General features: G+C 35.2%; 6 protein-coding genes across 10 annotated transcripts; 2 read left to right on the top strand and 4 right to left on the bottom strand.

Moving 5' to 3' along the window:
* The first annotated feature begins 1222 nt into the window (after positions 1 to 1222).
* Positions 1223 to 4260, top strand: LOC136225925 (protein FIZZY-RELATED 3). The gene is made up of 6 exons (XM_066014095.1): positions 1223 to 2002; positions 2182 to 2304; positions 2710 to 2814; positions 2900 to 3439; positions 3567 to 3698; positions 3796 to 4260. Exons 1-6 carry the CDS (start codon positions 1496 to 1498, stop codon positions 3847 to 3849), a joined length of 1461 nt encoding a protein of 486 aa, XP_065870167.1. The 5' UTR covers positions 1223 to 1495; the 3' UTR covers positions 3850 to 4260.
* Positions 4261 to 4713: 453 nt separating this feature from the next.
* LOC136225924 (uncharacterized) lies at positions 4714 to 7875 on the bottom strand. 4 transcript variants are annotated; one of them, XM_066014090.1, is made up of 6 exons: positions 6220 to 7875; positions 6019 to 6105; positions 5863 to 5925; positions 5638 to 5739; positions 5020 to 5251; positions 4714 to 4937 (listed from the first exon to the last, which is right to left on the bottom strand). In XM_066014090.1, exons 1-6 carry the CDS (start codon positions 6295 to 6297, stop codon positions 4825 to 4827), a joined length of 675 nt encoding a protein of 224 aa, XP_065870162.1. In that variant the 5' UTR covers positions 6298 to 7875; the 3' UTR covers positions 4714 to 4824. The 4 variants fall into 4 exon arrangements, with proteins under 4 accessions (XP_065870162.1, XP_065870163.1, XP_065870164.1 ...); XM_066014091.1 differs by having other exon boundaries at positions 5020 to 5248; XM_066014092.1 differs by having other exon boundaries at positions 5881 to 5925.
* A 7524-nt stretch (positions 7876 to 15399) lies between these two features.
* On the bottom strand, positions 15400 to 16443 carry LOC136225921 (protein MAIN-LIKE 1-like). Its single transcript, XM_066014089.1, has 3 exons — positions 16251 to 16443; positions 15750 to 16160; positions 15400 to 15645 (listed from the first exon to the last, which is right to left on the bottom strand). Exons 1-3 carry the CDS (start codon positions 16440 to 16442, stop codon positions 15517 to 15519), a joined length of 732 nt encoding a protein of 243 aa, XP_065870161.1. The 5' UTR covers position 16443; the 3' UTR covers positions 15400 to 15516.
* Positions 16444 to 16874: 431 nt separating this feature from the next.
* Positions 16875 to 18264, bottom strand: LOC136227233 (uncharacterized). The gene is made up of 3 exons (XM_066015903.1): positions 18117 to 18264; positions 17304 to 17580; positions 16875 to 17203 (listed from the first exon to the last, which is right to left on the bottom strand). The coding sequence occupies exons 1-3, from the start codon at positions 18159 to 18161 to the stop codon at positions 16875 to 16877; spliced, it is 651 nt and encodes a 216-aa protein (XP_065871975.1). The 5' UTR covers positions 18162 to 18264.
* Positions 18265 to 18338: 74 nt separating this feature from the next.
* LOC136225920 (SART-1 family protein DOT2) lies at positions 18339 to 31628 on the top strand. Its single transcript, XM_066014088.1, has 13 exons — positions 18339 to 18496; positions 19991 to 20839; positions 21676 to 21817; positions 21912 to 21966; positions 22389 to 22502; positions 22596 to 22692; positions 22776 to 22842; positions 22980 to 23039; positions 23229 to 23838; positions 25313 to 25692; positions 26241 to 26461; positions 27454 to 27538; positions 31327 to 31628. Exons 2-13 carry the CDS (start codon positions 20052 to 20054, stop codon positions 31399 to 31401), a joined length of 2694 nt encoding a protein of 897 aa, XP_065870160.1. The 5' UTR covers positions 18339 to 18496; positions 19991 to 20051; the 3' UTR covers positions 31402 to 31628.
* Positions 31629 to 38529: 6901 nt separating this feature from the next.
* LOC136226258 (scarecrow-like protein 9) lies at positions 38530 to 42179 on the bottom strand. 2 transcript variants are annotated; one of them, XM_066014630.1, is made up of 3 exons: positions 41759 to 42179; positions 39018 to 41544; positions 38530 to 38935 (listed from the first exon to the last, which is right to left on the bottom strand). In XM_066014630.1, the coding sequence occupies exon 2, from the start codon at positions 41331 to 41333 to the stop codon at positions 39120 to 39122; it is 2214 nt and encodes a 737-aa protein (XP_065870702.1). In that variant the 5' UTR covers positions 41334 to 41544; positions 41759 to 42179; the 3' UTR covers positions 38530 to 38935; positions 39018 to 39119. The 2 variants fall into 2 exon arrangements, with proteins under 2 accessions (XP_065870702.1, XP_065870701.1); XM_066014629.1 differs by having other exon boundaries at positions 41845 to 42179.
* Positions 42180 to 71331: the final 29152 nt, after the last annotated feature.

The following is a 71331-nucleotide window of genomic DNA, read 5'->3' as shown; positions in this document are numbered from 1 at the left end:
TTGACTACCCTTTAACATCTAACATTCCCACCTTCCAATAAAATATGAAATTACACATTTTATGTTAATATAAAAAAGAAACTCATTTGTGTTTTGAAATTTCATTGTCTAGTTAATGTAAATTGTCTTGTTATTTTTTATGCTGAGGCTAAATCCACTCAACTCAGTAACCTTATGATTAAATTTGTAACTTATTATATTATTATTAAGGGACAATATGTGTTCTTTTTGTCAACTTTCGATTTCGATTTAATTTAATATAATGTATTCTTATTTTCTATATATAATTACTATTAAATTCAATATGTATTTATAAAGTTTTTTTTTTAGAAAATTATTTATGGAGTTAATTCTTAACAATTTGAGATCTTGATAATAATTATACCTTCTTTAAAAAAAAGATAATAATCATGCCGTAATTGAAGTAATTTTTTAATTTTATCTACTATAATTGAAGTAATTTGGTTCATGAAATACCTACTATAAATCCTTAATTTCGATTTATTTGGAAAAGAAAATTTTAATGGGCTAACAATTAAAAGTAGGCCCACTTTTTATGTTTAAAATGGATATCACGCATTTAAACTTTATATTAATTATTCCCTCAAAAAAAACTTTGTATTAATGATATAAAGTGTATTATTATCATCGAAATACTAACTTTAGGAGTTTTATTCTTAAAAAAAAAAACTTAATGTATATTTACACTAATAAGTTTTATCTATTGGTATCAACTTTTTAAATAACATATTACACACTTATAGTTAGTTTTAAAAACCTACCACACACTTAAAATTGGTTCATTCGGACATCCTTTACATAAAATTGTTGATCTGCCATCTTTACATATGAGGTGACATACAAAACAAACTAATACGCTCTTTTTTTTTCTATATCACGTATAGCAATCTCGTCTATCAAATATGAGAGATCAACGATTTTGTATGCAAGAGGTCTGAATGAGCCAATTTTAAGTGTGTGATAAGTTTTTAAAACCAACTATAGGTGTGTGTCAGGTTTTTAATTCCAGGTATAAATATGTGATAGGTTATTTAAAAAGTTCAGGGTGCCAATAGTAAAACTTACCAAGTTTAAAGGTATAAATATGTATTAAGCTTAAATGTTTTAAATTATTTGCAACGGCTAGTTTCGTTAATTAAGAAGAAACGAAACAATCATCCGTATACAGTAAGCTTCGTCTTTCTTCATCTTCGTACTAAATTTTGACCGTTGGAATCTGTCCCAAAATATAAAAAGCAACTTCACAATCAGCACATATTTTCTTTTTGCTCGACAATCTCCTCATCCGCTCCTCCCAAAATTCGACCGTTGCTCAGCTTCTTCTACACGCTCAAAATTGAAAAAAGGAAACAAAACTCCATCAAAACCCCATTGAAAAGCTCTCTCTTTGCTTCAACAAAGAGAGGACTTTTCATTACAATCTTCTAAAATTTCTAATCACAACACAAACCCATTAATCCCAGATATTCTAGCTATGGATTCACCACCGAGAAGAAAGAGCGGTCTCACTCTCCCATCTGGGATGAGTGAGTCTTCTCTGCGATTGGATACAATCCCTAGTTCTAATTTTCGAATAACTTGTGTAGCTTCACCTCGAACGATTTCCAGCTTATCTTCGCCATCGAAGTCTTCTACTTGTAGCGATAGATTCATTCCTTGCAGATCTTCTTCTAGATTGCATACTTTTGGACTTATAGAGAAGGAATCTCCTGTTAAAGAAGGAGGCAATGAAGCTTACTCTAAGTTGTTGAAATCTGAGCTTTTTGGGTCTGATTTTGCCTCTTTCTCTCCTTCTCCTGCAGGTGGCCATGGCGGTTCTGCTTTGAGTAGCCCTAGTAAGAACATGTTGAGGTTTAAGACTGATCATTCTGGACCTAACTCTCCTTACTCTCCTTCCATTTTGGGGCATGATAGTGGCATTTCTACTGAGACTTCTACACCTCCTAAACCTCCACGAAAAGTTCCCAAAACACCTCATAAGGTAGGGATTCTTCAGTTTTTCTATGTCCCTTTTAGAGATCCATAGTTAATTTTTGCTATAAAGAGGTTAGACAGATGCACAAACATTCAATGGAGTTTTCCGGTGACCAACCTCTCCCGAGCTCCTAGATCTGTCTCTGTGCATAAATGGCTGATTAATGATGGTTTTGTGTGCTGCAGGTTTTAGATGCTCCATCACTTCAAGATGATTTCTACTTGAATCTTGTGGATTGGTCTTCACAGAATGTACTTGCAGTTGGATTAGGCACTTGTGTTTATCTATGGACTGCATCAAACAGCAGAGTAAGTCTGTGATTGGATATTCGAGTTGATCCAATTACACACCTAAACTTATAACATTTTATCGTTTGGTATACTTGAACTATCACACACTAAACTTGTAACTTTTTGTCGTTTATCATCCCGAACTTATCAATTTTGGGACTCTAAGACCCTTATTTTCTTATTTGACGAACTTCAAATAAAATCCAACATGTTTGATCAAATTTGAAGTATGCCAAATCAGCAAATAAGGGTGTCATAGGCACAAAATTGATAAGTTCAAGGTGCTAAACGGTAAGAAGTTGCAAGGTATTACTGTAATTATGTATTAAGCTCCTAATTTTTGTCATATCGGTTGCTAATTTGGGACTGGAAAGAAAGTGAAAGGATATTTAGATGTTGAATTTCTTTTGTTTTCATTTTCAGGTGACAAAGTTGTGTGATCTGGGACCTAATGATAGTGTTTGCTCTGTGCAATGGACCAGGGAGGGTTCTTACATATCTATAGGCACATGTCTTGGTCAAATTCAGGTTCACATCTAGCTTTTTTATCCTGTTTCAATTAGTAATGTCATATGATAACTAGACTAAGTGAAAACATTGTTTCCTGACACAGATATGGGATGGAACTCAATGCAAGAGAGTTCGGACCATGGGCGGGCATCAAACAAGAACAGGAGTCTTGGCATGGAATTCGCGCATACTGTCATCAGGAAGCAGGGACCGGAACATACTTCACCATGATCTTCGTGTTTCAAGTGACTATGTTAGCAAGCTTGTTGGCCACAAATCTGAAGTGTGTGGCTTAAAGTGGTCTTGTGATGACAGAGAGCTCGCATCCGGTGGAAATGACAATCAGCTACTGGTTTGGAACCAGCATTCTCAACAACCAATTCTGAAACTCACAGAGCACACAGCTGCTGTCAAGGCTATTACTTGGTCACCTCACCAGAGTAATCTTCTCGCATCCGGAGGTGGAACTGCAGATCGATGCATTCGTTTTTGGAACACCACGAACGGTCATCAATTGAATCACGTTGACACTGGGAGTCAGGTTTGCAATCTAGCATGGAGTAAGAATGTAAATGAGCTGGTCAGCACCCATGGTTACTCCCAAAATCAAATTATGGTGTGGAAATATCCATCATTGACTAAGGTATTAGACTGTACTGTGAAATATAATCTGCACTGTTTTTTTTTCCCAATAAAAATTCTCCCAGATATGCTGCATTGTTTATAGCAGGTAACGAACTAAATCTAAGTTTTCTTTGCATTTCAATCAGGTAGCGAATTTAACTGGCCATAGTTTGCGTGTGCTCTATCTCGCCATGTCGCCAGATGGACAGACAATAGTAACTGGAGCAGGAGATGAGACTCTACGGTTTTGGAATGTCTTCCCATCAATGAAAGCACCGGTAAGTGTGGAACTGTATTACAGATTACAACATCAGATTATTGCATCTTCAACTGCTGCAATTAAGCTTTTTGTTTCCTGTTTTTTTATGTTCCCAGACACCAGTCAAAGAAACAGGCCTTTGGTCATTGGGACGAACCCACATTCGTTGACAATGATTTGCAGACAGAAGTGAAGTTTTTCATATTGTGAATGGAGAAAATACTAAAAAGTGAGAGGGGTATATAACGCATGTATATGTCATTTTTTGCCGTGCCAATGTTTTTAGAGCTTCTTCTCTAGGAAGAGATTTGTTAAGTGTAAAAAGAACATAAGATTAGTAAATTGTGTAAAAAGATGTTAAGATTGATTGCGAGCCAAGAAGATGCAATAAAGGGGGAAAAAAGTTGAGAAATTTAACAAATATCGTGTTTTTCATATGAATCCATGAGATGAAGCTTTTGATTGATCCAGGAGCTTCTCCATGGTCCATGAATTATAGCCCTAACATATCCTCTAAACTTCATTTCAGGATATACATTAAAGTCCAAATAATGAAATGATGATCTGAATAAGTTTGACTACATTATTGACTGTTTTTTTTTATCCACGTGACCATAAAGCATTGATAAAAAACCTACCTTCGGGTCATCAGTTCGTTAACTTTTTTATGGATTTCTTTGATTTGAACTTTAAAGTTACGAAATGAATATGAGCTGTTGGATTATAGCCCAAACATATCCTCTAAATTTCATTTCGTGATATACATTGAAGTCCAAATAACGAAATGATGATTTTAATAAGTTTGACTACATTATTGACTGTTTTTTTTTATCCATGTGACCATAAAGTATTGTTAAAAAACCTATCTCTGGGGTCATCAGTTCGTTAACTTTTTTATGGATTTCTTTGATTTGAACTTTAATGTTACGAAATGAACATGAGCTGTTGGATTTTAAACAACAAAAACACAAAAGCAATAGACACGAAGAAAATGAACCCGCTGATCCAGCAATGAAAGAAGAATGAAATGAATGTGAAACAGGCAAATCTAATTTTTTTCAATTGAATTAAAATAACAATCTGACCTAGTCTTTTAACTTAAAAAGCGTACAGCTGCTAAATTAAGCATGTTATAACACCAGCTGCTACAGTTGCAGACCTTGGCAAATCAAATAAATCTCTCTTGACGAAGATCTTGTAGCTTTAGGCCTCAACCATGATGCCTTTCTAAATAGGGGTTTGCATATCCGCATAAGTTCTGTAAAGCAACCACCAAAATGAAGTAAGAAATATGTCAATATGTTATTTATTTGCAAAGACATACGTGTCTGCACTCCCACCTTGGATATCCTCACTCTCTAGAAGCTTAATTACTAGATTTCCTCTGGCTTGCAGCACACCATTATTATCTGCACCCGAAGCAGAATCTAACGGCCTATCATCAGACATTGCCTGACCAACAGCCAGATCAAGTGCTTGCATCCCCAACTCCACAGATAAAGCAGCATCTTTTGTTGTGATTCCAGAAACTGACGGACACATATCTGATAGTATCACCGAAAATCCCATCTGCTGCAAAATACAAAAACCGAAACCAACCAATTAGTAATTCCATTCCAGAAACTTAGCCTGCAGTCTAAAGAATCAAGTTTGAATTTTACCACTCGATTGGTGCTTTTCAGTAATTCCATTATGTGGAGTATACAGTTAGTGGAACATAGCTACAAGCAGAGACACTTTACCTGATTTGTTTCAAGTTACATAGTCTAGACACAGGTCAGATTTCACTGATCTGATTGAATAATTGCTAGTACTTTAATCTGGGACATTATGGATCAATCAATCTCCCAGTTAAGTTTGTTGCATAAACTAATCTCGAAACCTAACTTAAGCGATTAGAGGCATTTTTAATCAAGCCAAGATTCTTTAGTAAAATAGTTAAATAACTGGAAAGATACCTTAGGAGAGAGTGCTCTGACTTGGTGTTTGGGGAGGTTCATCACATCAGCACAAATAGTTTTAACCCTAACATCGCAATGTTGGGAAGGAACCTTCACCTTCTGCTCTGCACATTCCACAATTTTACAATTCAATCAACCAAATGCATACAATTCAACCTACACAGCTACATCTATTCACAAGCATTCATTGTACGTTATAATTTAAATCAAGAACAAGGATACCTTGAGATCAATACCCACCACGGATCCACCATTCTTTAGTGGCCCCAAACTCTGGCAAGCAACCTGAAATCAAAACTAAGTTATGCAAAATGAAAAAGGGAAAGTTAAAATTAAGAAGAGTCATTTTCTTCTGAAATAGGAAGGCAAAAACAAGACCTGTAGCCAAGCACCAGGAGCACAACCAAGGTCAAGAACAGAGGAACCTGGAGTTATTAGTTTGTGTTGCTTTTGAATCTGAAGAAGCTGTACATGGAAAGAAATTACTTCACAAAGTGAATTAAGCAGAGAGAAATTGATACAATAACAAAGATGATAACTTGCATAAAAATAGTTTTTTTTTTTGGAATGTTTTAGAACCTTGAAAGCTGAACGAGCTACATAACCGAGACGCTGGGCTTCTCTATAGAAGAAATCAGGTGCTCCTGCTCCACTCATCTTCTCTCTAAAACCCTAAAGAAGAAGGGTGTCTGTCTCTGGGGAGGCAGAAAAAGGGTTTTGCTGGGGAAAATAAACTAAAATTGGTAGTTTCCATTGCCAATATTCGAACCCGGGTCGCCTGGGGGTGAAAGCTAGGTATCCTAAACCGGGAATAAAGGATCAAAATTATTCTAAAATGGATTAAGGTGCAAATATAACCCTAACGTTTTGGGTCAGAAGCAATTTTATCCATAACGTCCAAAATTATGCAATTTTATCTTTAACATTGGAAGCCAAAAGCAATTTTACTACTAACGTTGATAAATTGGGTTAATTTGAGAAATAATTCATCAAACTGTCTTATCGATCATGAATTTTGTATTTACACTTTACAAGTGCGTCATTTTATCAGTAACAAATCACAAACATATAGGGATGTGAAAAAATATAACAAATAAAATAAAAAAAGTTATATGTCTTTTGTACGAATTAGACAAAAAAATCAAAAAATTCACCGAATTTATAAATAGGGTAAATTCCAAAAAAAACCCATGTGGTTTCATCGATTTCCAAAAAAAACCGTGATATACGCTGTTACCCGAAACACGGAAAATGGGTTAACAGTGTTAAAAGTGATGACGTGGCAAAGGGTAAAATTGTCCAAATTAAAATAAAAAAATTAAAATAACAAAAAAGAAAAATGAAAATTAAAAAAAAATTAAAAAAACCCCCCAAATCTTCTTCAGGGTCTTCTTCGTCTGGGCCTTCTTCTTCTTCGCCGCCTTCTTCTTCTTCTCCGTTGTCGCCGTTGAAGATCTGGAACTCTTCTGCAACGGAAGATTCGAAATAATAGTCTAATTATACCAGAAATCTGGAACTCTTTTGGGCCTTCGTCTTCTTCGCCGGTGATACCAGATACCAGAAATCCCTGCTTGTTTCACCTCCGTTGTCGCTGTTAAAAAAATCCCTGCTTGTTTCACCTCCGGTGACAAATTATCCGATGATCCGACTACAATAACAAGGTCCAGCCAGAGTCTATTCATGTTCTTATCCCAAAATTTTGTACCAGATATCAGAAATAACGCAATACCAGAAATTATCCGATGAGAAGAGTAACGCAATACCAGAAACAAAGTCCATCTTCAATCTGATTCAATTTGATGTCATCACAGTACACATCGATTGCTAACATCCCAATTTCAACCCCAATAAGCACTACTCCGACACTCGTCGTCTTCATTGGCTTTTGACGGAATCTCCGTAGGCTCGTCGATCCCAATTCAGTCTCCTGATTTGTACCGCTTGTGATTTCGACCTGCGACAATCCGTTCCAATCCGTTCCGGTACGTTAATTTACTGTTTGGATTCTTCACTTCCATTCTCGCCATAGTTGCCGCTTCTATATAGGTATTTGAAAAACCGTTTGCTGTTAATCTTCAATCAACGAATCAATCAATCTCTGAAATATGGATTAGGATTGAAATGACCTGGTTAGTAGTTTGCATTCGAAGAAAAAGAAGAAGCCAGAAGAAGGAGAAGAAGAAACCCAGAAGAAGAAGAAGAAGTTGAAGCCAGAGAGAAGAAGAAAACGGTGGTACAAATTTGTTATTTTAATTTTTAATTTTTAATCTTTATGTTTAATTTTCTTTTTTTTTTTGTTATTTTAATTTTTTTATTTTAATTTGGACAATTTTACCCTTTGCCACGTCATCACTTTTAACACTGTTAACCCATTTTCCGTGTTTCGGGTAACGGCGTATACCACGGTCCTTTTTTTTGGTACAAACAAACCACAGGGGTTTTTTTGGAAAAATATTAATCTCCAATTCTATTATTAAATTATAAAAAAACATGAAATCATTTGTTTTAGAACGAATTGATATGCAATTGGTGCAAAATAAGGAACAAAAATATATGTGTTTTATAATAGGGGTAAAATTAACCCAAATTATCAAAGTTATGGGTAAAATTGCTTTTGGCTACAAACTTTAGGGGTAAAATTGCACTTTATTAGATGTTAGGGGTAAAATTGCTCCTGAAAAAAAAACGTTAAGGGTATATTTACACCTTAACCCTTCTAAAATTGATAACCAAACTAAATTTAATTCAAATTAATATTTAGATATCAAAGTTTTGAGAAAAATTTAGACTTTACAAAAAATAATTATAGCTCAGATGGTAGAGGTATCGAATGGGCTCCATGTCCACTGGATTTTAATGATCAAATGGTTAGGATGAGATAAATTATGTGTTTTAAATGAAGTGGGAGATCGGGAGGTTGCGTTTCAAAAGATTGTGAGCTTTAATTTGGTCATGTTAGTGAAGTAAACGTAAAGATTCCCCACTAAGTCTAATTTTTTAATTTTCTTGTCATCAAAACTTGTTATTTTAAAGAATGTATCTTCCTTCGTACTAGTAAAAGTGTGAATTGGGGGCGGATTTAGGGAGTCAAAGGGGCATTTGCCCCCCTTCATCCGAAAAAAAAGAAATTTTTTTTTTACCAAAACGGCGTCGTTTTGGTTTATGGATTATTTTGCAAACATCACTAAAACGCAGCGGCGCACAGGATTTTATAAAATCACATCGCCTCCTCCAGCCTCTTCCTCGCGTTCCTTTGCTTCCCTTCCTTCGCGATAGGGGTGCACGTGGTCGGTTAACCAGTCCATTAAGGTTAATTCGGTCGGTTAACCATTTCATTGGTTTTTTAAATATAATAACCATACACTAGTCCATTAAATTCGGTTAACCACTAATCGGTTAACCAATTATTCGGTCGGTTAACCTTTTATTTCGGTTTCTAACCATTAGTAAAAATAATAAAAGAATTGAAATGAAAGTTTAGTGCCAAATAAAATTAACTAAAGTATTATAAAGTCTCTAACATTCACTACTAATCAAATCAAAGTTTAATGTTTCAAAATAGCTCATAAACTTTCATCAATTTAAATACTTAGGCATTTGAAGATAAGAAATGCAAGTAAATATAATTAGTTAATACAAAGAATATGATAGTGATTTTTTTAGTAAGTATGACAGTGATTAATTTAATGGAACTGAGAAGAGACTTTGCTAAAATTATATATTAGTATTGATATATTTGGGTTATTGTTATTGAAATTATTTACCCCAATTAATCTGGGGAAGTTGTCTCTCGGGTTGGAATAAAAAAAAATATTTTTGATACTTGAAGGGTGAGTTATAATAAAAAGAGTAGGGACACAAGTAGAATTTTCTATTTCAAAACACTAAAACTTCAAATAATAAAAGATCAATGATTAGCTATAAAAAACTTACAATTGATAATTTGTAACTTAGTTTTTTTTATATAAAATTGTATAACTTAGTTAGTATAACTAAAATAACATAATAATAAATTGATAATTGAGGAATTGCATAATATAATTGGTGAAGTGGAGTTGATTAATATTATTAATATAATTGATGAAACTATATATTATATTTTTTTATATATTTAATTGAATTCGGTCGGTTTCGGTTAACCGCGGTTTTTGGAACATAAAAACCGTAACCGTAACCATTAACCACTATTTTTAAAATTAAAAACCGTACACTAGTCCATCGGTTTCGGTTAACCTTATTTTCGGTTCGGTTTGGTTTTTCGGTTTTTCGGTTTTCCGGATTATTGTGTGCACCCCTACTTCGCGATTTTATAAAATCATAACAACGCCTCGCCTCGTCCACTCCATCCATCCAGCGCACGACCCTCCTCCACCATCCATCCAGCAGCAGCAGCGCCGGCAGCGTCTCTACGCCTCCTCCTCTCCTCCTCTGTGTCCGGCCGGCGGCCACCATCTCCAAACAGGTTAGTTTATATTTTTTTTATCCTTTAATTTAAATTTTAGCTTAAATTAAATGTTAGGTTAAATTAATTGTAGGTGAATGGATATTGTCAATTAGTTAGTTTGTTCTTAATTTGTTATTCTTAATTGTTAGTTAGTTTGATGGTTAGTTTGTTCTTAATTTTGTTATTCTTAATTTTAGGTTAATGTATATTGATTGATAAATTGTTTTTAATTTTAGGTTATTTTTAATTTTGGGTTAATGGATTGAATTGGTTGAATTGATTTGGCATTATTAGTTAAATTGATTTGGTATTATTGATTGAGTTGATTTTGCATTATTCATTTATGTAGGGTAATGGATAAATTTGTTTTTAAAAAAGCACGAAATTCGGTTGATGAATTAGCGAGCAGTAGTAGTCTTAATACACAAATACTTCTCAATTCAAATCCTAGTGCTGAGTTCAATCCAAATGATATAGTTAGTGATCCTGGCCTAAGAAAACAGATTGAAGAATTTGATGTTAACCTTAGGGATCGTGTTCGAAGAATTTGATGTCAATTGACACATCGTAATCGTCGATCTACTTAGTATTAGAAGTATTTTTTTAATTTTAAGACATTTTGTATCGAATAACAATTATGTACTAAAGTATATTTTTTTCAATTAATGTTATTTTGTCTAAAAAATTTTTTTATAGAGTTTTGCCTCCCTCTCCCTCAAATCCTGGATTCGCCACTGGGTGTGAATTCTAGTTTTGTCTGGAGTAACATTTGGCAAGCTCGATCATTGCTAATTCAGGGATGTCAACATCGGATGGATAATGGAAATAACATTAGAATTGACAGAGATGTTAATGTTTGACTACTTAATAATCCTAATGGGTTACCTTGTACTTATATTCATTTTTCCATTGTTAACGATGTCTCTTCTTTGTTTGAAATAGGCAATAAGAAATGAGATCATGATATTATTATTGATATTTTTAACCAATAAGAAAATAATACTAGCAACATTCCTCTTTCTATAATGATAATTGGAATAGTTGGTTTTAGAGGTACAACATGACAATTATTTTGTTAAAAGTGGTTATAAGGTGCTCTATAATGGATGTTTAGATTTGTGTCGAAGGTTTTGAAAGCAACTTTGGCAAATCAATTTTTGATTTAAGACCAAATAGAAGAGTATGTACTAGTTTAGAGATAGTAGTTAACGCACCGAACCTTGTTCATATATCAGTGTATTTATAGTGTTTGATTAGGTTTAATGTTGTTAGGTAAAAATGGGACTACTAATTATTAATCCTAATTTAATAGCACTTAAAATTAAGGAGGAAGAAGGAAGTTCCCTCTTCCTCCTCTCAACGGGTTAGGTTTATTGTAAATTTTTTATTGTATTTTTTTTTCGGTCAGTGTTTATATATTTTATTGGATCTCTTTATCCGTTTGAATTGTATTTGTTCTCCATTATTCTACTGTTTATACCTTTTTCGGATTTAGCAAGAGCGGAAACGATTTATTTTATACGTGGATCAATATATCTACGTGGATGCAACAAACGAAAGGACTCAGATCCGAATGTTCGGAAAGGCCTAAATGATGATGATTCGATTGCAGTTGCTTTTCTGCGGATTTGGATTTCAATGAAGTATATGTTTTTTTGTTTTTTTTTTGGTTTTGTACATTTTATGGTTTTTTATACTCTTTGTAGTCATTTTCGTCCCATTGTAGATTTTGTAAGGTTTTTTACCTTTCTCGTTTCTTGTTGTACTTGTTGTTTTCGTATCTAATGAAGATATATACATTTTCATCAAAAAAAAAAAATTTAAGGATAAAAGTCAAATTTTGACCTAAACGTTTTTTAAGAATAGTATATTTAACCATAACGTTTTCAAGCAAGATCAATTATAATCCTACATTATTAAAAATTTAAAAAAGATAAGTTGCGTAAAAAGTAGGATTAAACGTTCTGGATAGACTTTAAGGATGATCCTAAAATTAAACACTTCATTTTTTAGCACATAATTTTAAGGGTAATTAATTTATTAGTCCCTATATTTTGACAAAACACACTGTTTAGTCCCTGTATTTTCAAAAACACATGGTAAGGTCCCTAATCTTTTTTCTCAGTGAACTGTTTAGTCCTTCCGTCTATTTGTTAGATTTTTTACCGTTTATGACTTCGGAAATGACTAAATTACCCTTTACTATTTACCTTCAAACTTCAGAAGAGGAAATCCAATTTAGAAGAAGAAGCTATTTGTATGAAGAACAAGAAAAAGAACAGATCCAATGCTTACGAATTTGAACAATTAAGAAGAAAATCAAGAAGAAGAATACTCAAAGTTGATTTCAGATGCATTAGAGTTTAAAGGAAAGGAAAATAAAGGAAAATAAGAACGCAAATCCAAATTGACTAACAGAATCTTTATGAGAGTCTAACGGCAGGGACTAAACAGTTCACCGAGAAAAAAGTTAGGGACTAAACAGTTCACCAAGAAAAACGTTAGGGACTTTACCGTGTGTTTTTGAAAATATAGGGATTAAACAGTGTGTTTTGTGGGACTAATAAATTAATTACCCTAATTTTAAAGTAGGATATTGCTAAATACCGCCCTTAATTTCCGTTTCACCGCACTGTTTTGACCATTTTACCCTTGCCACTTTTTCCCCCCCCTAAAACCTTAAAAACTCTCTCTAGTTTTCTCTCCCGAGCACAAATCCCGGATTTGAAAAAAATGGATCAAAACATTCCCGAAGACAATGAGTTCGAACACGAGGTAATATTACGAGAATTAAAAACGTTATTAATCATTTTTTTATTTTTTTTTATTCGAATTTTGCCTGGGCGGGTGGCGATTACCACCCGTTCCTTAGGCCGATCGGATGAACTACCCGATCGGCCTAAGGAACGGGTGGTAATCGCCACCCGCTCGACCCATGGAACGGGTGGTAATCGCCACCCGCTCCACCCATGGAACGGGTGGTACGCGCCACCCGTTCCACCTTTGGAACGGGCAGTACGCACTGCCCGTTTCCACCTATGGTGGAACGGGTAGCCTGCCCGTTCAGGCAAAAGTGGACAGAAATTGCCCCGAACTAATTTCGAACGGAAGAAATAGGCCCGAAGTATTTTTTTTTTTGTAATTTTAATGTAAATTTTTCGTATATTCAGGTACCGATAGAAGATTGGAACCCCGATAACATTGATTATAGTTCGCGTTTTATAACGGATACCGTTTTCCCCTCCAGTCAGGATGCTATTGATTGGGCAAAAAAGATAGCTATTCAGAATGGGTTTGAGCTTGTAATATCTTCGCACAAAAATGGGGGTAAACAGAAGTTGTTGCGCTGTTCACGGGGTGAACGATATAGAGGTGTTGTGAAAAATGATGAAGATCCTGCAATTAGGAAAAGTAAAACTAAAGCGTGCCGATGTAAATTTCAGATTAAAGCCTATCAACATGCAGACCTTTCGGGATGGGGGATAAAGGCTAAGGCTGGGTTAACTGGAATGCATAACCATACAATGCGTATGTATCCAGAGGGAAGTCGGCAAATGAGCGGACTCAGTATCGCATCTAAACAAATTGTGCGTGATATGTCTTCAGCTCAAGCAAAGCCTTGTGCTATTTTAGCAGCAGCTAAAGAAAAACACCCAGAGGACAACTCAGTAATTAAACACATATATAATTACAGGGACAAAATGAGGAGGGACGCGTTTGAAGGTAGAGACCTGGCTAGTCAATTCTACCATATTGCTGTGGAGAACAAATATGTCAATTACACACAGGCTGATTCAGGTGTGATAACGCATGTGTTCATGGCACATCCAGAGTCAGTTGATATGTTCAGGACTTACCACTGGTACATCGGCATTGATTCAACGTACAAAACAAACAAGTACAAAATGCCGTTTGTTGAGATTGTTGGGATGACGCCATGCAATAATAACTTCAAGATAGCGTATGCTATTGTTAAAGACGAGACCGAAGGGAGCTATCGTTGGATTTTGCAAAGGCTGAAGATTTTGCTTGGGGATGATCTTAACCCGACCGTTGTTGTTAGTGACAGGGAGCTTGGGTTATTAAAGCCGATACAAGAAGTTTTTCCACAAGCAGCGCACTTGCTATGCACTTGGCATATTAATAAGGATGTGGAAGATCGTGTGTATAGAATCATTGGAGATAAAGGCCTTGCCTCTAAATTCAAGAATGGCAAATGGAGAACAATATTAGAATCATTAACCATTGAGGAGTACGAGACCAATCTTATGATGATGAAGGAAAAGATGAGCAGGTTCAAAGGAGTTATCTCGTATGTTGAGGAGACGTGGTTGGTGCATAAGGAGAAGTTTGTTGTTGCTTGGACAAAGGAGTTCCTACATTTTGGTAACACAACTACTTGTCGAGTGGAGAGCGAACATGCTAGTCTAAAGCAATGGCTCAATACGGAAACTGGGTCCCTTGACACGGTATGGCAGAAGGTTCACAAGCAGATTGAATCACAAGCAACCAATATAAGGTATTTGCAATTTCTTCTACTGCGATTTTGGAATTTGCATTTAGGGTTGTATCATTTCACTAACTAATAATAATTTTGTCTTCGTATCAGGTACATGCTTGAACAGTCGCGGCTTCGTCAATCAGTCACTTTCATCGGACGCCCATTAAGCCAACTTGTATTCAAAGTCTCTCATTATTGTCTGCAGTTGTTGAATCAAGAGTTAGAGCGTATGAGAGGGTTGAGCCATGAAGTGTACGTGCGTTGCGGTTGTGTATTGAGAACATCGCATAAGATACCATGTGCATGTGAACTGAAACGAGCTTGTGATCTGGAACAAATGATCAGTTCTGAGAGTGTTCACGTGTTTTGGAGAACACTTTTAATCAATCATGGTCACACTGATGAAAATGACGGGCGTAATGATCTGAACCGTTGTTTGTATCAAAGAGTGTTTGTTGATACTGTTGATGCAGCTCTTCGTAGAGTAAATTGGGATCGCTATAAATTAGAGGTTCGAGTACTACAGAGTATCAGCGCTTCAAAGAACGATTACCTGCCAGGACGAGCTTGGCCAAGAAATAGAGGAAATGCTCCATGGAACATTTTTCCTGTGGAATATGAGACGAATATTGCAGAGGAGAAAGAGATATACCTTGCAATACAGTCAGGTGTACCAGCGACATCTTCACCAAACATTCAGGTGTACGAAGAAGATAGTGACTAATGTCTTTTTTTCCGGTTTATGTCGTTGTAATGTCTTTTTTCAGTTTATGTCGTTCTAATGTATTTTTACAGTTTATGCAGTTTATGTCGTTCTAATGTATTCTTAAATTTGCAATAATAACAAAACATACCACAAAAAAGTACTAAAATATCAATCCACCAAATTCTGTCAAAATAGTACTAAAATACTACAAAATACAGTCATAACTCACTTGGCCAAATGCCAAGCATCCATAATCTCCTCTAACGACTGCCTATATACAATCGCAGCATCCTCGTCCAGATGACTCATGTGATCCAGCACAGTTTCACCCCAGCCAGATAATCGACTAACCCACTGTAAAAAAGTAAGGAACAAAAAACAAGGTTAATATCATTTCACATTTCAGTAAATATCATTTCACATTACTAGACCAGTCAAGAAAACCAAAAATAACTTACAATCTCACTGTTCGAGCGAGTATAAACAGCCGGTCCGGGTGCAACAATCTCCGGAAGTAGACGAGGGTGTGAGTGACGGGTGTACCAATGCATGTACTGATCCTCACAATCTGATGGAGTATGTGCTGGAGTGAATACAGACAGTATAAGGACGGACGACTGGGGAAAAGAGTCCCAAATACCCTGCACCATCACAGCTGGCACCTCTACACGATACTTCAAACTGGTCCACGGGCGAACAGCCTTAGAAGGCTGCAATATCGGTCTAGGAATGGTCTGCACATGTCCAAGCTGTCGAAGGCATCGCCCCGGCATGTACGGCTCGATCACATCCCGATACCGTATCCATCCAGAATATAGAGTCCTCGGGGTCTCAGTAATGGCATCAGGGCCATACGGCATCCACATGACCTACAGATGTATAAAATTACATTAACACATACAAGTAATACACAAATTTGTTTTAATTGAATAGTATTTATAATTATAAAGCAAGTATACCTCATCTGCTGTCAACACATCAAGCCGGGCACGAAATGCTCTCAACCGCTCATCGCTCTTCTCCATCGATATAGATGGCCACAACGAAGCCCTAGGAAGATCCGGGTCAACTGTAACTGCCTCTCGATGTGGCCTGAAGCAAGGAAAATACTCGTAAATCCAGGACTGGAGCAATGTCATACAACCCGTCATCTGCCCGTAATCTCCTCTGGTAGCAATACCAAGATGACGGTATAGATATGCTAGTGCAGCTGATCCCCAAGAAAGTCCAACGGCTCCAGCCGCCGAGTCCTGCACCTCTAACCGACAAGAAGGTCGGATGCGGTCACCACTCTTGTCTACGAACAAGGTGGAACCGAGCATCAGCCACGTCCAAGCTATAGCCTGGGTCTCAGGAATCCGATCACCTCCACAGCGCTCCATGACGGAAGCGGCTCGTATACCACCAGAAGCATAATGACGGGCATCTAACTCAACCCGAGTCGCCCCAAACAAATCCATCACGCACTCCTTAAGCTCATCAACAGTCGCATCAGCAGTCACCATGGCACCATCTACGGGGATGCGCAATATCTCCCACACATCATGCATCAAAATGGTCATCTCGCCAAATGCCATGTGAAATTATGACGTGTCTGGCTGCCACCGCTCAACAAATGCTGTGATCAGTGCAGCATCTATGTGACTGTGCATAATACCAGGTAAATGGAACAAGCCAGATGACTCGATACGCGACTGAATCGTCCGGGAAGAACCACTGTACCATAATCTCAGCTTCGTGCAATACCCTGATCTGGTATGACACCTAAGGACGCCCCTGTCCTGACCGGCCCATATAGCACATGCAATATGTCCCAAAAAGCTCAGGATCACAGCACCATCAAATGGACCCCCGGGGACGGGGTCCTTCACAACCCAGTCATCCTCTACACTCCTCGATCGCTTGCTGCTACCTGAAATTACAGCAAACGGTAGACATTAATTTTTTAGTATATTTTTCAATAATCACGATTAACACAAATACAAATAAACACATTTTTTAATTTCTCTTACCAGAAGAAGATGCTGCGGTAGAAGAAAATCGTCCGTCTCGACCCCTCGTCACAACGCCACGATCTATGGGGATAGTATCAGCACTAGGACGATGCATAGAAGCATCCCCGTCCATGTCTATACCAGCCGCCTCATCCCGTCCCTCAGCACGCTCCGCCTGTGCAGCATGTGCCCTCCGGGCGTCCGCCATAAACCGCTGCTGCTCCTCCCGGTCCCGCCGAGCAGATGCAGTAACAGGACGTGAAGACGTGCGTCTAGGGTCAGCTCCCTCCTTATCCTGTAATATTATTTATTTATAAGGTATATTCAATTTAACATAATTTTTTTTTCTATACGTTCGGGTTTGCCTACGCCCGGTCCGTGCAATTTTTTTTAAAAAAAATTCAAAATTTGCCCCTTTTTGGCCTGGACGGGTGGTTTACACCACCTGCCCTAAGGTCCAAACGGGTGCGGCGCACCAGTCGGCCTTAGGGCCGACCAGTGCGCCGCAAATGTTTGGCCCTTAGGCCAAACGGGTGGCGCATGCGCCCCACCATAAGGTGGAGCGCATGCGTTGTACGCGTTCCACCTTAAGTGGAACGCGTACGTCGAGCGATCCACCCTAAGGTGGATCGCATGCGCCGCGCGCTCCGCCTTACGGTGGAGCGCGTGCGCCGTGCGATCCACCCTAAGGTGGATCGCTCGACACTATGCATCTCCACCGTAGGCGGAGATGGATTCCGGCGCCCGCCTAGGCGAAATTCTGGAATTTTAATCCCGAATTTCGGCCCGATTACTCACGATTTTGATAATTTTTTTTATGGAAATACTTACCGTAATACCCATGTATCCTTTGCCGATGCCTCCTCTTCGTGCCATCTCGTTTTTGGTCGGTTTTTTTTAGAATGGAAAAGATGTTGAGAGGATTTGGAATTTCAAAACTTATGTTTGAAATAATGAGAAGGGCAAAAAGGTCAATACAGGGCGGTCAACCGGAATTTTAGTGCGGTATATAGTGGCCCACTTTAAAGTAACACCTTCGAGTTCAAACAACGGAGTAACTATTCCACTGTGTCTTTAACAATAATTACTCCCCCCTACATTTTTCTCAATCTTCTTCTGCTATATCGCCGTGTTTCTCCTCCTCGCTCTTCTACGATAGAGGATTTCGTCCAGCAATAACGCTACTCAAGCCTTCTAAGCAATTTCTTAAGGTCAGTTTCAAACCCTAATTGATAGATAATGCAATTGATTTACAACTGAAATACCTGAGATAAACTAATAGTTTGTTTGGAACATATTCAACAATTCCTGTAAAAATATTGATTTCTTTCAGAGAGATGTTATATCTTTTCGATTATATGAATCCCAATGACGAGGGATGGCTTTAGCTCGGTGAAAGATTTTTATTATTTTCCTAGAAGGCTAAAACTAATTGGATTCCTTCTCACGCTGTCTGAATTTGGTTGAGGGGATTAACGAGTGGATTTGAGCTGTTAATTTATAATTTGCTTGTAGTGTTGATTAAGAGTGTTTCATCGAATGTACTTTTAGCATTTCTGTCTTATATAATATACTCCGCTCATGTTGATTTGGTTTCTGTTCCTGCATGTTCCAAGTCCTGATATTGAAGAGGTTATCTGACCTTCTCAAAGCAGCTGATAGGGCTTATTTTGAACAGGGAAAGTCACTAGAAATTTAATATATAAGAACATAAAAGAGGACAAAGAATTAATCAACATGAAAGAGACAGCCAAGTATGGGTTTCAAATTTTATCATTGGAACCTTGTGAGATTGTTCTGTGCATGCTGTGGGAAATTATAGACATGGCAACTTTGCTTTTATTGTTAAACAGTTATGATTTCCTTTTCATCATATAGTTTTTCTCTGCTCAATATAGAGCCATTAAATTCTTGTTATCTGTAACTGATTGATCACTTGGGTCTGAGTAATGTTAATTCAATTAGTCAGCTGAACGCAGTTCATCTTAATTAATTATCAACAACCAGAAGATAGAAAAACGCAATTATACCTTTGAGGAAAGTGAGACATTCCTTTTGTTTTTGTTTCAGTTGGTAGCCAACTATGTTCTAATTTGTGTTTAAGTAAAAATAACTAGAGTAGCTCGCTGCAAATTATTATAGCTGTTCGAATAGTGTTAAATCTCCACTAGCCTCACAGTTAATGACCAGCTGGTAGCTACGGAAGTTAGAAATATCATGAGCATAACTTCATGGCATCATTAGCACCAGTAATCAACCGTGCTTGCCCCTTATGTTATACCTATGCCTCTGTCTGACTTAGGCAACTTCTATTACTATAGACCTAGTCCTTACTGTGGTGCATGATATGATTAATTTCATTTTTTGTCTGGTAATTGCCTAATTATCACTTTTATGTCTTCTTTCATTAACCATATATATATATATATATATATATATATATATTCCTTCTCCTATGTTCCATCAGTATATGATGCTATGATTTCTTTTTGTAAGAAAAATTCATGGGTTCTGTTTACTTATGCTGCAACTGTTGCTCTTTTTAGTCCTATGGATTTTTCTTTTTGGTATGCTCGGTAACTGCTGCTTTCCCTTGAGTGTGTATTGTTTGTTTCCAAGTTAGCATAAAAACATGAATTCTCAGTTGTTATTTGTCAATTCAATTTTCCCTTTTAACTTATTTATCTGAACTTTGTCATGTTTAGGTTTCCATACGATCTTTTCTCATAGTGGTGTAAAGATTAGGGCCTGAGTTCAATTGTGGCAATGGAACGAAAAGATAGGGATACTATAGATGACTCTCCTAGAAGACACGAGGATGGAGGATATGTTGAAGGTGGAATTGAAAAATCTAGCAAGAATTTTACTAGAGACAAGGATAGGAAGAAAAGCAGCCGAGGGGAAGATAGGGATAGGGATCATAGAAACAAGGACAAAGAACGCTCTAAGAGAACTAGTGAAGATATAACCAAAAATTTGGAGAAGAACCAAGATGAGCATATAGATAAGGAGCGTGGCAAGGATAGGACTAGGGATAGCAAGTTGAAGGACAAAGACCATGATCGAGAGAAGATGAGAGACAAGGAGCGTGAGCATGATAAGGATAGGAAAGACAGAGGTAAGGAAAAAGAGCGGGAGAGGGAGAGAGAAGTTGATAAAGAAAGGGGGAAGGAGAAGAGTAGGGATAGGGATAGAGATAGAGAAAAAGAAAGAGATAGAACAAAGGAGAAAGAGAGAGAGAAATATAGTGATCGAGAGAAGGAGAGGGAATTTGATAAAGATAGGGACAGGGAAAGGGGAAGAGAGAAGATTAGAGAGAGGGAGAAGGAAGCAGATCATGACAAAGAAAGATTGAGAGACAAAGACAGAGTGGGCAAAAGAAGCCACGAGGAAGACCATGACAGAGCCAAGGATGATATAGCTGAAATGCGCTATGCAAATGACAGGGACAATAATGGTATAAAGCAACCAAGAGTTTCTTTCGGTGAAGTCGAACAAAGGGTTTCCAGTGGAGGACATGCAAATTCCTCAGAGCTTCAGGGTCGTATCTTGAAGTAAGTAAATTATATTTGTCCTTTTCTTGCTTAACCTGCCGTAATATTTTATCTGCATGATTACTCTCTTAATAGCTTCATCCATAAATTTTTCTTTGTGAAGGTCTTCGGATTATAATATTACATGCAGTGGACATACATTTCCACATTGTCTACCATGGAAAAGAATTTGTAAATAAAAATATTTTGCACCTTGTAACTTGGTGCTAAATTTTTTGCCTCCTAATAGCTTAGTGCTTTTGTGGAGAAGTAGTTGGGAGTCCTTAGTTTACATTTGGGCTCTCAACTGTTGACCTGGGGTGTTCTCTGATATAATAGTTGGAATAGTGTTTATAAATCCATCAGTTTTTCAAAATTGCAACTGAAGTGCTGAAAGTTGAAAATTTTCTATTTCAAATTTATGTGCTAGCTATCAATTCTGATGCTAATTGCTATCTGTCCGTCTTCATAAAAATCCTTTGCCCTATAGTTTTGTACTTAATATAAAAAGTTGGTTCCTTACTTTTTGTGTTGGCTGGGGGAGGGTCATTTGTGTTGTTAGTTGATCTCTTGGGGGTTTTCTTACAGATAAGTTGTTTCCACTAGTCAAATTGGTGACTTACAAGTCACCATGAAACTTCGTCCTTCTTTTAGCAAGGACAACAAAAATATTATGATGTAGACAAATACGGACTTCAAAGTATTTTTAGGTTATTAAAAACCCATTGCTGTATGCTTTTCTATTTATATAGTATATTTCACTAATCTGTTTATGGAAGAATGAATACCTTGTTTTCATTATGTACAAGCCATGAGTGAGCTATACACACACCTCTTGTCACTTTTTATTTCTTCAGGATGAAAGAAGAAAGATTGAAGAAAGACTCGGAAGGTGGTTCTGAGGTTTTGTCATGGGTTTCTAAAAGTCGTAAGCTTGCAGAGAAAAAGAATGCTGATAAAGAGAAAGCCAAGCAGCTCTCAAAAGTTTTTGAGGAGCAAGTCAGTTTATCTTTACAAGCTTTTATTTTTTGCATTATATATTACTTGATATAGTTTCTTCAATTTGTTTAATTCACTTCGATGTAACTTTCAGGACAATATTGTTCAAGGAGAATCTGAAGACGAGGAGCAAAGGGAGCATGCTACTGGTATGGTCTTTTTCATAATTGTTAGTCATTCAAACATTTGTTCATAATTCCATTTTGATTTGTAATTTCTCATTTTTCATGATATATCATGCAATTTCAGCCTAATTGTGCTTCTTTCATTAAAATTCTGTAATGCTAACTCAAATGAGAAAACATTAAATTCAAATGTTTTTGTTCTTAAAAAGATGCAGACACCTAGTATGGCTCACGATTCACAATAAAATTCCTTTGTTGTGTTAGTTGAACCTAGGGTGTCATAGTTTATGGGTTCAGTTTCATTAATCCCTTTGTATCAATGTTTGGACTTCAAGTGTGACAGCTCTATGTTTCACAACTGAATGATATGGTTATACTTTAGCAAGGGCATCATTTAATACTAGTCAGGTTGACCTTTTCTTTCTGTTATGAAAACCTGTTCATAGATAATTTAGCTGGAGTTAAGGTTCTTCATGGCTTTGAGAAGGTGATGGAAGGTGGAGCAGTTGTTTTAACACTCAAAGATCAGAGTATACTAGCTGATGGTGACATAAATGAAGGTAAAGCAGTTGGTATTTTATGCATGTTTCTTGTTTAGTTCCCTGAAGTTACTACATCTTGGCTTGACAGAGGTTTTTGGTCTGATATGGCAGAGGTTGACATGCTTGAAAATGTGGAAATTGGGGAGCAGAAGCGCCGGAATGAGGCTTATAAGGCTGCCAAGAAAAAGACAGGGATTTATGATGACAAGTAATAGGAAAAGTTATGAAGTATTATGTTCTCAATTTTACAAATGTTCTAACGTTCCTAACTAGTTTGACATGTTCCAATAGGTTCAATGATGATCCTGCTTCAGAGAAGAAAATGCTTCCACAATACGACAATGCGGCTTCTGATGAGGTAAAAATTCCCCCCTCATGTGGATCTTTAATTGTTATTGGGAACAAATGGTCAACACTGTTTGGAAATTGTTTATTAGGGGTTAATTGTTATTGAAAACATATGATCATTAGTATTCAATGATTTTTTTTTATCAGGGCTTAACTCTTGATGAAAGAGGACGTTTCACTGGTGAAGCTGAGAAGAAATTGGAAGAGGTACAGTCCTTTAATCAAGAAACTTAGCAAGAAATATGTTAGCAATATTTTTTGTACCTTTTTGTTTTCGTTACTGTTGTGCTATCTTCTTGTTTTTGTTATGTTAGTTTGTCACTATTACTATTTTCTTTTCATGATATTATTATTATTGCTACTAATGTATTATGATTGTCATACTGTCATGTTCAGCTCCGCAAAAGGCTACAAGGCACTTCCACGGGAAATCGCTTTGAGGATCTTAACTCCTCTGGAAAAATCTCGTCAGATTATTATACTCAAGAAGAGATCCTTAAGTTTAAGAAGCCCAAGAAAAAAAAGTCATTAAGGAAGAAGGAGAAGCTGGACTTAGATGCCCTTGAAGTTGAGGCTGTCTCTGCAGGATTGGGTGTTGGAGATCTTGGTTCGCGAAATGATGGGAGAAGGCAGGCCATTAGAGAGGAACGAGAGAGATCTGAAGCAGAAATGAGAAGTAGCGCGTATCAGTCTGCATTAGCTAAAGCAGATGAAGCTTCTAAATCATTGCAACTTGAGCAAACTCTTGCTTCTAAGTTGGATGAAGATGAAAATCCTGTGTTTGTAGATGATGATGAGGAACTGTTCAAATCCTTAGAAAGAGCAAGAAAACTAGCTCTTCAAAAGCAAAAGGAGGAAGTATCTGGGCCTCAAGCTATAGCTCGGCTAGCCACCGCTAGTACAACAAACAATCAAGTAGTGGATGATTCAATTGGAGAGTCACAAGAAAACAAGGTTGTCTTCACTGAAATGGACGAGTTTGTCTGGGGACTTCAACTGGATGAAGGTATTGTGTCTCTATCAGGCGTTTATGCATTAGAATAGGGAAAAAGGAGTTCAGTAAGGCTAACTTTAAAAGACTTGAAGTTGTGAAAACCATAGTTGTTAAAGACACGCCTGAGGCGCCTCGAGCAAGGGTCAAGGTCTTGAGCCTTGAACCTTAAAATTGAGGCGCTGTAAAAAAGACACTCGCCTTGGGCGCCTTGTAGCCTGGAGCCTGGTGTGCCCAGGTTTTTTTTTACAGTTTTTTTAAAATAACTGCTTTATTAATCTCAACCACTAATCTAACTTAAATAAGATTAATCTTAACCCTTAACTTAAATAAGAATATGAAGCATCCCGGTCATAATTAAATATATAAAGAATAGAGAAAAATTAGGAGAAGAAGTCACCTTAAGTATATGGAGAGGACCATATTAATTTGGAGGATGATCTTGATGATGATGATTATTAGTTTTTGTTGTGTGTTCTTTTTGATTGACAACGAATGGTTATTAATTTAGCAGCATTAGTTATAGTTAGGTACTTTAGGTTAAGAAGTTAAGTATACGTGTCTTTATGAATTATGAACTTAATTTGGTGTTTTTTGCATTTTTTTTTGTTTATGCTTAACTACTAAAAGAGTATATATTTTTATTTTATTTTTGTGCCTTGTCTTTCTAAGGCGCGCACCTCGCCTTGCACCTTGAGCCCAGGCTCCAGGACCCCTTGGCGCCTTAGTGCGCCTTGCGCCTTTAACAACTATGGTGAAAACTGAAATCTAGATCATATTGGACTCTCTACATTGAAATAGTCCTCTGATATCTTGTTTATAACTTTAAGCTGTGTAATCATCTATGGTATTTGACTTAATGTCACTGATTTGTGCATTATACAACCTGAATTGGGTTTGTTACTAGGATTATCATTGACTTGTGTTGTATTTTATTCGTTCTGATTTTTGAACTAGAGCGTTTCATTTAATTGGAAATTTTTCCATATTATGTTAACATGCTTTTATGGTCCATGGTTCCAAATTTTTCATCTATAGTTCATTATTGGCTAAATGCATAATCACACACCTAAATTTGCAACATTTTGTTGTTTGGCACCCTGTACTTGTACTTGGACTAATCACACATCTAAAATTGTAACTTTTTTTTTGGTTTGACACCCTGAACTTGTCAATTTTCGGGCTCCAAGACCCTTATTTGCTGATTTGGCAAACTTCAAATAAAATCCACTTTGAAGCAAATTTGAAGTGTACCAAATCAGCAAGTAAGGGTGCAATAGGTCCAAAATTGACAAGATCAGGGTTCCAAACAGCAAAAAGTTACAAGTTCAAGTGTGTGATAGGTTCAAGTATAGGTACAAGGTGTCAAATGGAAAAAAGTAACAAGTTTAGGTGTGTAATTATGTATTTAGCCTTCATTATTTGGAAATTGAAATTGTGCATTGCTTGTATTCCATGACACTAACATGGGGTGTTTTTGCTCTTTCAGAGGCTCATAAACCTGATGCTGAAGATGTTTTCATGGATGAGGATGAAGCTCCAGTAACTTCTGATCAAGAAAAAAAAGATGAGGTTAGTGGGTGGACAGAAGTTAATGACACTTCTAATGATGATAACTCAGTGAATGAGACCAAGGAGGATGTTGTTCCAGATGCTATTATTCATGAAGTTCCAGTTGGGAAAGGATTATCTGGTGCACTGAAGCTGCTCAAAGAGCGAGGATCGCTGAAGGAAAGTGTTGACTGGGGTGGCAGAAACATGGACAAGAAAAAGAGTAAACTTGTTGGCATCATGAGCAATGATGATGTTTCTAACAATGAGAGGTTTAAGAACATCCGAATTGAGAGGACGGATGAGTTTGGGCGTATTGTAAGTACTTTGATCATTGTTTCACTTCTAATGGCTTTCTATGCATTATATTTTTCCATGATTGGTGGGAATGAAACCTTTATATCGAGATCCTGTACAGGAGGGATCTGGTTGCAGAGTTTTACAACCCGAGCTTGGCCCCTATGGTTATATGCATGCATATATTCAGTCAACTGGTTCTTCTTAGATCATATGTTCATAATTTTATTGTGCCTAGGAGAATGATTAGATTATTGAGTGCCTTTGGATAGTAGTTTGGGCGTGCTTCTTTACTACTATTTTTTGGCAGATGGGTATAACCACTTTAGAGATTGTAGTTGGCATAAGGATTTATTCATCCATTGGGGCCTGCGCCTGTCTCATAATCACATCCTATTAAGATGAATTTTCTTGTTTCTCATTTATTTATTTGTAGAATTCCCATAAGCAGGAAAAGTGAAAGTGTAACCTGTATTCACTGATTTTTAAGAGTGGCCAGCCATATGCTAAATGCCGTCTACATTCTTAACTCCTAATTATGACTTTGATGATTTCCTTCTTTCAACCAGATGACTCCCAAGGAATCCTTTAGGAAGCTTTCACATATGTTCCATGGTAAAGGGCCTGGCAAAGGGAAGCAAGAAAAGCGCATGAATCAATACCTGGAAGAAATGAAGTTGAAGCAAATGAAAAATTCAGATACACCATCACTCTCTGTAGAGAGGATGAGAGAGGCACAGGCTCAGCTTAAGACACCCTACCTTGTTCTCAGTGGTCATGTTAAACCAGGGTATGATTTTTTTTTTCACGATATTTCACATACAATTTATTATTGTGAATTGCGAAGAGTTTCTGAACTAATTGGGAATGGCTTATCAAAGAAAACTAAGTATATCACCATATAGTTTTTCATATCTAAGTTAATCAGCAAATTTCATTTGATTGAACTCGGGATGAAATTGGATTTTTTTCTTCTTTTGTTCTTTTCTTCCTTTGCACTGGTTGACGAGCTTTGATTTAATTTCCTATTTTAAGAAAATTTTAAAAAAATGAGTGTTGATCGAATTCATTATTGGAAAACTAATTAAGGTTGGCTTGAGTGATTAAGGGTCTCAAGTTGTTTAAGCTAGAAACCTCGACTTCGAGCGCTAGTATATGCAAGAGAATTTTATTGGGAGAGGAACCACTTAAAAGGTGTTTGACCAGTCTTGAACCGACTATCAGACTCACTTACCCAAAAAAAATCATTAAATGAATACTATGACGTGGTGAATTTGGAATGAGTATGAAGCCTGTCTAATCTTTATTTGAACTACTTAAAACTAAATAGACTTAGGATTCCAGATCCCTTACCCAAAGGCTACTTTAAATTGTAGTTCACATCTCACCGCAAAAAAATGTATTTTCCTGAATGAATTTTTTTAATGCTTTTTTAATTCTTTATTTTTAAAAAAGAGAAACCTCGCTGGACCTTTTTTTCCCTTCACAAAGTTTCCTTCCTAGAGGGGATTATGATTGATTTTATAGAAAAGGTTTTGTGAACTTGCTCCAGAAAGTTCGTGTATTTTAGTTGGTTGAAGTGAATCAGTTCCATTGACTTTGATTTTAAGGTTGGTAAACTTATACACTGAAGTCTTGGAAAACCTGAAAGTTCATACCATCCAGCAATGAATTTTGTGCTTCCACTTGATTGATGAATTTATAACTTTTTTAAGGCAAATCTGAAATTGTGTGCATTTAAGCAATAACTTGTCTGCCTTTTCATATATACTTGATTTGCAGGGACGCTGGTGATCTTAGAAGTGGTTTTGGAACTGTTGAGAAGAATCTTCCAGGGGGTTTAACACCCATGCTTGGTGACAAAAAGGTCAGTCAATGCTTACACTAGTATAGGTACACTTGTAAATGCAGAACATGCTTTCAGAAATGCTTTGTTGCTTGAAGAATTTGGTGTTTTCTGTAACAGAATTTGAAATTTATTGAGATTGCGAATTGTTGAAGTGCTAATCTGGCTATCTATCGTTTATGTTGATGAGTAGGCAGGTATTTATGTTTGACGTAAAACAGGAAGAAAGCTGTGGGGTTATCTTTAGTCTAGGGATGAAAAGCGAGTCTTGTGGATGAATAGGATGGCAAATATATTATTAGCATGAGTTTCCTCCATGACGTTTGATAGGAAAACTAATTTGGTTCTTTGGATTAAACCTGAAATCTAGAATGGATAGAAATTATTACAGATATGAAGACAATTATGAAAGTTCTTGAGAAACTTTTCTTCATTGGTTTAGATATGTAAGGTTTGAGTTGCCTGACATAATTTGCGGAATCATAATCCAGCATTTCCTGCTAAGCATGATCTATTGTAAAATCAAAGTTTAACAGCTGAACAGCCATTGACTGAGCATGTGAAATTGAACTATGAGTATGTAATATATTATAAGGTCCCAACAAGAGCCTATCCAAAATTGCAGATTTATTTGATCTTTCATCCTGCCTTCTTTAGATCCCTCTTTTGCTTTAGTAAAAGGGCGGCCCGGTGCATTACGCGTCCCCGTTTAAGCGAGGGTCCGGGGAGGGGTCCCACCACAAGGGTGTACTGGGGGCAAGCCTTCTCCTACCAATACTTTGGCAAGATGCCGCTTCTAAGACTCGAACCCATGACCTCTTAGTCACACGACGACAACGGTTACCCTTGCGCCAAGGCTCACCCTCCCTCTTTTGCTTTAGTATCACAATTTTTTTTTTTCCAATTTTCTTTTGCATATAGAAATTCAAGGAAGCCAAATGGCTAATTAACAACAACAACAACAACAACAACAAAGCCTTAGTCCCGAAATGATTCGGGGTCGGCTAACATGAACCATCATATAAAACCGTGAAAATCAAGTCGTGTCAGCGACACAGATTCGCTCCCTCCACTCCGTCCTATCCACTACCATATTTTCCTCAATTCCCAATAAACTCATATCACTCTCGATCACCCTCCTCCAAGTTTGCTTAGGTCTTCCCCTACCCCTCACCACTACATCCCTTTGCCACTCTTCGGTTCTCCTAACCGGCGCATCAAGCGCTCTACGTCTCACATGGCCAAACCACCTTAGTCGGTTTTCTCTCATTTTATTCTCAATAGATGTAACCCCTACTTTTGTCCTAATTAACAGTGATAAGATATTTCCTTCAATAACTCTCACCATGATTGTGATAAATCCAATCCAACCATTATTACTTATAAAATTACTTTGAACTCAACACCACTCCATTCTCACACCTTTAAAGGGTTTGAGGCGATCATGCATGCTAGGACTGGATGGCACAGTTTTCGTATTATTTTACCTCACGAGTCATTTCACTAATATATATTTGACTTCTTGATTTTCAAACAATCAATTATCTTTTGTGGTGACGGGTGCTAGTCTTCTTAAGTGCTTTATGGTGTTTTGTCTGTTTGCTTTTCTCAATAAAGCTATATATATTTGTTTGAGAGTAACTGTCTCTGGAGGATAACTTGCTATATATATTTGACCTAGAAGTTTTAGCTGATATGTAAGGTCCAAGAAGAACTTTTGTTATTATCTTTCAAACACAGATAGAGAATGTTCTAGAAGACAGGACAGGGGCATTTATGGTATGAGTCATTAGTATGTAGGTTACTTCGTAAAGAAGGCAGAGGGGAGAATTTGGGTAACATTTTGGCTACTGTTGAAGAGCTGCTATGCTTAGTAGGGAGGGAGATTTCTCCTGGGGGATTAGAAAGATGAATCTTCATTCAATAGATGGACCTCTTAACTCCATCTTGAGGGCTAGACTGTTTTGAAGGGGTGGGTAACGATAGAGAGTGGCCTAGCCCATTGACATGAATGTTCTAGAAGGGTCGAGTGTATAGGACATGGGTATTTATGGTATAAGACATTAGTATATAGGTTATTTTGTAAAGAATGGAGAGGGGAGAATTTGGGTAACATTTTGGCTGCTATTGCAGAGGGCTCTACTTAGTAGAGAGGAAGATTTCTCCTGGGGGATTAGAGGGATAGCTCAATCCATTTTATCAATTGTTCATCTTATTTTCCTTCTATATATATATCAATGGGATAAGGTATCACAATAGCCTCAAGGTTTTTCAAGCAAAGAGCTAATTTAGCTCCACGTACTAAACAAATACAATTTCAGTCTCAACGTTTATCAAATGACGCAATTAAAGGCCTCAATAATAGAAATTGGCACGTCAGATGTTGGTGCCATTAACCTCTCTACATCTAGGTGCCACGTCATATTTCCACCAACATCAGATTTTGGATTCTAGGTGTAGAGGGGTTAATGACACCAACAGCTGATGTGTCAATTTATGTTAGTGAATGTCACATATGTGCAAAAGAAGAAGGATTAAAATGACTCTTTACCATCCTTAGCTGTCATTCTATCTATTTAGTGAATTGCTCTAATTCTTATTCTTATTTAAGGTAGGTTGTATTTCCTTTTCTTATTTAAGGTATGTTAGAATTATTACAGTGATTTAAGGTAGATTGTATTTCCTATTTAAGGTAGGTTAGAATTATTAGAGAGATGAATTTGTTAGGCCATCTTTACTTTCCTTTTCCCTATTTAAGAGAATCAACATGTACTAATTCATTATGCAATTGATTGATGAAATCTTTATTTTTTCTTCTTAATTCTTCTCTCTATCCTTCTCTCTATTCTCTTTTCTCTGTTTATCTCGATCTCTCTCTAACCTTCTCTGTTCTTCTCTATTCTTCTCTTCTCCTAAGATCTTTTCTGCCCTAATCTTACTGTCAGAAATCCTAATCCTGACAGTGAAGCCTTTGATGCGCCATTTGATAAACTTTAGGACTGAAATTGTACTTATCTGTACGTGGGGGCTAAATTAGCTCTTTCCCGAGAGCCTTGAGGCTATTTTGGTACTTTATCCCTATATCGGTATTTCTGCTTTATATTGCCATCTTTGTGTTTGAGTTTCTATCCTTGGAAAATATTACCCAAATTCTCCCCTCTCCCTTCTTTACAAAGTAACCTATATACTAATGGCTTATATCATAAATGCCCCTATCTTATACAGCTTACCTGTTCTAAAACATTCCTATCAATAGGCTTGGCAATTAATAGCTTTTATTATTATCCTAATACATCCCGGTACGTGAATGCCCTTGTAGCGTAACACATGCCCATCATACTATGTGTTGGAAATTTCATTAACAAATGAAACCTTGACCATTTGGTTTAAAAGGCTATGGTATTATTATTTCAAGGAACCATAGGTAAGGTACAAAAATAACTTTTATTATTATTATTATTATCATCTCTGACAATCTTCGGAGTTCCCATGCTGAGGTCTTAAACTTCAATGTTAGTTTTAGGAAGGATATGATGCTCATGAATAATGTTGCTGATCTGGCTTTCTGATAACAGTAGCATTTGCAGGCTTGTGCAACCTTTTGATGTTATTTCATGATAACTTTGCCGATAGATCCTAGGAATTATTTGATTCATTATTTTGTGTGCTTGTCTAGTAGTTGCCGAGCCTTTCTTGTCATTTAAAGGAATCAAATCTGAATATTGTTGCAATATTAATCCTCTTACCAATCTTTTTCTTGGAAGGTTGTTTCCACCACCACCCCATACTGACTGATGTTTTTTTTCCAGGTTGAGCATTTCTTAGGAATAAAACGCAGGGCCGAGCCTGGGAATTCGAGTACGCCAAAAAAGCCTAAAACTTGAACAAGGTTTACACAGTATTTTGAATGACTAGATGCGGAATTAATTGGGAAACAATTCCTCAGTATACTCGACCCTGAAATTGTTCGCATTATATGTTGCCTACTTTTCCAGTGATTTTACAGTGTGTTGTTGTAAATAAAATTTTGCAAGTGATAGGAAAAATTGGTGTTAAATATTACTTTAAAGAAGAAATGAAATCATAGATTCTTGGACATTATTGAGATTCATCCGCCATTCGATGCTATTTCATTGTTTTCTTGTTTTTGTGATTTTTCATACTATGAGTAATAATAAGGTGCTTTCTAGGTTTGTTTTTATCGTACTTCATTTGTACATAGTGTTTATTATAATTTTTTTTTTTTTGAAAAGTTATTATAATTTATTTAATTTCATACTACTTGCCCAATGTACTCAAAGTAACCATTCAAGTCAGTCTTTGATTCTAGTTGTGAAATCTCCATTTATTTTTCTTATGGAGGTGGATATGAATTATGAATTGATGATTGATGCATTTTTTGTATTAAGTATACTAACATTTTTAAGATTTTATTTGCCTGACAAAATTTAAATTTCATTAAAGGAAAAGTTTCTAAATTTGTTAGTTGCAATTTGAGTAATGAGGAGAGGAGATTTCCATGGAGATGGGATAGAGATACTTTTTTCCATTTCATAGACGTGGACAAAGATGGGTGTTAACAATATCAATCCAGAAAAAGAAACGAATGGGTGTTAACAATATCAATCTAGAAAAAGAAACGAGTAGAAATGAAATAACAAAACAAATTTATTTCTAGATTGATATTGCTAATAATGAGATTTCAAATTTATTTCTAGATTAATATTGCTAATAATGAGATTTCATATCTAGATGAGGATGAAGATAGGAAAACATCTCCATTTAAAACCCTGTTACAAGTGAGCAAATGTTATGAGTTGTAATTTATTAGTTGGATTTATGATTTATTAGTTCTTTTTACTGGAAATAGAACCATTGCTATAATTCAGGATGGAATAGATTAATTAGGAGATGTTTACCATGATAACGGAAATAGTCATGATATATGTGTTATGTTGATATTTGTGTGAGGTATATCAACGTTTGTGTAAACGATATAATAGTTTAAGGACATTCATGTACTTCCTCGTAATAGATGTTTTTCTAAAAAAATGTTGTACTATAATACATTACGTTTTGATTAAATCTATACACATTAGTAGTTTTTTTTTTTTTTTTTATATCAGATATACTTTTATTTAAGTTGTCTTTTTGTTTTAGAAATATGGTGTCTTCTATGTTTACTTTGTTTTTGACAAAGTAAGTCTTACTTTGTTTTTTCAGTTAATGCAATTAATACAAGAGTAATAAAAAATTTTAGTTAACATTAATTACATTTCTTAATTATTGTGAAATGAAGGAGTACTAGTGTTAAACATTTCACATTGCTAGACATTCTAAGGTAAGGCAATCAAGCTGACCTGCAATACAACAGGTCTGAACTCGTTACTAACCGCAATGAGGATCTTCATGGGTGAGCTCAATTCCATGTGAATTGGAAAGCTACATGACTCCTTAAATATGTGAGATAATAATCTCCCTTCGAGTTACCTTTTGGGGTGAGTTAGGTCTTTGTTTACATGGTATCAGAGTCATAACTCAATATTGAGGCTCCCGTTGATATTAGCGTCGCGTACCAATGAATTGAGCGTAAGGAGGCGTGTTAAACGTTCTATATTGCTAAATAGGAAAGCTACATGACTTCTTAAATATGCGTGACAATCCTCTCTCTTTGTGCACGAATGAATTGAGTGTGAGGGGGCGTGTTAAACATCTTACATTGCTAAATTGGAAAGTTATATGACTACTTAAATATCTGAGGTAATCATTTTCTTTCACGTTACATTTTTGGGTGAGTTAAACCTTTGTTTACTACTAGTTGTCAGTAAACTACATGTACTTTTAAAAGGAAGTTTCAAGAGTTATCACCTACGTAACTCGATATATTCCTAAAAAAATCCGATTCGTGTGGATTATTCCTCCAACTAACAAAGAGTATGCAAATATCGACTGTAGAAAGTTATCAGTACATTAAATTTTTTCTCATTCAAATTCATTCATGTGGGAGATTGTTGGAAAAATGACAATTTATACTGTTATTATTTGTCAACTTGAATCTTAAAAATATAATGGATATATGGAATTTAGCATAACATGTTATATGTCATTGTATTCTACTCCCCAAAATCTCTATGACGGTATATTATAAGCGTAAAGCAGATAAATAATGAATTGGAAATAGATATTCAAAGTAAGCCACTTAAAATGATTTGGTGAGAAATAGGAAAACCAATCTCACATTTTTTTTTAATGAGAGATTCAAAGGGTTTATAGGCGAAGACATTTTGTCTTAACTATTAACCAACTATAATGTTCTCTCTTACACAGGGTGTGAATCAAATTCCAATGGACTTTGAAATGCCCGCATGTCGTGAACGGGGCGAATGTCATCCCGAAATGGCACGTCGTGTTCTTATATTTTCATATTACGAATAATTTTTTTTTGCTATTTGATTTGATTTTATTTTTGCTTGTTTTTCTTGGATTGATATTACTAACAACGAAGATTTCCCATCTAAACGAGGATGATGAAGCAGTCCTCATCCCACCCTGTCTGATTTGTAACCTATTTGCAAATGAATAATGCTACAAGTTGTAATTTATTGTTTGGATTTATGATTTATTAGATGTAATATAAAGTAAGTTTTTTATTTATTTTAAAGTGCACTTATTGCAATAATTCATTGCAATAATTCAGGAGCAATTGAGTTTAGAGAACCTCTTTCCTTGTTTGAGAAAAGTGTTTCATACACTAATTTTTGATTTAACTATGTAACCAAAGACAACATTTGTTTTGTTCATCCCATTTTGTCTAGGCATAGGCAACTAAAAATTGAAGAATTAAATTATCAAGACAAAATCAAAGCTCTATTAGAAATTATTGTCTTTGGAACTCTTTCATTGGTGATTATCAAAATACTCCATCATCGTCATCCAACAAACAACAACCATTCATTGTCGGTCGATTTTCATAGTTTTATCTTATATCTACAATCTTTTGTTTGTGTCGTTTCAAAATGGAAAAATTATATATCTGCTGTAATATTTCATGTAAAACACATTCATCAACAACATACATAATCAATTGTAGAAACGGAAACAAATTATAATTCATGAAATATACTATGATCCTAATTCATCACAAATAAACCTAAATCAAACACAACAACTTTACCAAATGTACAAGTTTCACTAAGGTTTAAAGGTTTGACCAGGTTTCACCAGTGAAACTCATGTGGAACTTGATGAAACTATTGTGGATGTTTCAACAACGTTTCATTAAGGTTTCAATAGAGTTTGGTAAAACTCATGTGGAACTTATATAATGAAACATTGGCGAAACTTGTGAAACTATTGTGAATTAATATCACCAAGGTTTTATTAAATTTCTCTAGAGTTTTACTAATTATAACAAGTAAAATTATGAGTTTCTCTAAATTTCACCAATTTCATCTAGGTGAAATTCATGTGAAACTATAAAGAAAACTTAGTGAAACTGTTATGAATATTTCATCAAGCTTTCATAGAGTTTCACTAACGTTTTAATCAATTTTGGTCAAACTCATATAAAAATTGATAAAATTGTTATGGATCAGTATCACTAAATATTTCATCAAATTTTAATATACTTCACCAAGTTTCACCTTGATGAAACTATTGTGAATCGGTATTTCTAATATCCTTATCACATTACACATGGTAGGTTGGGAGAAATAAAGTTAAAACTATTCATATTATATACCATATTAATTTATAAAAATTTACTTGTATAATATATAAAAATTTAAAAAGTATTCATATTATATACCATATTAATTTATATCAGATAAGGTTACAAAACTTACACTTCACATGGTAGGTTGGGACAAATGAAGTTAAAATATAGTAGCAAAAGTAAACATTTGTTTGTATTTTTAGCAATTTAGTGGAACAAGTTACAAAGTGTCTACACAATTTGGGAATAGTATGACGTATGTATGTTGTCCAAACAAGAACTTATAACACAATTATTTAGTTACTAAAATAATAAGCAAACTATAATATCCACTCACATCATTTTTTGTCAATTCCAACATCTGATTTTCCACCGCAATGCTTGGGATAATGTTGTTTTTACATATTCCTATAATTAAGCTTTTAAATTTTCATATTTTTAAGAGTTGAGTCATTAATTATTTTTTTTAGATTAAATTTTTTAATTTTAATTTTTATATACATTGAACATTTTACTAATGGTTCTGTTAATTAAATTATTAGTGAATAATTTAGTAATTATAGATCATGAGTTAATCAAGAAAATTATAAAATTTAGAAGTTTAAATATGATTTTTATAATAATAAAAGATGGGAATGAATTAGAGAGATCCAATTTATAACTTTTTTTTTTTTAAATCTTAATGGAGGGGACGAAACCCCGGAGCACAACAAAGAACAAGCTAAGTGATACTAGTCATCCTAGGAAGACGAGTACCACAAATATCAGAAAATAAGATATCCAGGATGCCTGCAGGGGGCACCTCACACTCGTGAAGACCCAGGGGTAAACTTCCTGCATAATTCGCCATCCAGTCCGCGGCACGGTTACCTTCGCGGAGAACATGAATCAAACTAACCTCTTTTGACACTCATCAATTAGCCAAAAGAACCTATGCCTATGATCCTTACCATTCTTCACAAATCCACAACCACAAGCGAGTCCATTTCGAATACAACTCTACGGAAATGTATATCCCAAGAAAACTTCAACCCGAAGTACAGACCCCATAGCTCCGCAAGCACAACACTGCAAATTCCTAAGTTAATAGCGAACCCCCTACCCAAACTCCATTGTCATTCCGAGCAAGGCCCCCTGCAGCCGCCGGACCCGGGGCTCCCTTACAAGCGCCATCACTATTCACCTTGATCCAGCCCTTCGACGGAGGTTTCCAACTAACCATGACAATCCTTCTACTTCTATTTCTCATGCGATGCTCATCTAAAAAAGCTTTCTGACATTCCCCAGCTTTACCATATACAAATTCCAGCTTATTTCGACAAACAGCAGTATCCGGATCGAACACCGCCGAGCATCTCCACCACCACAGCCACCAGATGGTGTAGACAAACACGGTACTCCAGCCTATACCACGCCAATTCCCCTTTTTACTGAGACCAGCTAACAACCAAGAACTAAGATCAGCGCGGCAAAACTCAATCCAATCCGCAGCAGGTATTAAGATCCGTCAAAGCCCCACAGCCTCACTACAGTCCCTCAAAACGTGCAATAATGACTCCGACAAACCGCACGCTAATCACACATCAGACTCGCTCAGATGTCTCGCCATCCGAACCGCATTAACCAAAACAGCTTCATACATTAGTAACCAAATAAAGTATTTCAATCTCTCCGGGATTTGCAAATTCCAAATCATCTTCCAATTCTTAGTATGCACCAAATCCCTCCCCTGGACTTGGGTTAAACTAAACGCAGATTTGACGCTAAACATACCTGAACTAGTGAGCCGCCACCTTCAGGAATCTTGTTGTTCGTCGCCAGGAAAAACGACCATTGATGCCAGATGAAGCAAAGTAGAGCTCGGAATCAGACCATGAAGCATCTCCCAAACTAATATAAGATGTTTGTGTAGTTAGTATAATAATTTATTAATGATATATTTATGTGTTAATTTGAAAGTGAAATTCCAAATACAGTTAAATGATATTGTTTAAAATTCAAACATGAAGTTATCTCTATGGATTTTTATTATTATTATTATTTTCCATTTCATTTTTATTTCCATGGATTATTATTATTATTATGAAGTTCCGAAAGTTCCAAATTTCTAAGGATTAAACCTCTAATATTTAATTTTCATACACATTGATCTTCACTAACAGTTTAGCTAACATAACCATTAGTGAGGGTTCAATTGTCTGAAAATTATAATTCACAGACTTAGTGTGTAGAAATAAATGACGAGAAGCTCAATTCTTAAAATTCTAAAAGTTTAAGTGTTTAATTATGCACACTTATATTATATACAATGTTAATACCTTTTTAACCGTATTATTAAGAAGTAATTTTTTTTTCATTGCATACACGTTAAGTGATATAATGCATTTTAGAGTTTGTTTTTTTGTAACAAAAATTTGTTATGTGTATTCTGAATGTGCCGATAGAACTAACTCATTCTGAATATTTCTAAAGATATCTTGAATTTCATTCCCAATCACCTACCTTCAATTATTCTTTATCAGTTCATAACATGTCAATAAATTGCTGCATTCTATTTTATTATGTTGAGCTTTGGCGTAACGGTAAATGTTGTTGTCGTGTGACCGAGAAATCATGGGTTCCAATCTTAAGAGTGGTCTCTTGCCAAAAATTGGCAGGAAAAAACTTGCCCTCAGTACACCCTTATGGTGGAACCCCTTTCCGAACCTTCGTTTAGCGGAGACGCATACTTGATGGTGATTGGACTTCTTCCAGCAAGTAAGAACCACCATTGACATGACTAATAATTTGGTAGTCTCTTCATGCTTCACGAAAAAGGTATCTACAACCTTATTATCTACCCCTTTTAATACTGAATAGAGTAATCTAACCCTAATAGTTTAGATATGCCTTTGTGTTGAAGGTATATCTACAATTTTTTCAAAAAAAAAAAAAAAAATCTCAATGCTTTCATGGTTTGTTTTGATGACAATGGTTGAATTTTCTAGGTAATGCCTCTAAGTGGTGCGAGCATGTAGTATAGCTAGTAGTTCCCTTTCATACGCAAATAGATTCTAATTTCCAGAGCTAAGTAACTTGGATAAATAACATACCAATTTCCTTTCTACATTAAGACTGTCAGATTAGTATAATATCTATTATTAGATCTTAACTATCAAGTTGAACTTTTAGTTAAATTGGTTCCATGACATTATATCAGAACCGCTTGGATCAAACGGTCCATTATCTAATAGTGAAAAAAACAAAATAAAATTTACTTTATCAAAATCAAATTAAACATAGGAAGACACTTGGAATATAATATCAAAAAAATCTCAATGTTGATCTATATTTAAGAGTGGGATCCACCCATGACAAAAAACTGTCAGATTAGATAGATTAGGTATGAGCTACACTTGAGAATCAAAAAAAGGTATGAGCTACAATCTTCCTTTGCTGATAAGAAAATGACACACCATTTTTCTTTCCACACTATATTACAAACTGATAAAAACAAAAACTGCTTATTTATAAATAAATATACATTTTGAGATTACTTGCATTTACATTTTCTATATTTTATTAACTCAAAATCATTATGAAATTCTACAAACTAGAAATTAAAACCTAAATACTTCAATTGCTTCAAATATGCTTGAAGCTATGAACTTCAGATTATGCTAATTAGTCCATTTTACTTTCAGTTACTGCCATCAGCCATAACTCTGCACAGAAAATTATAGGTAAAAATTGTCACTTTTCAAGTTCATACCCATTATACAGAATGAAAACATTAAGTTTCTTTACCTTTTGATTCATGACATGAAACAATGTTTCATACGGGCCGGGAATCGAGTAGATGCATGATCCTTTCTGATCCTGCCTGTAAATGTGGTGGAGAAAACCAATTTAAGAATCAGGCTTCCATGAAGATAGAGCATAAACAATCCGGCCCTTCCATCCTTGAAGCAACCACTGGCTATCTTCATCGATAACGAAATCCTTGTGGTATAGCTCTTTCACCTTCCCCTTTGCTGCTGCTAAGATCTCTTGGTTCAATGGGAGTTGCCTAAATCCGGCTCTAGTAGTCCGAACTTGCCACTGCTTGTATGTCTCTGGCCTCTCGATTCTCTCAGCACCTTCACAAGCAATGACATTCATTGCCTCCCATCCGAAAATGTCTCGCTCAATCAACCACCTCTCGGGGATCTCCCGAGGAACATTAGTTTCAAGCATGTCAAACAAAGTAGAGTAGTGAAAGAGAGCCTCTCGAAACCGGGTTATAAAGAATGGAGCGCTGTATGCTCCATTCACTATCCCTGTGATGAAAACATCAGGGTTCATCTTCCTGGTCAAATTAAGAACCATGTTTCTTGGACTCTCGACAACCACAGTTTCGTCGAGTAAGTTTCTGAACCGATACAGACAGTTCACGACAAGAACCTCATTTTCATCAACCTTCAGATCCTCAATTTGGATAGTGTCCCACTTCTGTGCAATAGCATTGAATTCAAATGGAACATTGAACGTTTTTGCATAATTTGATAGGCGTCGTCCAGTCTCCTCAACCCTTTCTGCTGGCCGGAAACCTGGATGTGGAAAATCGATCCCAGTAATGCGAAGTTTGGGAGGTCCGCCGGGCCTAGATGAGAGACGCTGAATAAGACAAGGCCATTGGAAACCATAAAGAATACCAAAATCAATAATATGAAGTGTTTTTGCACTTTCAGCTACATTCATAATTGTTTTATTTGAGAAGAAATTGGAAAGCTTCCGAAAAGGACATGCAGCAAGAAAGAGATGGTAAGCTTTCAAGATAGCAGCAGCTGATGTTGGCTTGGTCATAAATGCTTTGTAAATCTGGGTTCCCGACCCAGCCATACGTGCCTCGAGACCATCAGCAAAAATGTGAGCCATTCTCTGCATCCCATCACCTGTAGGAGAAGCATTCTGTCTAATTTGCTTCAGCAGATCACTTGCACTCCTCCGATCATCCGCTGCAACAGCTTGTGCACAAAGGGTCAAAAGCGTTCTCAAATCCACCACATTGTTCCTTTTCCCTCCTTGTTTCTTCCCCCTGCCTCTTCCGCCACCCGATCCTTTTGTCTGCCCATTCTGCTGCATGTTCTTGCTTTTCCCATTCTGCAAAGCTTCACGAAGAGCAGATTCGCTTTGTCCACAGTTGAGCAAAACCGTGTCAAAATCTTGCGAGCTCACATTCGATTCAACATAAACCAAAGAATGCTTGCTACTCCTTCCACCTTCCGCATTCAAATCCTCAGAATGAGGATTCTTCTTGCCCCTGGACTCATCCGAAACATACACAATCTCATGCTTCGCCTCAATGTTACCTGCCCCTCCCTCATCCTTTGACTCGTCTCGCAGATCTTTCAGAAACAAACCATTACTTTCCAAATCAGTAAACAAACTACCATGTGGAAGAAACTTACTTGCTTCTTCAAACCCTTTCTTGAACTGCATAATAGAATCACTATCACTAAATATCTCCGAAAGTGTACTCATCGGAGAATCTACAATGCCATCAAAAACAGCACCCGAACTATTCCCCGAGCTATAAGATGACTGTGAAGCTGATTGAGAAGTATACCTCGAGGGCTTATACTCGTTCACATCACCACTGCTGCTTGAACTACTTGTATAATTAAAGTAACTTTCATTTGCCCTTTTCTGGTTCTGTCCTAAATGAGGCACTGATTCATCATTGAGTGAAGGCGGATACTTCTCCCCAATAAGCTCATACAAGGATTTCTCAGCAGCTTGAAGTGCCGCAGAAGATTCTTGAAACATACATGTCTTCTCTTCTATATCTTCTTCCATAAGCATCTCACTTATATACTTGAGAACCACATCACTAAAATCACAATCCTCATGTAAATCTCCATCATGGTTCAAACTAAAAGACAAGGCTGAATTACTAGTACTAGGGATTGAATCAGGAGGCAAAGGAAGAATATTAGCATAATTATGGCTTACAAAATTGTTACTCAAGTTTAATCCACTCAAATGACTCTGATCTGATAAAGCAGACAAGATCTCATCGTTGAGTTTCAAGCTACTCACAGAACCATATAATCCTCTTAAGGGATTATCCATATCGACCATCTAGATCCCCAAAAAACAGATCACCAGTACCAAAATCCAAACAAAAACAACAAGAACACCAAAATCTCAAAAATTCAACCTCAAAATAGCAACAGAAAAGGCCAAAAAGTACAGTTTCAACTGATGTCACTGATTCAGAGTTTTCTTCTCGAGTAAGAGCTCCTCAACACGTATCAACGGTCAACAATTACGAAACTCCAGAAATTCAAACCTAAAAATAGCAAAAAGAAAGCCGAAGAAGGGGGAAAATGAGATAGATTCTCGAAATGAATCATCATTAATACTACATAGAAGAAAAACGGTAGGAATTACTGAAATAAAAGGTAAACACAATAAATTCAATCATCAATTCATAAATATTGATAGCATGGAACATAATTGCCCTACAAACAGGAATCAAAAAGTGGGCACAAAACAGAAATTACCTTTTCTCCAAGCTTTCACAAAAAGGAAAAACAGTAGTTTATACAAGGAGAAGGAATAAATATATCTAGAAGGTGAAGATAAGTACCTCAACACCATGGAAACAGAGAAATGTGAAGAGCGGCAGAGAAAGATAAAAAAAAGCTTTCTCTTTGTCCAGTTCTACTGGAATTTAATACCAAAAATAAAAACAAAAGCTATTTTCCTTTTTATTTTTATCAGTGAGAAAGCAGAAAGGGAAGAAAAGGAAGGGTGATGATGATTTTGGTGTTTATCACTGCGAAATCTAAGCCGTCTAATCCAGGCTTTACCTTGTCTGCCATATGTACTCTTTTATTACATTGAAATTAGTGTTGTTAGTACATAGTTTTCTGTTCATAAACAAATTAAATTAAAAGTAAATGTCATCCATACATTCAAGATAATGAAAAATCTGTTGAGATAGACATGAAATAAGTAGTTCTGACAGTTCGATTCAATATGTAATCGGAACTTGGTGCAATGGTATAAGTTATTTGTTACTCATTTTGAGATTTCTGTTTCTTTTAGTAAGAGGTCAACCAATAAAATAGTGCATTGTTTAGTGAGAGCGATGTTTATCCGTGGTTATACCTGTAATTTGATATTCTAAACCCACTTTTATATGTACTCAAATGTGTACTGATTGTTTCGTTTTTACAGTAAGAATATCTCTTTATATTTTCTCAAAACTTTATATTTTCTCAAAAAAGAAGATAATGAAAAATCAAGAATCTCATTCTACAGGATTAACTGCACTTTTAAATGCAATGTCATACCATAATAAAAGTAATAACTGTGAATGTGATTGTAATTATAGACGTAATCGTGGTCATGACCATGAATATAGTCTTGATTATAATTATGGTGGTTATGATAATAAAAGTGTAAATTTCTACCAGAATGGAAAAAACAAATTGATAAATTTGACAAAAAGAATAATTGAAGTTAGAGTTCAAATCAGAATTTAAAAGAAAAGAAATTGCATGCTACTGTTGTGGTATAATCAGCCATTCGCCAGCATCTAGTTTTACTTTACCATGCATCATAAAAAAAAGCTATAAATCTTGTAACTAATTGTGTCGTTAATGATAATGAACCAATTAATGTATCCCATTTAGATATGTCGGATTTCTTCACTCGTACAAAAGATAATTAAATATTATGTATTTAATTTTATTGATGTACTATTTTTTCTATGTAATTTTTATTTTAAATCAATAATAATATGTTTTTATTTACTTTAATGAAGAATTCTTCCACATTATTAATTGACTTTAAGATAACTGACGAAAATATATATATATTGTGGATAGTGTCACTACACGTACTATTCTATCCTTAAAGATGCAAAATATTGTTATTCTTTAAGAAATGGAGAAGCAGTTGTTGCTACATAGGAATTTTCACATGCACTTTAATGAGCAAGTGAATTTGCTCATTCACCGTTAGATATAAGCTTATTAAATCTAAGCCTCAGAATGTTTGAAATCTCTACTTTAGGATTCTAATAAGCTTAGATCTAGCGGTGAATGAGCAAATTCTACATGCTCATTAAGGTGCATGTGATCAGAACTGTGTTACTACAATATCAGATAACATACAAATTAATTGAAGACTCCGGCAGAACCAATATTACTAACCAAAATTTATTAAGTTTAAAAAGGAAACTAAAAATAAAGGAAAATCAAAATTTATTAAGTTTAAAAAGGAACAAAATTTGTTGTTCCATTTTAATTATATAATCTATTTTCTTAATTCACGTAATGTTTGTTCTTTTATTGATTTTCCTTTATTTTTAGTCTCCTATTTGTAAATTATAAATATTTTTACAAATGCTACTCTGTTTTGAAACTTATATATATACTTTGCATTTCATAAACTAATTAAAGTAGGGTTTTTTTTTAATAATTATGCCAAACATTTTCATATTTAAAATAATATATTATTATTAGTATAATTATTGATGGAATTTGTTTTTAAAAAGCCCCATATTTAGGAGCTTAGAGGCTGAAAAAGAAAAACCATGGTCTAAGATTAAGTGTAGATGTAGAATAAACAGACCCAAGCTTTATAAACACATAGAGCCTACAAAGGCAGGGGAGTTCTAGTCATTGCAACCTTTTCTGTTGGGTCACAAGTATCGGATTTGTATCGGATTCGTGTCGTGTCAATTATCGGGTTAATGTGAAATGAGTCAATCCTAATTCAGTAAAAAAAATTATATCAAAATTGTGTTAACCTAATCGAATTAATGTCGATTCCATGTCGTATTTTCACATGTAATTTTATTATGTATCTATGTTAACAGTAACATTTAAAAAGATACGAGGATATGATAATAGTTCTAAATAGTTTGTCCTTTTTGGAATAGCATGTTAACATTGACCATCTAAAAGTTTACCAATATCGTGTTAAATTCGTGTAATATGTTTATAAGTCATGCATAATTTTACTATCTATATTAAGGATGACATGTATAAATATGACATATTCAAGTTGTGTTTGCATATATTAATTTTAATTTTATTAATTAAGGTGACATGTAAAATCATGGAAAAATATGGTAATAATTTAATATTCACATTATTTCTGTCATTCTTTGAGTTAGCAAGTCAACCCCAACCCAACTCAAAAATTCTCATATCAATTTAGTGTCAAACGCAAAAAAAAAAAGCACACACATTACTTACTAAACTAAACCAAAACATAGAGCCAGCTGTAGGAGGAGCCAGTCTAGACATTGGTCTAGAACCTCCTATTTAGGAGAGCCTCCGATCCAAAACTTATTCTAATTATGATACAACAATTATTGAGATCTCAATTGTTACAAATTATCCATATAAATAATTATTATCATGTGTCTGAAATTAATAGTAATACTATAGAGATGATATCAGGTGAATATAATCTTGCTCACGTGGCATTTACGAAGACTAGACCATTATTCAAAGAAGAGGACACGTGGAGTCACCACAACAAAGCTGTTCAATAAGACTCTATCTTGGAGGTCTTAGCTCGAGAAGTCCCATTGACCCCGTCAAGGATCCACTCGTTATAACAATCATGCCTAATCCCATAAATTACGGATCTAGTGGGCTTAAGGGACATCAACCCCCAATATATGGGCACACGTTCACCTATCAACAAGTGACACGTGGCACGTTCCGCTCCTAAGTTTATAACCATCTTCTACAGTTTGATCATAGTATAAATAGAGTAAGCACAATTTAAGGTACACTACTTTCTTCATTTATTAAGTTCACATCTTAGCTTTGATTTACTGTTGTGATCATCCTCAAGTCTTTTCTCAAAATTGAATTAGGCATCAGAACGGGTTCGCCAGACTTCAGTCCCCTTTTTGACATTGTTTCTGTCTAATTGCAGGTCTACAAGTGGACTAGGATTCAACCACATATAAATAACAAAAATGTAGTCTTCTAAAATAGAATCGAAAATAAACGATAATAGAGCAAACTATCTTTTTTCAACTAACATCTCTCAACAACAATAACATAATAGGTGACCTCTGAAATTTATTTCACTGTTTATCTCTTAACAATACGAAAAAAGTACAACTGTGGTTTATCTTATTTACAAATACAATCTTGTGGTTTAAAAACTTGTAAACATGTAACTCTGGTTTTTGCTTTTAGGGTAAATTACAATAAATTTTTTTAACGAAATGTCTAAGTTTACAAACTACACAAACCACAAACCCTTATTTACAAGTTTTTAAATCACAATACTGTGTTTGTAAAAAGGGCAAAGCTTAACGTTTTTTTTTTTACACTTAACAATATTGTAGTAAGATGCCGGTGGCGGAGATGCGTATGTTGTGATGGATGTGTGGTCATTACGAGAAAAGATCAGATGAGTAATGAAATAATTAGGATAAAAGCAGAGGTTACATCTATTGAGAATAAAATGAGGGAAAACCGACTAAGCTGGTTTTGCCATATAAGACGAAGAGCGCTTGATGTGCCAGTTAGAATGATTGAAGAGTGACAAGTGAATGCAATAGTGAGGGGTAGTGGAAGACCTAAGCAAATTTGGAATATGTTGATTGAGAGTGATATGAGTTTCTTGAAGATCGAGAAAAACATAGTAGTGGATAAGACGGAATGGATGAAGAGAATTTATATCACCGACACGACTTGATTTCATGATTTCGTATGACGATTCATGTTAACCGACCCCAAATCATTTTGGAACTAAAACTTTGTTGTACTGTTGTATTAATTCTTCTTGAACTAATCAAGAATTAATTAAATTTTATATCTATTAAATTTAAATTTATAAATGTAAATTTATAAGAAAATTAAAAGTAAACATAAAATCTTTAAAATACTGAAACCGACTCCATTCAAAAACTAAAATTACATATTAATTTCGTATCATATAATAAAAGTTAAGTATAATTTTACCACCTAAACTCCAATCGCAGCAAAGAATTACATATTAATTTCGTATCATATAATAAAAGTTAAGTATAATTTTACCACCTAAACTCCAATCGCAGCAAAGAGCCGACCCTGGCTGCTTTTGGACAGAATCAAGAGCTGAAACGGAAAATTTAAGAACCGATTCGATGAATGATGATTATTTTCCAAAAGTCGTATATCCCATTCTTGTAGTGTCAAATTCATAATTACTCCATCCATGTGTTCCATATGAATTAAAAGCCTCCAATACACACATTAATTTCAATTCAACATTCAATTCAAAATCCATCATTCCTCAGTAACACAAAACATTATTACGTTTCAATAAATATATAGCCCCGTTTAGGAATTAGCTGTTAGCTGATTACATTAGCGGTTAATTGTTAGCTGATTACATTAGTTGATTTGACTAGCTGATTTGATTAGCTGTTTGTGTAGACCTGTTTGGTAAAAATTAGCTGATTGATAATAGCGGTTTGTGCAAAAAGACGAATAAGGGCATTAATTTTGGCGCGGGAGAAGAGGGAGTCTATCTATTAGGGTTAAAGAAGTTCATTAATTTTAATATTGCAAAACGCTAATTGAAAGGAGCTTTTTCTAAATTAGCGTTTTCATCCCAAAACTCTCTCCCAAACCTCTCTCCACCAAACACTCCAATTAGCGGATTCAGTGGTCAAACCTCTAAAGTTGGTCAAAACCGCTCTTTTTATCCCAAAACGCTCTTTACCAAACAAGACCATATAAAAACTAGTATTCCATAGTAAATAGAAAATAATCAGTAATTAAACAAATTTTATCACTATCTATATATATAAAAAATTAACTTTCATATATATATATATATATAATAATTTTTTTTGGACTCCTTCAATCATGAGCTCTAGGCCAGCGCGCCCCGGACCTAGACCTAAAACCGGCTTTGAACATGGGAACGTGATATCTTGTTTAGCCATAAGGCGTGGTTTCTACTTTAGTTGGCAACCGAACTCTTATCACTTTTGGATTCTTTAATAATAACTTCAGAAATCGAAAGGGAGGATATCTTGTATCAAGCACAAACGAGTATGATGAATTGCATACGTGTCTCTATCAAGAGAAGCGAGAACGCTTGTTGAGAGAACCGTCAAATCAAATCAGGTTTCAATAAATAACCTATCAAGACACGTGGACCAATAAAAAGATTTCAAAAAAATCACATCGAAATAGGTCATTGATTCTATGCCTAGAATTAAGGGAGACATTTTTCCTACAATACAAATTGTCCTCATTACATCGGACATCTATCATTCTGAGATCAACACAGATCCTTAAGAGAAGATAAGATGTACATTCTAATTGACTATCAAAATTGCCTTTGACGCTTTATATATAGACAAACAATGTCATACGTTGTCTGCAATTCATACTGAATTGCTTAATACCAACCTTCTTAAACTCTGTAACTTAAACATCGAAGTGAGATCACCGATTCCTAACCTTATTTTTATCACTTTACACCAAAGGAATTTCAGTTGACACTACTAGAGCACTACACATATTTACTTGTGTCACAGAATAATCAAATAAAAAAATATATAAAAAAACAGTAAAATATTGGAGCGGCAAACATCCAAGCACCGACAATATCCTGAAAAAAATATCTGCAAAAATGGAAAATATTGATCATCAATCTTGAAATTTAGGAAAAAAACCATATCCCTCGATTAATCCAAATACCTGATTTATTTATTTATCTATTTTTAAGTGCTTCTTGAATTATAGTAATTCAGAATACAATTTTGTTTTATAAAAAAAAAAAGAAAAAGACAGTTTTTCACTCTTTTGAAATGACAAAATTCATAGCTAAATTTCATGTTGCCTATGAAAATGGAAAGTTAACAGATAATTTAATTATTTTCTTAGATATCGATGCCATTTGGTTAGCTTTATTTAGAAAAATATGTATTATGCTTAATATCTCTCTAAAATCTAAATTATAGAATAGACACATAAGGGTGGTCCAAAATCAGAGATATTTACTAAACATATGCATCTGATTTTTTTTTTAAACAAATTAAAAAATTAAAATTAATACCAACCATTCCATCAAATTAAATTCGATTCGAGTCGACAGATTAATCCTTTTTTCAGTTAAAAAAAAGCGAACCGTATACTAATTTATTATATTCGATTAGCTACTAATTAGTTAACCAATTATTTAAGAAGCTCAATTAAACTGCCTTTCTCAACGGTTTTTTTTTCTCTTCAATTATCCATACTCTTTTCTTAACCAAATTTATCAATTGATTTTTTTGTTAATTGGATTTTCATCTCATTCGAGTTATAGTTTTCTATTTGAGGATGAAGAAGGAAGGTTGTTTTCCTTTTTCCTCCTTACACGTTTTTTAATTTTTCTTCGTTTCTTTATTCATTGAGTTTATTTTAATTGGATTGCATATATTTTATAAGATCTTTTAATCCGTTTGAATTGCATCTGTTGTTTATTATCTTTTCATTTGTAAAATTTTTTGATTTAGGAAGAGCAAAAATTGTAGATCTTATTCGTAAATCACTACATCTACGTGGTTGTAAAAAAAAGGACTCATATATGTTTTATCTGTTGTTTGTTTTATTTGTACTTTTAATAGTTTATTTTGCTTTTTATAGTTTTTCTTTTACCTTTATGGATTCTGTACTAGGCATAACATGTACTTATGCACGGTTTTATTCATTACTTTTCTTATTGTACCTTTATTTATCTATGAAATGAAATGATGTACGCATTTTCATAAAAAAAAAACTAATTATTTCGTTTTTAAACTATTAATAAATACATACTGCTTCATCCCCCATCTTGTGTAGAATTAATAACCGCCCCTTTCCTCTACTCTTTTCACTCTACTTTTCTCTTCTTTTTTGTCCAAATTTCATCATCAATCAAGCTTCAAATTTTATCTCTTTTGACAATCTACTTTGAATAGGAAGAAGGAACTACCCCACCGAATTAGATCTTATGTGTTTTACTTTGTTGTTTTTCTTTTTAATCGGATTTCATATATTTTATTGGATCTCTTCATTCGTCTGAATTATATCTGGTTTTTACTATTCTTTCATTTGTACATTTTTCGAATTTAGCAAGAGCAGAAACGGTTTATTTTATTCGTGGATCAATAGTTCTACGTGGTTGCATCAACAGAAAGGATTCAGATCCGAATATTCGAAATAATCTAAATGCTAAAAATTGGATTGCATCTACTTTTCTGCATATTTTGATTTACGAGAAATATATGTTTGATTGTTGTTTTGTATTTTTATGCCTTTATAGTCTTTTTTACTCTTTGTAGTTTTAATTTTTTTTTATAGATCTTGTAAGGTTTGATTTCTTATCGGCGTTTTCTTATCGTACTTATCGTATTTTAATCTAACGATAAAAATACATATAATATAATTTCATCGAATAAATGATTAAAAAAACAGTGATAGCAATATTTTCAGTTTATCTTGAAAACATAATAATTAAAAAATAATGAGTTACAGACATAGATAGATAGGGACTAATTGTGGTAGGAGTAAGAAATATTGTCAAACAAACAAACCAGGTTACTTTTTTTGTTTGTTTGTTTGTATGTGTAATTATTAAGTAGTGAACATACATAATTAATAATCTTTGTTTTCTCTAAATGATTGTGTCATTTTCATTAGGTTCATGAATACATGCTTTTCTTCTAGAATCTATCAATGTAGTAGTGGGTTTGTGACTATATCCTATATAATATAATTCAATATATTCGATTATGGACAAAAATAAACATGTAAAGTCAAGGGAAAAAATTGTTAATTGCATTGATAGACATTTAAATTTAGAGCTAGTTTTAAGAACCTCATATTATATACAGAAAATATCTTCGGAACATAATATCATATTCATGCTAAAAAAAAAAAAGTGATAAAGACATATATTACAGAAAGAAAGAAATATCTTACGAAAGAAAGAGCCACGTCCCTTGAGAAGTCATGAAAGTTATCACTTGAGGACCGTACGGAAAGAAGAAAGACGGTCTATGGAGATAGGCAGCGACTACATGACTTAACGTCTAAATTTTCATTGGCAAGTTAAAAAATATCCCAAAACAATCTCACGAAGATGCTTTGGTCATAGAAATGGTCATGAAAAACTTCATGGTCTGAAGGGTCCACGTCGATACGGGTAGCTTTGCCAATATCATCACTTGTAAAGCATATATATGTAGATAAGTTGATCCCCACTCTTTATCTGTTGGTGTGAATAAGTGGCCACATGGACCTCTGTCCGATAGTATCAAACTAAAAGTAAAAGTCGGGGATGGACATCCAAAATGAAAACCAAGATGTAATTCCTTGTTGTAAACGCCATTTTGTCATACAATGCCATAATTAGGAGACCTTCACTCTCGAAATCAAACCGCGCCATCTCCTCCATACGGCACCTTGCATGATATATACCTATTGAAGAAGGGATGTCAACCGCTCAGTGGAATCATACGTTGACTCACTCCAAATAAAGCCCAACGATATAAAGATCTGGGAGGAGAGAGAGAGAGAGAGAGAGAGAGAGAGAGAGAGAGAGAGAGAGAGAGGATATTGAAACAGTTTGGCTGGCCAAAGGAAAACCGATAAAAAATTTGTAAAAGAGCTCCATACAAGCTTTTCTATTTCCTTTTTGGTCTTTTCTATTAACGGGCTTCTAATTTATTTGATTTATATTTTTTATTCTACTTAAGGTATTTTCTTCTCTTTTATTCTCTAAAGGAAATTGATATTTCCATCCTCTTCCCAATTCAAACCCTAACTGGAATTTCCAATTTTATCTCTTTCTTTCCTCTATTTTATTCTTCTTCCATTCAACTTTCTATCATCGATTGAATACCTACTCTATAAACGCTAACCCTAATTTCTTCCTACTTAGTCGGCCGATTCTGATCTTCTCTATTCCGACCAAATTTCTTCTTTCCTTCTCAGTTCAAAATCGCTCCTTATTCCTTCAGTGTATCGTCTTGAAATCTGTAGTCTGATTACAATCAATTTTCCTCTAATTTGTTTGTGTTTCTAATTCTCTCCCGGTTTGTGTTCTGCATCCAGTCGTATTTAAGCAGATTTCTATCTCTGCGTTTTTGTTTCAGTCCTGTTTGTCACAAGAAATCGATACTTAGGTCTATGTTAAATTTCCAGTTTTTCATCCTTTTTTCTTAATTTTTTTTCTCCGACTTGGCCTACAGTGTAAATGATGGCATGTGGATTCATTTGAAGTCTTTGGAGCTTCCAGCTCCATGGTTCATCTAGTATTTTATGGACGTGGGTATTATCTTGTGTTGCATTACTCTAATTGGGTATATTGCAGGTTCCTCCTTTTACTTCTATACATTCCCCTTAAGATTACCCATAACATCCCTCATTCTCCTGTTTCTAATATGCTGCCACAGTGTTCTGTTTCTTTTCCTACCCTGCCTGTTCAATTTTGGTGTGATACTTATCATTTTGTTAGTGAACAAGTATAATGTGGTTTACTCAGGCGTCCACTTCATTCCGACCGATGATCAAGTTATGGATATCTTAAGCAAGTCGTTTGCAAGTGCTTGGTACATTATGCTTCACTCTTGCCTTTTGGTTCGCTCTCGCCATCAGCTTGAAGGAGGGTGTTGGAGATAATTATTGCTAATTATCTCTTTACCTATCCTGAAATACTATCAGGATAACTATTAGACTTGTTTAGAGTAACTACTGTTTATATTTGTCTATATTACGTATTGTCAATTCTAGTTAAACTCTAACTCATGTAATCCGCTATCGGGGCGTTTGGAATTCTATTGGAATAGGGATAAGGATAAATATTGGGAAAAAGATAAGGATAAATGGTTGAGATAATGATAAAAATATGATAGTTATTATTCAATGTTTGGTATGTGGGATAGGGATAGAGATAAAATAATACATTTTACTATTTTAACCTTATTTAAACTACATAATATTAATTTGGGGGATAAAATGGACTTTTCCATCCTATTAAAATCGCAGGAGCTTATCTCACTTCCTTATACCACCCCCTCTTGAGTATATGATTTGAGGGATAAGACTCATATCTCTCTTATCTCTATAACCTATCTCTAAAACAAAAATGAGATAACTCAACTCAGTTTTTTTATCCATATCCCCGTGTCTTTATCCTCTCTAACAAACACCCCGTATATACAAGGGCATGATTAAGAGAAATTAGTATATATATATATATATGTATTCAACAGATTTATTTCCGTTAACTTAGATTAGTCCTTTTTCTTTTGTTGTTGTTTTTTTTTTTTTTTTTTTACTTTCAATTGTAAAATGATATATTCTTATCAAATTATCGTTTTAGGATGGTCAGAGACTACAGTAACTAAAGTAAAAAATAAAAAATAAGTGTCAATGATTAGCAACCTTAGGTTTGTTTTTGTGACAAATAAGGATCGTATTAACTATTAAAAAACTCATATTAAATTAATTAATTTCGAGCACCGTGAGTTTTAAGAATATCTCGTGATTGTTTTATGAATAAAAAGAATTTGGTGGATAAATATTATAAACTCCTATTACATAAACCCATGTAAGCACATGCTTCTAGTGTATCAAGCATCCTATACGGTTTTTATAAAAAATTTAATTTTTTTTTTTTTTTTATGATAAATGGATGCTCAACCTTCTAGCTCCCATTGGGATCTTGTATTTACTTAAAAAAAAAAAATTAATTGTCTCCTATATTTTAAAAACGTTCTATTTACCTCTAAACTTATTGAAACTCGATCCCTAAAATCAACTTAACAGAGCAAGAAAAGGTTTTGGACTAATTGATGCCCATAACTTTAAACAAATTTAACAAATCAATAAATTATTGTAAGTAAGGCTAAATGACTTAATTTCAGTAACAATCAATTCAATAGCAATCAATGTAGTTCAGTTCAGCATTCAATTTCAACATTCAGCAATTTATCATTATTTATTATAATTATTATTATTTATATATAATTTATTATTACTGTTTATAATATATATATAATTTATTATTATTCTTTAATATAATTATTTATATATAATTTATTAAATTCCCAACTACATTTTAATTGTTTTTAATCATCTGGGTTAACTTCATCATCATCATCATCTTCATTCTCCGCTCCCACTTCATTCTCCGTTAGACATGATTGAATGGAAATTTGTATTTGTATTTGAATGGAAATTTGTATTTTTTATTTATTTATTAAATCGGCATAATACCGTCTTTAACAATAGCATCTATGAACCAATGTGGCACAGAAATTGTTAGCATTGGAACGGGCTTGCCTAGCCATAGCGTGAGCTGCACCATTCGCTATACAATGAATAAAAGAAATTTTAAAATCCGGATAGCTACGCAGGATAGCAATACAATCTTGAATTAAATCTCCAAGTTCAGATGGATCAAATTTTGATGAGTTGATGTAGTCAACTACCATTTTAGCGTCGGATTCAATCTGGACTTGTTTGTATCCCAAACCCGCCATCCATAACATACCTGTTCTAATCGCGAGGGCCTCGATGATTTTTTGGTTCTTTTACTCCTGCTATAATGTTGCTGCTACAATAAATGAAATTGCCTTGATCATCTCGCATCACCGCTCCCATTCCGCTTGTCCCCTCGTCTTTGTATTCATATGAAATTTTGTATTGGTATTTAATTTCATAGACTTTAATAAAATTAGACTCATTTTTATTTAATTTTATAGGCTTTTATCGAGTCGAGCTTTTATTTGATATTCAATTTAGTTTTATCGTTAATAATATATTTATTTATTACTGTTGTTATTATTATTATTATTTTGTGAATCAGTTATTATTATTATTAGAACCATTATTATTATTATTATTATTATTATTATTATTATAAGCTTATTAATGTCTAATATTATCATTAAAATTATTTTAAAGTCTAATATTATTATTATTATTATTAAGTTCATTGACATTCGGTTAAATTCAATAGCATTCAGTTCAGTATTTAGTACCATTCAACCAATTCAGTTTTTTTTTCAGCGATAAATAAGAGAGCCTAAGTATAAAATAGCAAATAGACTATTTAAAAGGGTTAAGAGATTCATGGATCAATAATTGAAACAAATTCAAATGATAAATTGAACAGTTTTAAAGTATTAGGGAAGAGTTGATTTTTTTTTACAAGCACATTGCAGTAAAAATGTGTTAAACCTATTATAAATAACGGATAAAGATAAAATTTACTCTTTAACTTTTTAAGAGAACAATTGATTTTTTTTACAAGCACACCGTAGTAAAAATGTATTAAATAGTAAAACCTCTATATAGGAATACACTTGGGATCGAACTATTTGTATAACAATTGGGAGGTTATTACTAAATAGAGTTTGGTATAATAAAAAATTTCAACACATATAATTTTAAATTTAAATAATACCACTTGAAATTGGTTAAGATTATCATAGGCATACATGGTTTATATATAATGTATAACAATAGACATTAATGGAATAAATTAAATATTTAGAATTTCAATTTAGAGTTTAGGTTTTCAATATATAGATAATTGAAAGAGTTTTATGGGAAAAATATAAACATCAATGAGAATACTAAATATTTATAATTTCAAGTTGTAGTTTGGGTTTCCAACTCGTAAATAATTTCAATAGTTTTTTTTTAATATTTTAATATTTAGTTTGAATTCTTAATATATACATATAAATATATAATTATTACTATATGGAGGCATAATTTCTAAAGGTGGGACTTGAAAAGTGTATAACAAATAACGTTTGGGAGGTTATTCCTATTTATAAGTGGCCCAAGTTGGGATCGAGTTTTTTTTTATAACAAAATAGAGGTTATTCCTATATAGAGTATTCCTATATAGAAGTTTTACTGTATTATAAATAAGGGGTAAAAATCAAATTTATTCCTAACATTTTAAGAGAAGTGCAGATTTAGTCTTAACTTATGAAATGATACAAATTTAACTCTTAATGTTTCCAAGTAAGATAAATTTTAGCTCTACATTATCGAAAATTAGAAAAACCAGTTTGACTGGTGTTTAACTGTCACTTTTAGATCTTCAAAACAACAATTATGTCTAAAATATTTAGTGTATTATTAATAAAATTATAAAAATTCTGTTAAAATGCTAAAAACTAAATCTGCTACGTACAAGTTAATTTCAAAAAAAATTCTCAAACTATTTAAAATATTTACTATATTATTAATTTAGTTATAAAAAAACTAACAAAAAAAATGTAGGAAATTGGTTCAATTTATCGACAAGCTTGTTTGCCGATGTGATAATTAAATAACAGTCAAACTAATATTTTCAAATTTTTTTATAATACAAATATTAAAATTGATCTTATTTGAATTGTTAAGATTAAATTTATATTATTTCATATGTTAGTGCTAAATCTGTACACTGTTTAAAACGTTACAAATAATAGAGATTTTAATATGGTAATAGAAAAAAGAGATGGGCTACCCCACTGAACATGTGATGGGTTGACCCTAAGCAGATAGATAGGTGGTCAATCTTCAGACAATGCCTGGCCTAAATACAACCCAGTTTTGGGCCCTACTTCAATATGTCTTAATCACCCCTGGGCCCACATCTCTTTTCTTTCTAACTTCCTATAAATTTAGGGCCTTTTAAGCGTTTTTGCAAATGTTGTTCAAATAGAGGGATGGCAACGGTTTGGCAACAGTTAGGATATCCGTTGGTAATGCCAAATCTCAAACTCTTATCCGTTTATTTTTTAATTATTTATATTCGTTTAATTACTCTACCGAGTATAAATTTTACATTATATATCCATCCTATTTAATTCGTGGGTACTCATTGATATCATTATCCGTTAAGAATCAATAAATAAAATAAAAAAGATTACAAATTTAACAAAGTATAAATTAATAAATCATTCATCTAAAAATTAAACAAATTGAACCTTAATTAATAAGAATAAAGTAGCTTAGTTCTATTACTTAGTGGTTGAAGAATAAAATATTGGGGTTCAAATATCACATATTACATCTAAAAAATAATAATATTTTAGAATATATAAAAGAGTTATGACGGGTACTGGATATCCTAGGGGTATTGCCACACCCGTCCCATTACCCTAACGAATAATGGTTTTGAACACATACCCGTCTTATACCCTTTTATACAAAGTACAGGTAGTTCCATTAGAGTCAGATAGTAATGAGTACCTATGAGTATAGCACCATTGTCATCCATATAAAATATAATATATAAAAAATGATTTTTTTTTTTATAGAAAAAAAATGAATGTTAGTGATTTCTTTTTTTTTTTTTTGATCTTAAAATGTTAGTGATTTCTGGACCGTATATAAAATCGAATTTATAATTAAATTTACAAAATATTTGGTTCAATTAAATGATTTAAATTAGTCAGTTGAACTGTGAACACATGTAGACCCGATTTTTATTAGATTATTTCTAACATGACTCAAATTGAAAGCATGTCTAGTTTTCTAAGATCATTTTTAAAAACTTTACTGAATAAATAAAAAAAAAATTAAAATATAAAAAATATTTATTTATTTAGGGTCAAATACATGAATACCATAATTAAGTACACGTGTCTAGTTTAAGTCATATCACCAAACTTTTTTTTTTTTGAACAAAAGTAATGATATATATTAAGCAGAATCAGCATACAACAAATGAGTAATATAAACCGAAGGGACAGGACCCCACTCCGTTAGTTCTGACACAGAATGGTTTGCACGAGCAAGAGCATTAGCAACCTCATTCGCAGAACGGGTAACAAAACTGACAATAACGTCATTAAACGATCCAATTAACCTCTTACAATCTTCAATAATAATACCATAGGATGATCGAAACCTTGGCTGCCTAATATCCGCAACCACATTCATAGCATCAGACTCTACAATTAGCCTATCCAACCCCTTATGCTTCGCCCAACTCAGAGCCTCCTTAATTCCCACCGCCTCCGCCTCTCTCGGGGTAAAATTACCCTTTATTTCCTTTGACAGACCACCACGAAAGCAGCCTTCACTATCCCGAAGGACCACCCCTACACCCATAATTCCAGAGCCACATATTACAGATGCGTCAACGTTCAATTTAACATAATCAGCTGCCGGTTTCGTCCATTTTACAGGGCCATTTATTGCAGCAGTCCCATGGCACAGATTCAACATCTGCAATTGAGCCGCCCTCCAATCCTGCAACACCGAGCAAGCAATCTGATATGTACGCGTTACCTGCGGCCTTTCACCCTGCCAGACCAAGCGGTTACGGCTGCACCATATACTCCACACACCCGCAGCCCATAAACAACACTTCTCCACAGATAGAACAGCAAAAAGCTCCTGCATCCAATCCCAAAATGTACCACTACCAGTACCCACATCCCTTCCCAACGCAAAGCAGCTCCAAACATTTCGTGCAAAAGGACAACGACAAAATATATGAATACGGGTTTCCTCCTCCAACTCGCAAAAGCGGCAATTATTCGGCACCTCAATGCATTTCCGAATAAGATTTACAGCTGTTGGCAACACATCACGACATGCTCGCCAAACCAGATTTTTCATCTTAGCCGGCAATCGCATCCTCCACAGCTTCCGCCAAATACCCGATCCCTCAATCAGAAGCTGCAGCAACAATCATTTTATAGCAGCTCTTTACTGAGAAGTTCCCATTATGTTCCTGATTCCAATACCACTCATGGGATGTATCATTTGCAGATAAAGGGATACTGAGGATATTATTTGCATCCTGTGTATTAAAAATGTCCACCACAATCGCAGGATCCCAAGCACGTCTATCCATCAAAAATAAAGATGACACAGGGGATTATGAAACAGTACCTGGCAAGATCGTGGTTGGCTTCCCATCCGGACTCTTCAGGATCCATGCATCCTCCCCTATCATCAACATATCCCCATTACCCACATGTCTCATGCACCCTTTAAAGAGTACCTGAGCCGCTTCCCAAATACTGCTCCATACATAACTCGGGTTTTTACCCTTCGTAGCATGACAAAAATCATTATGCGGGAAATATCTAGCTTTCAATAACCTTGACACCAGGGCACTTGGGTCCGTCAAAATACGCCACCCCTGCTTGCCAAGCATGGCTAAATTAAACTCTCGGAGACGCTTAAAGCCCATACCCCTCGCCTCCTTAGGTACACAAAGTCGCTCCCAACACATCCACCTTATTCCAGATTGAACATTCTCTCCAACTCCCTGCACACCCCAATAGGAAAGAGAAAGACATTCATGGCATAATTTGGCAGAGCCTGCAAAACAGTTTTCAATAATATCTCCTTGCCAGCACAAGAAAGCATACGGTTATGCCACGTCTGAATCCGATCCCAGACACGAGACTTGATAAAACGCAGCACTTCCGATTTATTTAAAAATTATTCTTTATATATTATGATTTTACACCATAGTTTAAAAATTATAGACTTCAATTCATAAATCATAAACCCTAGAAAATATATTCTTTTTTTTGGTTCGTAAGTGTATCCACCGCCGACAACAGTGAATATTCACTTTCGCAGATGGTTTGCACCTCTATGGGTGGGACTGCTGACCACAGAAATTCTTTCCATTCCCAAAGGCGAGGATCGAACCCTGGACCTTTGGTTAAGGGAGGAGGAGCCTTTACCACTCTACCACAACCCCGTGGTTCTAGAAAATATATTCTAGACTTCTAATTTATAAGTTCTGATCATTAAAATACATTAAAAATACTGATTTTATTAGTTTGATATAATTATAAATAGTTTTTAAAAGATGAATTTCTATATAAATTTTTTTTAAGAGGATGAGTTCAAACCCACCCCCATTTTCTCTATTTTGAAATAGTTAATTTTTAAATATAGATAGATGGGAATGTAATTTTTTTTTGGGTAAATTCAAAAAAAAAACCCTGTGGTTTGACCGATTTCCAAAAAAACCTTTGTGGTTTGTTAATACAAAAAAAGGACTGTGATTTACGTCGTTACAACAGTTACGGAAAATCAGAAAACGTCGTTTAACTTAGTGATGTGGCCAAGGGTAGATTTGTCCGAAATTGTTGGGAGACCTATATAAACTGCTTTTCGTTCAATAACTGTGTTTAGCTCAGTGACTTCTCATATTTCTGTTGGGGTTCAACGTTTCCAAAATCGGAATTCGAAGTGTCAAGTCAAAGAACTCATCTCAAGAACACTTCGATCATCATTTATACTACTGAAATTTTGTGTTTTCTGGAGCGATGAAGGTAAATAGAAGTAGGAAGTGCCTGTTCGAAGTGGTAGCGCAACAACAGTTGAAGGTTTTCGAAAGGGTTACGTGTCAGCCAAGGTAAGTGAACCATATCCATGGAAATTTGGATTTTTTCATCTGTAACATGCGTTTTTGGTTTCGGGTTTTATTTGACTAAGTTAGGGTTTACCGTTTTTGCGATTAATAATCGGGATTTTTGAGTTTTTGTTTGGGTATATGAATCGACACTAGTTATATTGCATGTAATAGTGTTTTCGTTCAATATAACTTGCTTTTTTGGTTTCGGTTTTTGTTTGAAAAGTTATTGTATTTTATCGATTGATCATCTTATGCATTTCTCTGTTTTTAGTTATCGATTAATGTTGTTTTGTTGGTTTTGCTGGTTTCATATACAATTTGAGTTATTTGATAGATATTTATTAGTGTTTGTTTGTTTGTGCTGGTATGTTGGATATGGGTGCAGATGGCTGGATATGTCACCCTGGTATTTCATCATGGAGGTAAATGGTCTTCATTTGATGACTCTATGAAGTATTTAGGGGGAGATGAAGCTGAGATTACATTAGATAAAGATTACTTAGGTTATTATAGATTGTTGGACTATTATAGGCAGCTAAAGTATACTGGTGGGTGTAGGATGTGGATGCATGTGATAGGACTTACAGGTGAGTGGAGTTATTGGGAGATAGCAGATGATAAATCATGTTTTAGTGTGGCAGATGTGAATAGTAAATGGGATACTTGGGATGTTTATTTTGAATCTCTACCTAAACCTGTGTCAATGATCAGGGGGGATGTTTTTGTCAATCTGGTTGATGAACATTCACCTGCTGAGTCAAATGCATCCAACTCAGATAATAACCTGTGCTCAAGAGTTGGTGGTCTTGAGTTGGTGATGGTAGGGGAGATAGAGGATTTAACTGTAATGTCTGATAGGGTTGGAGTACAAATAGTCGAGGAAGTAGGTGTGGATGGAGATGAACCAGTTGTGGATGGAGATGTAGATGTGGATGGAGATGAAGCAGTACTGAATGGTGTAGACCTATTTGAGGGTGTAATTGTGGCTGAAGGAGAAAGAGTTCATGAAGGAGTTGTGAATATAGAAGAACCAATTATGGAGGGGGTAGAACCAGTTGTGGAGGGGGTAGAAACGGTTGGGGAAGTAGTTGGGGAAGTGGTTGATGATGCAGTAGGGTTGGACATAGAGATGGATTGGGATGAACTAGAAGTTGAAGACTATTTTGTTAACAATTATATGGGTAATTTTAGTGGTGAAGATAGAGGTGAAGATAGAAGTGAATATAGGGGATACGATATGGTTGAAGAGGATATGGGTGAAGAAAATAGGGGTGAGGAGAATGATGAGGAAAGTGGGGAGGAAAGTGTTGAGGGAAGTGTGGAGGGAAGTGGGGAGGAAAGTGGTGACAATGATGAGGACAATGATGGTGAAGACAGTGAAGATAGTGAGTTTGAAGTTATTTCAGGCTTTGAGAACTCAGACAATGAGGATGTGCCTTTAGACTGTGAGGGAAATTTGTTCAATGAAATTCCAAATGAAGGTACAAGTAATGTCCATAATAGATAAATGGACAATGAGGCTCTAGAGTTTGATTTCAATGAGGCTGCTCCTGACTTAGATGATGATTTAAGGAGCTTGCAAGGTTCATGTAACATCCCTAAAACCCTAACATATACATCTTCCCACATTCATATATGTTTTCATGATTGAATACATACATTTTAGATTCATCGCATTGTCATTAGAAGTTTCATATGCATAATGCGATTACCGTGCGATTAGTAGACGATTAGTGTATCGTTAAGATGTAACGATTGGTTAATTGAGTTAGGACTTAAATGAATGAATGAATGAATGAATTCATATGTCCTAAATTGATTAAGTTACACTTTAGGAGGGCTGAATTTGAGGTTTGTGAGCAAGCACGAGGTGTCACCCCAATATTAAGACAAAATACACCTCTTCATTTGCCAAATGATGTGCACAACTCATTCTTTATCTATTCCACCCACAATTTCGACCAAAGCTTCAGTAAAACCTTCCTTGTTCATACCCTAAACCTCTCCAAAGAAAACTCTTCCAATTTCTTCCATTTTCGAGTCAAACAAGTCAAGTTAGGAAGCATACTAGGTGATAGACACGAGTTGAAGGTTAGTATGTTGTTTTAGCTTGTTTTCTATGAGTTTGAGATTCTGAAATACCTAGGTATGATCATAAGATTTGTTGTGGATGAGTTGTGATGGAGTTTGTTGAGTTTTGGTGTTGTTTAAAGTGGTTATAGGCTGTCCAAATGAAAGATATGTATCAAGTGCCCTAAATAGAAATCTAGGGTACTGCTTTCAGTCATTTTGGAGCATGTTTTTCATATTGATATTCTTCGAATTTGAAGATACATAAAGAATAACATATGTTGCTATATGTGTTATGAAACCCTCTGTAAAATATGGGACTTTAATTCCATATATAGATGAAGAAAACCTAGATGGAACATGACTACCTCGAAATTGAATGTCATGTGAGGCAGCCATGTTGATGTAGCATTTTGAGGACCTTAGATTCATAATTTGAGAAAGTTTCTTTATAAAAAAGTGTTCCTAACTACTTGAAGTATATGTATGTAAAAGGATTTGGCAATCCATTGTGTTTAGTGTGAGCTAGGTTGAGTGAATTATGGTAGATGCAAATCTGGATAGTCTGTTTCTTGGCAGGAAACATGACAGAATCATTTTGCATGCCATATATTGTGTAAAAGTGATCTTCACATGAATTTTGGATATGTTATACCCATATATGTCTAGTTTCAGTAGGTTCAAGAATCAGGGAATTTGGATTTATATAGAGAGAGTTATGGTAGAATGTGTGCAAGTAGGTCATGTGATGATCTAAGACAAAAGGATTAGATTGCATGAACTTTGTGGCATTAGTGTCTTGTAAATCATATAGCATTCCTTAGTTTATATTTTCATTAAGTTTATGTTAAGGCTAATTGGATCAATGTTATGTGACATTAGGTGGGCAAGGTGCAATTGAACGCACAACCGATCGTGTTGAATAGATCGAACCAAGTGCGACGGTAAGCATATTGCTTATATATGTGTATGACTGTCTTGTGCCTTGTGACTTGTTGAGTGTGAGATGTGGTTGAATCTGATGTGAATGATGTGGATAATGTTTGAGTGTTTATGATACGTCATGATTGATAAGAAAGTGTTATGATTGAGTATGTTGCAGTGTGATGCGTAAATACGGCATGTTAAGCCTTGTGCACATACTGGAACTGAATAATGGTTGGATTATAAATGAATATGAGCTTGCTTAGATGGATATGTGAAATGGTCCAAGTTGAGAGTGCTATCCGAATATTGTGAGCCGGAAGCACATGTGTTGAGATATATGAGTACGTGAGTGAGTGTAACTCCTCCGTAGCACAGATGATTGTATTCCGAATTTAGTGAGCCGGAATACAGATTGGGCCCAAGGACCATTTTATATATATTGTCTAAGTACAGCAAGACCTTTCTAAAATAAGTATTACTATAATAAGTGAAACGGGTGAATAAAGTCTAACTTGGTATTGATGATATATTTTGATTTGTGCTCTTTACATTACTTTTGTATATACATATATGCGTAATATGTTTATTGAGTAGGCAGCTCACCCCTTGCCAACAGATTTTACAGGTTAGGTGGAGTTCTTCTTGCTTAAGGTCGCACCAGCAGTGTCAGTCCATTCTCATCTAGGCATTTTGGAGTCTTGTGAATGTACTTTTGTTTTGTAAATCCTCTGTGTAGGATAATGACTTAAACGTGTATTGTAAATTATAAATGCTTTCTCTTATGTATAATATGTAAAATTTATATGAGATTGAAGTTTATATGATTGAGAATTGAAAACATGTCTATGACTGATATTGTGTGAGATATCATGTGATCCAAATGAGGGGGTTACATTTAGTGGTATCAGAGAGGGTCTACTTTCCTAGGGATTAGGTTGTGTATGACTTGTTTTGGATTCCTAGGTTAAGACCACATAATCATGTTTTCTTATTCTAAAGCATGTTAACATGGTCATGTTTCATGTAGGGTTATGGAGTCTGATGGTGAGAATGGACAATCCGGTAATGTGTCTTGTCATGGTTCAGTTGGTCATGTTCATGAGTCTGGGGGCTCAGAACATATAGGAGCTTCAGGACATGCAGGTTATCCACAGGGTTACAACCAGTTTGAAGAAATGATGGGAATCTATTTGGCTCAAGGTCAGCCTCAGCCACGTGTTCAAGCTCGTCGAGATGCGCCAGTCTTTGATAAAAATTTTGAAAGGCTTAAAAAGATGGGCGCAACAGAGTTTGAGGGTAGTACAGATCCTGATATAGCTGATAAATGGTGGGCCAAGATTGAAGATGTACTTGAAAACACAGAATGTTGACTAGATTCAATGGTCAAATATGTTTCTAATCTTTTCACTGATGAAGCTTTAGAATGGTGGAGATCTATAAAAAGGACAAGAATTAGAACTGAAATAACATGGGATATTTTCAAGAAGTTGTTCACTAATAAGTACATGTCAAAGATATACAAAGATAGGAAACAAACAGAGTTTTTGACCCTTATGCAGGAGGATATGTCTGTGGCTGAATACGAGCTTAAGTTTAACACTTTAGCCAAATATGCACCTGCAAATGTGGCTACAGAAGAAGCAAAATGTCGTAGGTTTGAACATGGTCTACACTCAGATGTTAGAATTGGGATTCATGCACATGAAACTAGCTTTAGATTGTTAGTAGAATCTGCACTCAGAGCTGAGGAAATTGTGAAAGATAGAGAACAACTTTTTGTAACCAAAAGGGCTAGATTTGATACAGAGGGCCAGTCTAGCAGGCCAACAAAGAGAGGTGGATTCTCAGTTTCTTCTAGAGGCTATTCTCAACAATTTAGAGGGACTAGATCACGGGGCGGATTTGGAGATGTTTTGAGTAGTGCTCCATCCGTTGGTAGTAACAGATTTTCAGGTGGTCGGTTTAATAGTGGGTATAGAAGAGGAGCGAGGACAACATCTTTTCCAGCTTGTCAGACATGTGGACGGGTACACAGAGGTGAGTGTTGGGGACCTTCCCTGGTTTGTGGCAGATGTGGCCGATCTCACACATGAGAGTGTTATGGTTCATTTAAGAAGGGTACATGTTTTGAGTGTGGAGAAACAGGCCATTATCGTAATAATTGTCCCTTGTTAGTTGATAGAGGAGAGAGAGTTCAACCTCAGTCTAATATAGGAGGTGGTACAGCTGGAGTGGATAGAGGCAGAGGCAGAGGTCGAGGAGGAGGTAGATGGGGTAGACATGATGCTCCTATGGGCGGACAGACACAAACTTTACCACGAAATAGAGCCTTCAATATGACGAGAGGTGAAGCTCAAACAGCACCAGAGGTTATATCCGGTACAATTTCTATCCTTGATACCTTAGCTTTTGTTTTGATTGACCCTGGATCCACTCATTCATACATAACACCTGAGTTTATATTGAAAATAAATGGGAAGGTAGAACCATTAGGATATGATGTGGGAGTTATCCTGCCAGTTGGAAATAATGTTATTGTAAATCAGGTTCTGAGAGATTGTCCTATAAAAGTGAGGGGAAGTGAGTTCCCTATAGATTTAGTAGTTATGGGGTTTAGAGAATTTGATATTATTTTGGGAATGGATTGGCTGTGTAAATATGAAGCTAAAGTTGATTGTTGTTCAAAGGAAGTTGTGTTACATTTTACTTCAGAATCAACTGTGTTATTTATTGGGGAGAGAAAGGTTGTGCCATCTTGTTTAATATCTGCAATTCAAGCAATCAGATAGATTAGAAATGGATGTGAGGCATATTTAGCTCATGTTGTGGACACTAGGGAGGATGGAGGCAAATTGGAGAATATTCCAGTGGTGAGAGATTTTGCAGATGTATTCGTAGATGAACTACCAGGATTACCACCTCATAGGGAGATTGATTTTCCTATTGAGACCATGCCAGAAGTATCTCCTATATCAATTGCTCCATATAGAATGGCTCCAATGGAATTACAAGAATTGAAGAAACAAATAGAAGAACTACTTGATAAGGGGTTTATACGACCTAGTACTTCACCGTGGGGAGCACCTGTATTATTTGTGAAGAAGAAAGATGGTAGTATGCGTCTGTGTATCGATTACAGACAATTAAATAGAATGACAGTGAAAAACAAGTATCCATTGCCTCGGATTGATGATTTGCTAGATCAGCTTAGAGGAGCTCGTCATTTTTCAAAGATTGATCTACGATCGGGCTATTGGCAGTTGAGAGTTGCAGAAGCTGACATACCTAAAACTGCTTTTCGTACAAGGTATGGTCATTTTGAGTTTCTTGTGATGCCTTTTGGCTTGACTAACGCTCCTGCAGCTTTCATGGCATTAATGAACAAGACTTTTCAGCCATATCTAAATAAGTTTGTTGTGGTATTCATTGATGATATCCTAGTGTACTCAAGAACTGTGGGTGAGCATGAACAACATTTGAGAATTGTTTTGAGAATTTTGAGAGATAATCAGATGTATGCAAAGCTGAGCAAATGTGAATTTTGGATGGATGAAGTTGTATTCCTTGGTCATGTGGTGTCAGGTGAAGGGGTTCAACCCGACCCTTCCAAAATTAAAGCCATTGATGAATGGGAACCACCAAAGAACGTTACAGAGCTTAGGAGTTTTCTTGGGTTAGCTGGTTATTACAGGAGATTTTTAGAGGGGTTTTCTCTGATTGCAGGTCCATTAACTAAATTGCTGAGAAAGGGTGTTGTATTCCAGTGGAATGATAAATGTCACCAAAGCTTTGAGGAACTAAAGAAGAGATTGACTTCTGCACTAGTGTTAGTGTTACCTTCTGAAGGTGGTGGCTTTGTTGTTTATACAGATGCCTCGGGACAAGGTTTGGAATGTGTTCTAATGCAAAATGGGAAAGTCATTGCATATGCTTCTAGGCAACTGAGACCTCATGAGATGAATTACCCCACACACGACTTAGAGTTGGCAGCAGTCATCCATGCATTGAAGGTATGGAGACATTACCTATATGGGGAGACATTTCAGATTCTCACGGATCACAAGAGTTTGAAGTACATCTTTACACAAAAGGAGTTGAACCTAAGACAAAGGAGATGGATTGAGCTATTAAAAGATTATGATTGTACAATAGCTTACCATCCAGGAAAAGCTAATGTGGTTGCAGATGCTTTGAGTAGAAAGAGTGTTGATATTGTGGCTAGTATGAAGAGTTATAGTTTAAATTCACTAGTGGAGATGCGAGCCATGGATGTGCAGTTAGAAGTAAATGAAGTAACAGGTTTGATGGCTACACTACGGGTAAAACCAGATTTGAAAGAAAGGATCCAAGAAGCACAATGGCATGATCCTTATTTACAGAAAATGCGAGATCGTGTACAACAAGGTAAAAGACCTAATATTTCTGTGGAAGATGATGGAACTATGATGATAGGTAGTCGATTATGTGTTCCAGATGTAGCAGATTTAAGATCAGAAATTCTACAGGAAGCACATAATTCTCCTTATGCTATGCACCCAGGAATGACAAAGATGTACAGAAATTTGAGACCTTTTTACTGGTGGCCTACAATGAAGAAAGATGTATCTGATTTTGTTTCCAAATGTTTGACATGTCAACAGGTTAAAGTTGAGCATCAAGCTCCCGTGGGAAAACTAAAACCTTTAACCATACCAGAGTGGAAATGGGAGAGGATCACTATGGATTTTGTGATGGGATTACCAAGAACAAGGCATAGACACGATAGTATATGGGTGATAGTGGATAGACTTACGAAATCTGCTCACTTTCTACCGGTTCAACAGACAGACTCGATGGATAAATTGGCTAGACTTTATGTGGAACAAATAGTGAGGTTGCATGGAGTACCTATATCTATTGTTTCAAATCGTGATCCTAGATTTACATCTAGATTTTGGGGCAGTTTACAGCACTCATTGGGAACAAAATTGCATTTCAGTACAGCTTTTCATCCACAGACAGATGGACAATCAGAAAGAACTATTCAGACCTTAGAGGATATGATGAGAGCTTGTGTTCTTAATTTCCAAGGTGAGTGGGATATACATTTACCTCTTATGGAGTTTGCTTATAATAATGGTTATCATTCGAGTATAGGCATGGCACCTTATGAGGCATTATATGGAAGACCGTGTAGAAGCCCTATATGTTGGGATGTTGAAGGAATGAGACAATTGGAAGGACCTGAGTTAGTCCAGGAAACGATTGAGAAGATCAATGTCATAAAGAAGTATTTAAAAGCTGCACAGGAACGTCAAAAAGCTTATGTGGATCAGCACCGAAGGGAGATGGAATATAAAGTTGGAGATAAAGTGTTTTTAAAAATATCCCCATGGAAAGGAATAGTTCATTTTGGTAGAAGAGGGAAGTTGAATCCAAGATACATCGGGCCTTATGAGATCATTGAGAGAGTTGGACCATTGGCTTATAGGTTAGCTCTACCACCAGAATTGTCTTTAATACATGATGTATTTCATGTGTCAGTATTAAGAAGATATAGATCAGACCAAAGTCATATGATTCCTGAACCTGAGATTGCAATAGTGAACACAGACTTGACTATTCGTGAGCAACCTTTGGAGATTTTGGGACGAGAAATGAAACGACTCAGAAATCGTGAAATTCCAATGGTTAAGGTGAGATGGAGTCATAATCAAACACTTGATGAGGCAACTTGGGAGGTAGAAGAAAATATGAGGACACAATATCCTTACCTATTTGAAGCTTCTGGTAAGTGAATTTCGGGGACGAAATTCTTTAAGGGGGGAAGAACTGTAACATCCCTAAAACCCTAACATATACATCTTCCCACATTCATATATGTTTTCATGATTGAATACATACATTTTAGATTCATCGCATTGTCATTAGAAGTTTCATATGCATAATGCGATTACCGTGCGATTAGTAGACGATTAGTGTATCGTTAAGATGTAACGATTGGTTAATTGAGTTAGGACTTAAATGAATGAATGAATTCATATGTCCTAAATTGATTAAGTTACACTTTAGGAGGGCTGAATTTGAGGTTTGTGAGCAAGCACGAGGTGTCACCCCAATATTAAGACAAAATACACCTCTTCATTTGCCAAATGATGTGCACAACTCATTCTTTATCTATTCCACCCACAATTTCGACCAAAGCTTCAGCAAAACCTTCCTTGTTCATACCCTAAACCTCTCCAAAGAAAACTCTTCCAATTTCTTCCATTTTCGAGTCAAACAAGTCAAGTTAGGAAGCATACTAGGTGATAGACACGAGTTGAAGGTTAGTATGTTGTTTTAGCTTGTTTTCTATGAGTTTGAGATTCTGAAATACCTAGGTATGATCATAGGATTTGTTGTGGATGAGTTGTGATGGAGTTTGTTGAGTTTTGGTGTTGTTTAAAGTGGTTATAGGCTGTCCAAATGAAAGATATGTATCAAGTGCCCTAAATAGAAATCTAGGGTACTGCTTTCAGTCATTTTGGAGCATGTTTTTCATATTGATATTCTTCGAATTTGAAGATACATAAAGAATAACATATGTTGCTATATGTGTTATGAAATCCTCTGTAAAATATGGGACTTTAATTCCATATATAGATGAAGAAAACCTAGATGGAACATGACTACCTCGAAATTGAATGTCATGTGAGGCAGCCATGTTGATGTAGCATTTTGAGGACCTTAGATTCATAATTTGAGAAAGTTTCTTTATACAAAAGTGTTCCTAACTACTTGAAGTATATGTATGTAAAATGATTTGGCAATCCATTGTGTTTAGTGTGAGCTAGGTTGAGTGAATTATGGTAGATGCAAATCTGGATAGTCTGTTTCTTGGCAGGAAACAGGATAGAATCATTTTGCATGCCATATATTGTGTAGAAGTGATCTTTACATGAATTTTGGATATGTTATACCCATATATGTCTAGTTTCAGTAGGTTCAAGAATCAGGGCATTTGGATGTATATAGAGAGAGTTATGGCAGAATGTGTGCAAGTAGGTCATGTGATGATCTAAGACAAAAGGATTAGATTGCATGAACTTTGTGGCATTAGTGTCTTGTAAATCATATAACATTCCTTAGTTTATATTTTCATTAAGTTTATGTTAAGGCTAATTGTATCAATGTTATGTGACATTAGGAGGGCAAGGTGCAATTGAACGCACACCCGATCGTGTTGAATAGATCGAACCAAGTGCGACGGTAAGCATATTGCTTATATATGTGTATGACTGTCTTGTGCCTTGTGACTTGTTGAGTGTGAGATGTGGTTGAATCTGATGTGAATGATGTGGATAATGTTTGAGTGTTTATGATACGTCATGATTGATAAGAAAGTGTTATGATTGAGTATGTTGCAGTGTGATGCGTAAATACGGCATGTTAAGCCTTGTGCACATACTGGAACTGAATAATGGTTGGATTATAAATGAATATGAGCTTGCTTAGATGGATATGTGAAATGGTCCAAGTTGAGAGTGCTATCCGAATATTGTGAGCCGGAAGCACATGTGTTGAGATATATGAGTACGTGAGTGAGTGTAACTCCTCCGTAGCACAGATGATTGTATTCCGAATTTAGTGAGCCGGAATACAGATTGGGCCCAAGGACCATTTTATATATATTGTCTAAGTACAGCAAGGCCTTTCTAAAATAAGTATTACTATAATAAGTGAAACGGGTGAATAAAGTCTAACTTGGTATTGATGATATATTTTGATTTGTGCTCTTTACATTACTTTTGTATATACATATATGCGTAATATGTTTATTGAGTAGGCAGCTCACCCCTTGCCAACAGATTTTACAGGTTAGGTGGAGTTCTTCTTGCTTAAGGTCGCACCAGCAGTGTCAGTCCATTCTCATCTAGGCATTTTGGAGTCTTGTGAATGTACTTTTGTTTTGTAAATCCTCTGTGTAGGATAATGACTTAAACGTGTATTGTAAATTATAAATGCTTTCTCTTATGTATAATATGTAAAATTTATATGAGATTGAAGTTTATATGATTGAGAATTGAAAACATGTCTATGACTGATATTGTGTGAGATATCATGTGATCCAAATGAGGGGGTTACAGTTCAGATAATGAGGGAGCAACACCTAATGTAGAATACAATGCAATGACTAAAAACTTGGCATTAGGTATGACATTTAGGAATGCTAAGGAGTTTAGAAAAGCATTGAGGGCTTGGGCCATAGAGGGAGGGCACAAATTTGAATTTAGAAAGAATGGACCATTATTGGTGCATGTTAGATGTGATGCAGAGGGTTGTGAGTTCAAGATTAGAGGATCAATGGTTAGAGACACTCAAACTTTCAAAATAAAAACATGTAATATGAACCATACATGTCCTAGGCAATACAATGAGAAATTTTGCAAGGTTTCATACCTTTGTGAAAAATATTTGGAAGACATGATGGATGATAAGGATTTGAAAGTTGCTTACTTGAAGAATAAGATTAAGAGGGATTTGGGGTATGATGTGTCTACTCGAAAGTGCTATAGGACTAAGAGTGAGGGGAGGAAAATAATATCTGGTCAGATTAGGGATCAATATAAGAGGCTATATGATTATGCAAAGACTCTCAAGGTCACTAATCCCAGGAATTGTTGTCAAAATCAAAACTGAGTTGAAGCTAGACCATGGGTTAGGAGTTCCTAGGGAGATTGTATTGTTTCAACACATGTATGTTAGA

The sequence above is a fragment of the Euphorbia lathyris genome, chromosome 4 (assembly GCF_963576675.1).
Source record: "Euphorbia lathyris chromosome 4, ddEupLath1.1, whole genome shotgun sequence".
Taxonomy (NCBI): domain Eukaryota; kingdom Viridiplantae; phylum Streptophyta; class Magnoliopsida; order Malpighiales; family Euphorbiaceae; genus Euphorbia; species Euphorbia lathyris.
The sequence above is the reverse complement of the archived record's forward strand: the minus strand, read 5'-3'. Positions and strand labels throughout refer to the sequence as shown.

What these genes read in the sequence shown, in the direction of transcription:
- LOC136225925 (XM_066014095.1), top strand. Translation starts at nt 1,496, where the DNA reads ATGGATTCACCACCGAGAAGAAAGAGCGGTCTCACTCTCCCATCTGGG. An exon ending in AATATCCATCATTGACTAAG is followed by an intron (nt 3,440 to 3,566) that starts GTATTAGACTGT and finishes CATTTCAATCAG; the next exon opens with GTAGCGAATTTAACTGGCCA. An exon ending in TCCCATCAATGAAAGCACCG is followed by an intron (nt 3,699 to 3,795) that starts GTAAGTGTGGAA and finishes TTATGTTCCCAG; the next exon opens with ACACCAGTCAAAGAAACAGG.
- LOC136225924 (XM_066014090.1), bottom strand. Translation starts at nt 6,297, where the DNA reads ATGAGTGGAGCAGGAGCACCTGATTTCTTCTATAGAGAAGCCCAGCGT. An exon ending in TAGCTCGTTCAGCTTTCAAG is followed by an intron (nt 6,106 to 6,219) that starts GTTCTAAAACAT and finishes TTCCATGTACAG; the next exon opens with CTTCTTCAGATTCAAAAGCA. An exon ending in TGGTGGGTATTGATCTCAAG is followed by an intron (nt 5,740 to 5,862) that starts GTATCCTTGTTC and finishes TGTGCAGAGCAG; the next exon opens with AAGGTGAAGGTTCCTTCCCA.
- LOC136225921 (XM_066014089.1), bottom strand. Translation starts at nt 16,442, where the DNA reads ATGACGGGTTGTATGACATTGCTCCAGTCCTGGATTTACGAGTATTTT. An exon ending in ATGTGTTGACAGCAGATGAG is followed by an intron (nt 16,161 to 16,250) that starts GTATACTTGCTT and finishes ATACATCTGTAG; the next exon opens with GTCATGTGGATGCCGTATGG. An exon ending in CTCGCTCGAACAGTGAGATT is followed by an intron (nt 15,646 to 15,749) that starts GTAAGTTATTTT and finishes ACTTTTTTACAG; the next exon opens with TGGGTTAGTCGATTATCTGG.
- LOC136227233 (XM_066015903.1), bottom strand. Translation starts at nt 18,161, where the DNA reads ATGGCACGAAGAGGAGGCATCGGCAAAGGATACATGGGTATTACG. An exon ending in AAGGATACATGGGTATTACG is followed by an intron (nt 17,581 to 18,116) that starts GTAAGTATTTCC and finishes ATAATATTACAG; the next exon opens with GATAAGGAGGGAGCTGACCC. An exon ending in TACCGCAGCATCTTCTTCTG is followed by an intron (nt 17,204 to 17,303) that starts GTAAGAGAAATT and finishes CTGTAATTTCAG; the next exon opens with GTAGCAGCAAGCGATCGAGG.
- LOC136225920 (XM_066014088.1), top strand. Translation starts at nt 20,052, where the DNA reads ATGGAACGAAAAGATAGGGATACTATAGATGACTCTCCTAGAAGACAC. An exon ending in CTGAGAAGAAATTGGAAGAG is followed by an intron (nt 23,040 to 23,228) that starts GTACAGTCCTTT and finishes TGTCATGTTCAG; the next exon opens with CTCCGCAAAAGGCTACAAGG. An exon ending in CCATGCTTGGTGACAAAAAG is followed by an intron (nt 27,539 to 31,326) that starts GTCAGTCAATGC and finishes TTTTTTTTCCAG; the next exon opens with GTTGAGCATTTCTTAGGAAT.
- LOC136226258 (XM_066014630.1), bottom strand. Translation starts at nt 41,333, where the DNA reads ATGGTCGATATGGATAATCCCTTAAGAGGATTATATGGTTCTGTGAGT.